Source organism: Phalangium opilio, unplaced genomic scaffold, assembly GCF_054372755.1.
Source record: "Phalangium opilio isolate 3A_F unplaced genomic scaffold, DU_Popi_V2 ptg000061l_1, whole genome shotgun sequence".
Classification (NCBI taxonomy): domain Eukaryota; kingdom Metazoa; phylum Arthropoda; class Arachnida; order Opiliones; family Phalangiidae; genus Phalangium; species Phalangium opilio.
Genome location: NW_028324178.1, coordinates 725,485 through 797,573, shown reverse-complemented (window position 1 = coordinate 797,573; position 72,089 = coordinate 725,485). Strand labels below are relative to the sequence as shown.

General features: G+C 37.7%; 2 protein-coding genes and 3 long non-coding RNA genes across 5 annotated transcripts; 4 read left to right on the top strand and 1 right to left on the bottom strand.

Moving 5' to 3' along the window:
• Positions 1–11,596: 11,596 nt before the first annotated feature.
• On the top strand, positions 11,597–13,186 carry LOC149663522 (uncharacterized). The gene is made up of 5 exons (XM_089841881.1): positions 11,597–11,623; positions 12,205–12,532; positions 12,620–12,705; positions 12,781–12,891; positions 12,962–13,186. Exons 1-5 carry the CDS (start codon positions 11,597–11,599, stop codon positions 13,184–13,186), a joined length of 777 nt encoding a protein of 258 aa, XP_089698007.1.
• A 95-nt stretch (positions 13,187–13,281) lies between these two features.
• Positions 13,282–13,740, top strand: LOC149663521 (uncharacterized). Its single transcript, XR_016368420.1, has 3 exons — positions 13,282–13,472; positions 13,552–13,675; positions 13,727–13,740. It is a non-coding gene; the product is annotated as an uncharacterized LOC149663521 (long non-coding RNA).
• A 29,373-nt stretch (positions 13,741–43,113) lies between these two features.
• LOC149663520 (uncharacterized) lies at positions 43,114–43,962 on the bottom strand. Its single transcript, XR_016368419.1, has 4 exons — positions 43,894–43,962; positions 43,659–43,834; positions 43,500–43,601; positions 43,114–43,247 (listed from the first exon to the last, which is right to left on the bottom strand). It is a non-coding gene; the product is annotated as an uncharacterized LOC149663520 (long non-coding RNA).
• Positions 43,963–56,076: 12,114 nt separating this feature from the next.
• Positions 56,077–56,682, top strand: LOC149663519 (uncharacterized). The gene is made up of 3 exons (XR_016368418.1): positions 56,077–56,267; positions 56,322–56,456; positions 56,605–56,682. It is a non-coding gene; the product is annotated as an uncharacterized LOC149663519 (long non-coding RNA).
• Positions 56,683–57,405: 723 nt separating this feature from the next.
• Positions 57,406–58,809, top strand: LOC149663518 (uncharacterized). The gene is made up of 7 exons (XM_089842101.1): positions 57,406–57,520; positions 57,617–57,733; positions 57,790–57,852; positions 57,919–58,011; positions 58,097–58,305; positions 58,358–58,517; positions 58,581–58,809. Exons 2-7 carry the CDS (start codon positions 57,727–57,729, stop codon positions 58,712–58,714), a joined length of 666 nt encoding a protein of 221 aa, XP_089698227.1. The 5' UTR covers positions 57,406–57,520; positions 57,617–57,726; the 3' UTR covers positions 58,715–58,809.
• Positions 58,810–72,089: the final 13,280 nt, after the last annotated feature.

The window sequence follows — 72,089 nt, the reverse complement described above, 5'->3', positions numbered from 1 at the left end:
TGGCAAGTTTAAGCTTTCTCTAGAGACGTTCTTTTTTACGGATTGCACGTTTCGTTGCGACGGGAATCCACAACCGCGATGGGCGTTTAGTAGCCGGATCTTAAAGCGGCATTGATTTAGATATACAATCAAAAAGGGTTGATTTGAAGAAAGTCCATGCATCCTCCGTAGTAGAGCGAGAGAGAGGGGACCAGTCAATGTTGGAAAGAAGGGTGTTTAGCAGGACGTAGTCACCCTGGCAGTAGTCGTAATCACGCTTGAAGCCTCGAGGGACCGTGAAGTTAACAGCAAGCGGATATTGTGCATGGAGCGTGATGTGGTCACTGCCACCAACCGGGGGGTGGCAGTTATTTCAGGGTTGATATTTGTTTTGGCAGGAGCAGATGACAAAGGAGTCTCGGACCCCAGCTTCCACAATGTAGAGGGCAATGGGACCCGCGTACGTCACAGCTGTAGTGGTATCGTTTGCCATAGAGGCGCTATCAGACAGAATAGCAGACGATGCTTTTGGTGGATTATATTTGGCACCAAAGGCTGCTGGGAATTTTTTTTGTAATAACGGACTAACGGTGGCTACTGGGGTTCGTCTTATATGTTGGCGACATAAATATACACAATTTAATTACATTATTCAATCAGCTGTAACCGTTGGTGTTAAGATAAAAGATAAGACTACATTTTGTGATTTAAACCTACTGAATAGTCAAAGTACGTCCAAACTAGCAGAGAAACACATCAAAAGCAAGGTAAGCCAAGGCTTAGTTAACAATTTGTGCCCACTGGAATGATTGGACTCTGGTTTTCAAAAGATGAATGCAAGGTTTTAAAAGATGCCGAAACACAATGTTATATGTGTTTTAGGGCCAAAATATTCCGTATTGCTTTTGAATTAATTGACTGCTACAAGAGGTTGGAAAACGACATCACTTTATCTTACTTTTTTGGTTTTAAAAATCGTGAGTGATTTCTTTTCCCAACCTCTTGTAGCTATCAATTTATTCCAGAAGAAATTTAGAAAAAAACATATTTTAGTTTTTTAATAGTGTACATACGTTACTCCCTGGGCTTTTCATTATCAATTTTAGTCCCAAAAATGACTAAGACGCCGTTGAAATCCATTTTTTAACTCTAATACTCGTTAAGCCTATACTAATTATAAGCAGACGATACGTATTTATAAATAGAGGCTCCAGACGCGATTTCCCAGATCTCCTTTCGAGACTTTGCAGCCACGCTATTGGTTGGAAAATAAAGCTCAAATTTCCTACGAGAGGTGGCACTGGCGTAATGGTTTTGGTTAATAATCGTGACGTTCGCGGATCCCATTGCCCTCTACATTATGGAAGCTAGCGTCCGAGACTCCTTTGTCATCTGCTCCTGGCTTTGGTAATGAAGAGATCAAGAGTTGCAGACCTTATATTACGAGTTTGGCCGAAACGAGTAGGGTAGGTCACGTGTTGTTGCAAGCCACAGTTATGTAGTAGGTCCAAGAATTCACATTGGGGCGAGGAGGAGCCATGAACTGTGGTTAGGGAATTCCAGCAAATGGACGGAAGATTGAAGTCTCCAGTAATTATTAATTCTTCATGACGGCTTGAAATGGCCCTAAGATCCGTAAAAAGCAGCTGAGTAGAAGCAAGAGAGCAGTTAGGCGGGCGGTATATACATCCAAGCACAATCCAGGACGAGGTGCAAGGGTGAGTTAGTTCAACCCACAAAGATTCATCGTAAGATGCCGGAATACTAAGTTTGTGGTAATTGAGGGAGGTACGTAGATAAATAATAATTCTACCCCCGTTGCCGTCAGTTCTATCTTGACGAAGAGTAGCATATCCAGGTAGGTTATAAACTGCATCATCAAGGTGCGCTTTAGCCCAAGTTTCGGTGATGCAGATGCAGTCAGCATCCCATACTTTTGAGAGGGCTAAAAGTTCAGTTCGTTTTCCATAAAGACTTTGGGCGTTAAATACAGTAATTTTTAGATTCGAGGCTGAGAGGGTCTGGAAGAGATTAGGGGAATTGAGGGATGCTGGAACTAGTTTTTTTGGAGGTGAAGAGAAAGCCGGTATAAATTGTTTCGGGTGGGTGATGCATGAGCTGTTCGGAGACGATAAAGGTGCTTGTAAAACAGGGACGAGAGGTGGTGTGGGCTGCGGATGCGTGGAGTGGAAGTCAGGTTTCACTATTTGGCCCTGACGGGTAAACAAAACAACTTCCCCGTGAGAACGGCGCTCACGGAGTTCAGCAACCAAGCGTCGATGAGTAGCACGTTGTTCAGCAGTACGATCAGGGGTTACGGTATAAGCAAAATCATCATGGTGTCTCCAATTATTAACGCCTCTCACAAAATACTGGCGATGGGAGACAGATTGGAACTTGAGACGCAATGGACGGTTGTAGCCCTGGCGATAGCGACCAAGACGCGTGACCAGAATGCGCTCGCATTGAGAATGAGAAAATTCTAAGTCTTGGAGAATGCTATAAGAGAACCAGCAGTCTTCTCTGTAGTTATCAGTGTACGGTACCCCAAAGAGCAGCGCATTATATTTGTGATTAGTGACATCAGGCGATATGGGCTTTGAAACATCTGAATGCCTCTCATTAGCTTGAGGTTGACTAGAAGAGCTGGAGGAGAGGGTCACATCACGGGAGCTCCGTACCATAGAGGGAGAATTATTTTGCTCCTGAGGCTGATGAAGGCTTGCTTTTAGAGAGGAAATCTCATCACTCTGGGCCTCAACTTGTTCAGTAAGAATGGTAGAGAAAGATTTAAGGGAGTCAATTTCTTCCATGATTGAACTAAGAGATGGTGTAGTTAGTAGCGAGGACATATCAGCTCTGAGACAGTTAACTTGACCCTCAAGCTTCTGAAATTCAGAACGACAAGGAACTGAGTCCTTGAGGATTTGTAGGGCCTACTGTAGGGTGGTGTGATGTTATGCCGGGTAACGAGGAGGGGAATGTTCATCCATTGTGTTTTGGTTGTAGTCGATAGAAAGGTTGCCAAGTTTTGTAGCCAGAGTAGTATAGTTCATAGATAAAGTTGCAAGTTCTTGGTTGGTGGAGACGAGTTTGGCAGAAAGTTCATCTATGAAGGCAAGTTTCTGAGTGATGAATTCATTCTGGGCTTGCAGTGGTGGTAAGTCTATAGTTTTGATTTGGTGAGAATCATGAGTAAGGTTAGTTAGGGCAGTATTCAGGGTAGTGAAGTCCGCTGATAAGATGGTTAGTTCTTGTTTAGTGGAGACGAGTGTGTCAGAGATAGAAGAAAGGGTTCGTATCACTGTAGGGCCAGTTGCAATGCAAACATTACAGAAGAACACAAGGTTGTCACATGGGTGGCTACTATGTAGGTCAAATAACGCCTCAGACACATTAACACATGCAATATGGCACCATGAGAAACAGGCCTCACACTGAAAAGACTTGTGAGTGTCATCAACAGTTAGCAAGCAGGATGAGCAGGTGGCAAGGTTTCTCTTCTCTGATTGCTTTGTGGCACGAGTACGTTTGGAGGATATAGAAACAGATGCCTTAGGGCGTCCCCTTTTGTTTTTTTTTCTTCGGGCTTGTAGTAGCACTCTGTGGTTGGAAATCAATAGTACTCGGCACTGAAAGAATGCTCTCAGGGATGGAAAATAATTTTTACACAAAAAAGCTTTAATCATTCTTAGGAAAATAATTTTTACACGAAAAAGCTTTAATCATTCTTAGGAAAATAATTTTTACACAAAAAAGCTTTAATCATTCTTAGTATAATAAAACACATTGAAACACACGTCTCACTACAATTTAAGGTCATTTGAATCAATAGGACAAAGGAAGGATCTGGCAAAAATACCTACCTCCTCCCATAAAACTTAATGTTAATTTTCGGTTCCTTCGAATTTTCTTCAGAAGTCGCACTTATACATGTAAATCGAATTCTTTGAACTGGGGGAGTAGTTATAAGCAAAAATGGGCGTGGAATACTCTGAGAGTCGGAATGAAGGCTGGTTAGCTAAGTCAGATCTAGGCTCTATTTAGCGCCATCATGTCGGCCTTATTTTAATACATATGCCAAAGTAATTTTAAACTGTTTTGCTCATACATAAAATTTACAATTAAAAAACTAAATTTAATAGATAGTTAACAATGAATAATTATTTCTTCCAAATTGTTGCTAAAATAGTAGTGTACGTAGATGACGCTACAATAGGGAAACGCCGGTAGGCTTCTAGGCATAGAAAAGCGTCTGCAATCTACAAGGAAGTGAGTTCGAAGAAATTATTTTGCAAATTTTGAAATTTGGTTCATAACTGTTGCGTTATAAAAATTATAAACATATTTACAAAACATAAAATTATAAACATATTTACAAAACATAAAATTATAAACATATTTACAAAACATAAAAACTATAAACATATTTACAAAACATAAAAATTATAAACATATTTACAAAACATAAAAATTATAAACATATTTACAAAACATAAAAACTATAAACATATTTACAAAACATAAAAATTATAAACATATTTACAAAACATAAAAATTATAAACATATTTACAAAACATAAAAATTATAAACATATTTACAAAAATCTCCCTCTTTAACCTCCCCCCCCCCTCAGGCAACTCTTTCAATTACCCCGGAAATCTTCCCGGTTGGAACCCTCGGTATTCCCCATCGGGGCTTGGAAATGATTCACGAATACGCCTTACACAACAGGCTGGCAAAACCATCCTGTTGCCAAGGCCGAGGAACCCAAAGAGGGATAGACATAGATTCGCGTAAGCTTGAAATCTCAAGTTTGCGTTATCTATGTCTAAATTCCTCTCTAGGATTAACTCGCCCCTGAGGCGCATCGTCAATATGAGTACCATTGGTTCCAAACAAAATAATTGAAATTGTGGCCTGAGGGTTTCGCATTGAATGGTGCCCTGGATTGGTACGACAGCACACATTCTCAAGCGGTGTTGGCATAGGCATACAGATTCCGCATAGGCAGAACTGTTGCCCCTGCGCGGGGGGTGAGGAAGGAGGGGGACATTCCCCCAATCTATCGCTAGTTTGTGCCTCTGTTTGCGGTGCGTCTCCGAGGCCAGGGTGGTCGTTTTCACGTAAAACTATTTCATTAAAACATTGAATATTATCAACCATTCATATTTTAGGCTTTGCAACTAAAATTGCATGAAAGAAACATGGAAGTTTGAGACTGATTTTAATAGAAGTGTGTGCGTGTTACTTAGGGTTGGTCAATGAGCGTTTACCCTTGTTCGGCAAGCTTATTCAAAGCAAGGAGGGTATCATGAAGAGGGGTACAAGGCTGAGGTTGAGAGTTCTCGCTTTATGCATTTTGCAGCACGCGCGCGTATCTTTCACTGCCCTCACATTGGTTGAAATATGGTAACGGAGAGTAAGGTAGAGTAACCTTCTCTCACTCGGAGCGCCAGCGCTTTACCTCTCTCTCTCTCTCTCTCTCCAAATCGTGCGCGCGTCCGGGAAAGGGCACACGCTTGGGCCCTCTGTTAAATTTTACCGTAATTATAATTCAGTGTAAAATTAAAAACGAAAAGCGAGAACTCTAAAAATGCCTTGTCAAAGCCGTTAGCTTCTACTTCTCTTCTTTCTATCCTCTTCGTTTAAAGTATAGGGTCCTCGCCTGTGACGTAATTTCATTCCCCTTTCTTGTCCCCTTGCTGTTTACAGGAGTATGTCCTTTCAACGCCATATTCACTAACCCGTTAACCGGCTTTTAACCCCTACTTCTTATCCCATTTTTTCACGCAAAGACCGTGTACATAGTCGTGTTCAGTCAGAATGTTATATAGTATAGAAAGTAATACTACTGAAGTCCAATTGAACACGGCTATAAATGTCAATGGAAAGAGACACGGAAAGTCTCTGTTGTTAGACAATTAGAAAATGTCTTACTTTCTCCTAAAATGGCTTCCGTTTCCGGAATCAACCTGGCTAATCTTCGGAGAAGTCTATCTTTAGTGGTGATATCTAGACCGTCGATAACATCCTACAAAAAATGTCTTTTACCTTTGAATTTAATTCCAAATATATATATATATAATTACACGTACATCAACGGCTCTAGATATATTTTCACTAATAGACGGCCCTGCCTCGGCAGGCACTACCAAAACTGAAAATGCCCCCCTCATCGCCGGGTCTTGGGCTTGTCGCACCCTTTTTTGAGCCGGTTGGCGTCTTTCCTGGGCACCGCGACTCCTACGTTTTGTAGGAGCAGGGGTGGGCTATAAAATTTATATTTTGTCCTTTACATCATATGAAAACTAAAAAAATCGGGCTGTCATTCAAATCATGCGTGCATGCAATATTTATCCTCGGATGCTTTATAAACTTATGTTAAAATGGTCTTTAAAGAAATCTGGCCAATGAACAAATGACTTAGGCTAATTTCACGCTATGCCACGCTTGATGCGGCGGTCGCAACACTAAATGTCCCGGACCGTCAAACTGGCCTCATTTTATATTAATTTTAAAAAGTCAAAACCTAACCTCCAGCTCGGGAAGTTCTTCTGAGGAAGTATCTTCCTTGGGATCCTCATCTTGAGAATTCGAATCCTCGCTTCCTCTTTCAAATTCTTCGATGAGGTCCCGAGTTGGCTCCCCTGCCCTTCCCACAATTATTTGCATAGGCGTAGAGTTCTATAGGCCCGTGGGGCCCGAGCCCCCCCAAAAATTTTTGAAGTGGCCACGGGCCCCTCCAAAAATTTGTCATCCATAATACCGAAATTATGAAGATATTGACCTCATAAAAATAATTTTTGCGTTTCACTGACTGCAAAAAAATCATTAAAACCACTACAGAGCAGTGTTTTCCGAACAGAATAGTTTTATTTTTTTCTGTAAAATGTAAACAAGACGACCCAAGAGCTGGGCCATAATAGTAGCCACATCGTTATCTACTTAATTATTCTTACTTCAATAAATTCACTTTTGTTATAATTGAAATAGTGCGACATAAACAGAGAATTTGAAATTTACTTCTGTTATAATTGTAATAGTGCGAGATAAACAGAAAACTTGAAATTTACTTATGTTATAATTGTAATAACCCGGTTCCGAGAAGCTTTTGCTTTTAAAATTCCCCACGATTTCTTTGAATGTTGAAATAGAGGAGTGGGATTGAAAGCGTGAAATTCTTGTCGACGGGTGATAGGAATTTTAAAGGGAGATTTAACCTTCCATTTTAAGGCTATATATTAATCCTCTCTCTCGCTTGAAACATAGAGCAAATGTGAACCAAACAATGCTTAACCTTACTAGTTAAATTTAATGCAATGCTTAATCATCTCATATTAACTCTTACTTCAATGACGAACGAAATATATCACCTCACCACAATCCTATCCCATCAGCTCCATTGACTCTCCGTTCAATTAGGAAAGAAAAATTTTATATTACCGTTCAATTAGGAAAGAAAAATTTTATACTACCAAAGGCAGTTCTGAGATACTCCTACAATGCCACCGCCAACAGCGCAGGTCATACTAATGTCCACATCATACGATGTGGCTAAAAAGTGTAGTTTCTAAGAGATTTTTTTTCCATTTCGTTGAAAAAGTGAATTGGCCGGTCAAGGCAGCAGCGGCTGGCAGCCCATCCTAACCAGATTGGCTGGTTTTAATGGTTTTCACGTCAAATAAATTTAGATACTACAACAATTTCGTTGACCGCTGACACAAATAATGGAAGGAATGAGGGATGGGATTGAAAAGTGCAACTGGTCTTCTGAAAATAACGCGTTTTTAGCATGCTCTTGTCTAGTATAGTCTGAAGCCGATTAGGCTTTAGACATGAAGTACGTAACATGTGCCATTGTGCCTGGAGGAGCTACACGATGTTCTCCAAGCTCCTGGGAAAAAACCCCCTTATGCGGAGGAATATAATTCGGTAGGGCGGCTCCTTCGGATCCTTGCGATCCTTCCGCTTTAAGAACCGATTTACCAGGTACATAAATTAGGGAACTACTATAAAGACTGAATATTCTTTAGTTAAAACTATACACAATACCAAAGATTATTTGGGAGTAAGGCACGAAGATTTTATCAATCTGGGTAGCTTTTGCTTAGACTATTTAAGACGCCGTGTATCTGTTTTTTTTTACGAGGATTTTTTTCTGTTCTCGCGGCTACGTCGAGCCCAGCCGCTGGAGGCTCGGGGATCGGGATACCGCCGATACCTAGCCGAGGCTTAGTTAGTTTTCGAGTCTACTATTATTCGCAGAGCTATTTTTCTGTTGAAATTATAAAAATTCTTATAATATTTAGTTGAAGACTTATTAAATGACTGGAAAATTTTCGAAACTTGAGCTTTAAAACGTTGAATATAATATAACGACTAACGAACGATACCGCAAATTTGCCTTTCAAGCTTCCCGGTTATGTCGCCGGCGAGGTCGAGTCGAGGTCCCATGCAAGAAAATAGTAATAGCCGTCGCCGATTGGTCTGGCATTAAAGAGGCTATCTACGGTTAGGGGACTTATGATTGGTTAAAAGCTTTTTTGTTCGTCTGTTTAGTTTTTAATTCGGGAATGTCATGAAATATATGGCCAAAGCTATTTAAAATTGGGACTTACGTACTTCATGTGTGAAGCATAATCCGCTTTTGGAATAGTGCGACGAATGTAAGGCCAGGGATACTAGTTGCTTTAAGAGGAATTCGAAGGGAGACGGAAATTGCAACAGAGTTATCGGCGTGTCATGCGCAGTACAATCTACCGGACTTCTAGATTTTAGTGCAAATCAAAGCCGAATCAAGGATGATGGCGGGAGGATGCGAAATCTGAGAGAAATAGGCGCGCTGTGGAACGGCTTAGGTCCGGTGGAACGCAATAAATGGGGGAAATACTCGGAATAGGAATTCAATTTGTCCTTGATAGGGAAAAACAAGACGGCGCGCATTATATATCACTGTTAAAAAACCCTCTGCCGCAGTCTCGTCTGAACGCACGTGAAAGGCTCGGGTTGATATTCCCTCTTTAAACATCTAGTATCCCTGGTAAGGCGCGGCGCTGGTAAAACTCCATAGAGTTGATAAACAATTTTCAAAATGTTTTTCGAGGCACAAGTATAAATTAGTCTTATGGGTTAAGTCGCTCTCATGGTTTTCTAAGTTGGTGATTTTCCCGAGTTTTGAAAGTGGTCTCGAAATTTTTGTAAGGATTTTTACATTCGCATTGTAATGCGCAAATAAGAATAAATTTATTTTAAAACGGCCTAGATTATCTTTAGAGGAAAAGATAGTACATGGATATACTTAATAAATATACTATATAATGTAGTATATATAAATTTAGAACTTAATTTTCGTTAGGAATTTATTTACATCAGATGTATGCATCATGCATGATGCTATCTATGTATTGGTCCAGGCCGGTTGGGCCGGGCCCCACCAAACATTTTCGAAACTCTACGCCTATGATTATTTGGGGGTCTGGGGCGCGGGAGGTGCTAGGTCTTTGCTCGTTTGTGCAAACTAGCACCTTTTTGCCCACAAACCCGCAGCTACATCTATCGGTGCACTCGACACCATTTGCCCTACATGGGCACCCTAGGCGCCCATGGGCTCGAGTACACACGGACCGACACGAACAACAACTTGAAAACGGGTCGGCTGAACCCGATTTCATTGCAATTGGGAAGTCTTCCATTTTTTTGAACGTTCTACTATCAGGAACACAAGTTTTAAAATGAAATGAAATGGTAGAGTGTTGGTTATGCCTGATTCGGCCGTGGGAAAAAGTGAAGCGAGCAATTTTAGCATGTTGGCGTTAAAATCAAAGGGGGTGATCACTTTTGGTTTCGTGCCTAATAACCAATGGATAAGGAAAAAGTAATCGGTGTAGACGCTGTACCTTTTACTACAATATAAGGATTATGCTTAACCTTTAAAGGGAGGTTGAAGTAGAAAATGAAGTTGTTTTTTATAGATTCTTCTACTAATTATAAGACCAGTCTTTATTGTGTAACATTCGGGAAATACTCCCGAGTCATTTTAAAATTAAAATGAGGTTCAGGTTTTAAGGATAATTTTAAATAAGGACGTCCGACCAATCGCGTAACGCCCTGCCTTTTTGTTAACAAAATTCTCGTGTCACGCGCCATGTCTCGCGCCACGATTGTCACGTCGCGCGCAAATTTTATCAAATCTCGTGATAAATTTCATTCGACACGGAACGTGTCACGAGAATTTTGTTAACAGAAAGGCAGGGCGTTACGCGATTGGTCGGACGTCCTTATTTAAAATTATCCTTAAAACCTGAACCTAATTTTAACTTTAAAATTTTTCTGATATATTTCCTAAATGTTTCACTATGAAGACTGGTCTTATAATTTGTACAAGAATCAATAAAAAAATCACTTGATTTTCTACTTCACCCTCCCTTTTTGAGTGGCGTGCACTTGATAGCGCTAATATCCTTACATATAATACCTTTGAACACGAAATCTGATAGTGATTAGCCCCTCGATATAATTATAGTCAGGCTTATCAGCTCCTCTTGTTGGTTGCCCCAAGTTTTTATTGTTGTGCTAAAAGCATTCACTTGGTTATTTTGTATACGAGAAGCTATGGGAAACCTTTTACTTTTAGAAGTACAGGATGGTTGCAATTTAGGGGGGGGGGTTACAGAGTCAGGACCAATAAACTTATTGACTCAAGGGACAGATAAGGAGATTGGTTAAAGAATTTTTAGGTTTCCGATGCTTTTGAAATGAAAGCAATGTCTTTTTACTGTTTTTCTACTACAAATTTGTCATAGCGTTGATGTTGGGTAAAAAACTGAAGAAGTACAGTCAAAACAAAACTGGCGACTTCAGTTACGGTTTTAATATCCATTAAAAGCACTCAAAACCGTTTAAAACCCATGATTATTAAAATTATATTAAAAATCTAATGATATTAATAACTTCGAAGACATAGCACTGAAAAGAAAATCCTACAACGAAAGCTTAGATTTATTGTAGTGTGTGTAGAGTGTAGAAAGAAATTCAGGTGTACAATTATTTTGGGAGTGTCCATCACCTCGTTATTTGTCTCTGAACGACTGCTTATCATTTATGTGGTTGACAAATGCACGCGATTACATGGTTATTGCAATCGTAAAGGGGACTGGTAAAAGAGACAGTTTTGATAGTTCAAAAATCGTGGCACGAGGACGGTTTCGAAGTTAAATATAAAGCTCGGGTTCTAAAAGTAGTTGCGAAACGTATCTTTTACTAGTTTGCACAAGTGTAGAATGATTTTTAAACTCGTCTTAGAAATGAATAATTTCGCATTTTTTATAGTCCCGTATATGAGTATATATTGTCCCTGACTTCCACTAGAACCAGTTTTTGTATGCATATACATGTATAGAAAGCCTTCTCTCACTGAGGGGTGATTCGATACGGTGGGGTTCCTTTCTAAATTACAAAGACATGAGGTACACGTTCAATAGACCCGTAAGTTGATGGATTTATTTCTTTTTTATGGCAAATTAAAACTGAAATTGGTTACTGCGAGGGTTTATTTCTGATTGTGTTGATTTTCTACGATTTACGGAAAGAGAAAAAATGTAAGCTAAACTAGAAATGGCACCTTATAGTGTCGTGGTCACTGTATTTTGCGTGTATTGAATTGGGCATGGATTTCTCAAGACTATGTGGCACTCTTCGTAACTGTATAGTGTATGCGAGCCAATGTATAGAGTAGAGAGAGGATTAGACGGTGTATCCCTCCCTCTAGGCGCGCTTTTGTAAGAGGGGATACAGTACGCGCCTGGTAGGGGGATGACACTGAGCTAAGAGATAGAAGGTTATGACGTTTGCATACGTCACACCCTTTTATCTCTTAGCTCAGTGTAATCCCCCTACTGGGCGCGCAAAGTAGTCCATACAAGAGCGCGACCAGAGGGAGGGATACACCGTCTACACCCCCTCTACCGCTAGTCCGTTACTAGTCTATAGCCTTAGATCGTTGTTGGGTGATGTACAACCTTAGCACATTGGAAAGCACACGGACTAATGCAAAATGATTTTTGCCTTGTTTGAGAATGATAAAATAAAGGGTCTAGATAAAATTCATCCCCTCTCACCTTTAGAGAAAACGATGTATAGACATGGAGACCGGGGAGTTCTCGCTAGCAAGCATATATCATTATTATTAAATTGGGCATGAAATTGTTTTTCATTTTTTGAAGCCAGCTGTTGATGTTTTCTGGAAGAGGACACAAAAAGAAACTTTCGAAGAATTGTCGGGAAAAGAACTTGTAGTAGCTGGAGATGGAAGGATGGACAGTCCAGGGCATTCCGCCATGTTTTGCACGTACACTTTGGCAGATACTGAATCAAAGAAAATCATAGCTATATCCAACAAAGACGTTCGACACGCTGAAGGGAAAAGCCCGAACATGGAGCTCCTGGCTTTCAAAGGTGCTTCCAAAGAGGTTCTGGAGCTTGGCGCCCAACACAATGTCAAAGTGCTGGAAGTCGTCACAGATGCTCATTCGGCAATTTCAGCTGAGCTAAGTTAGTTTGAAGCACGACATTAACGTTTGGCGATTTTAGAATGCATGGTATATTTATGAAAAAATTTTTATTTGCGACTATTCGTAGGGAAGGAGGATTCTTGTTTGCCAGGTGTAAAACACTCGTGGGACACGTGGCATGGTGGCAAAATAATATTAAAGAGATTGAACGAAGTAAATATGTTTCCATTTTTAAATCTCTTGTCACACCCTTTATCAAGTGAATGAAACAGAACGTGTTTCATGTAGATTGGACTGAAATCTAAAGAACATAGAGATTTATGTCACTGGGCTCCTCTACTACGTAATCATTTCTGGTGGTGCTCCAAAAATTGTCAAGGACAGGTCTTCACTATGAAGGTATTGTGCTATGATTACCTTGAATGAATCTTGAAGAACAGGTGGTCATTTGAAATCCAATTATTTATAGAGTTTGTGGTTGACTTGTCTCCACCATGTTATCAACGAGCATGAGTGGCACTTGGAGATAGGCATGTTCAATCATTGCGACCATGAACCTTTAACTGAAGAGCAGCTGGAAAAACACCCCTGGTTACAAGCCAACTCTCCCACTTTCTTAAAATTAAGAAGCGAAGTTATGAGGAAGTACCTCTTGAAAAATATGGGATACTTCACTAACTTTAGGTATGCGTGAGTACATAGAGAGATGAACTGTACCACCATTCATCACGCGCAAATCTTGTTTGTTACAGGCACACAGGCTTTCTCGAAAGTTACCACAGTCTAATTCTAATGTATGCCCCAAAAAGAATCGCTTTTGGGTATGTCTAACTTTGTTTCCATCGTTTACCTTGTTGACATAGTAATTTTTGTCTGTGATGTAGCTACTGGGGATACCAACTAAGGATTAAATTAGCCGCCATAGACCACAACAAGCACTGTGGAAGGCCTCGGGCTTATAGACAAGATGGACAGCCAAAGTAAAATTTCATTAATATACTTATTATAGCCTATGTGTTTGTGAAATAAGCATAACGGTCATAAATGTGTGGATTCCAGAGATACACGTGCCTACAGTAAACGAACGAAGGCGTGGTACATTGTGCCAATATATGAGAAGAAAAAATATTCTTATATTCCGGAATTAATGCGGATCATTTTCGAACAGAGGGAAAACTTCAAGGTAAAAATAAAATCTGTTCTTTTTCAGCTATAAATTTATTATGATTTCTAGGGGTCATTGAAACAAAAAGTACCATTGGATGCTGATCACCCGTTAAGGATTTCCAAAACCAGAGGAATGGTAGAAGCCCCTTCAAAGGAGGAATTAAGAGAGAAACAGATATCTCGATTTTAAATAATAAGTAATAACTAAATTTCTTGGGAAATGACCGCAAAGCGACCCCCCACCACCCTAATAACTCGTAAGTCATAGGAAGGGGAATTTGCGGTCATCGTGCACTGTCAGTCCTTGAAGGGAAATGAAATCACTTTTCTAATGTCAAAAATAAACTTCAGCAATCCACGAAATAAGAGGTTTCGAGAGTTGGAATGCTGAGGAATCAACGCTTATTAGGCTTGGGATCCTAGACATAAGAGACCCGACAAAGGCTTGGGATCCTAGACATAAGAGACCCAACAAAGGCTTGGGATCCTGGACATAAGAGACCCAACAAAGGCTTGGGATCCTACACATAAGACACCTGAAAAATCCATCACCACCCTCTTCTTTGGACCAACGTTAGTCGTCCCCATCACCAACGGGTAGGTAAGATGGCGCCTACATGACACAATCACTGCTATTTAGTATCAGCTCTGGCTTGATATGGATGGCCTGAAACTGACGAAACAGTTTGTTGATGGTCCTTGCAGGTCTTGAGCTAGGGACCTTGTAATGGATGCACCGAGATGGCGTCATTTGGCATTAGTGACCTTTCATCCCGCATATACCCGCTTAGTCGGTATCAGTTAGGGGCGGCATGGTTTGGGCTGACTTGGCGGTATACCGATGTCTCCTTGGTCACTTAGATGGACAACACATCACCATACGATAAAGGACTTCAACCGTTGAAATAAAAGAGAACCAAAGCACGTAACGTATTATTACTTATTAGACTCTAGACTTGGCCTTAATACATCAGTTCATATATCTTGTTTTATAACCCTCATACTTAATGACATCGGAGGAGAGGTTCCTCAGTATCACCACCATGAAGGGGCCGGATACCTTCCCGCAATTGGAAGCGCCTGAGGAGTTATCCACATCGGAGGTATCAGACTATCAGCGTGGAAGAACCTGCATACCAATGTACCGTTACCATATCTGGATGAGGAATGTACCGAACGCCCTGGAAGCGGAGTCAACATGATGCGCCAGTATCGAACGAGAAGCCTAAGTTCCTGTGCCACAAGCAACCAAGATAGAACCCGAGTCGTATTGTATCTTAAGCGATACAGGCTCGAGAAGAGATGCTGTAAAGGAGTTTTCCTCCGCGGTCTAACCCGGTTTCTCCTTTCCATAAAAACTTGTAGTGGTTAATGGTACTAGTTAGTATGCTGTGGCATAGGGGCTAGCCACCAGCCCTCTATGCAATGTAAAGGGACCCACCCTAAAACAAGCCACAGGCTTGTTTTAGAAATCCCTTCATAGACAAAGCCTAGTTATTATTATTAGTCCATCAGAACATATATATCAACCAATTTTTAAATTTAAATTAAATACAAAATTTTACTTCCTAATTTTAACCTACTACTATTTTGTTTAATAATTATATATTTGTTATGCCTAATAGGATTATCGATTGTAACATTTTATATTTCTGTATAATTATCATATGTGAATGTGTTTGGGGAACAAGTAACGAACGCCGCCACGAGGCGTCGTTTTCCCTTGTGACCTTTGATCCCGAATATACGCGCTTAGTCGGCCTAGTCACTTTTCATTTAGGTGCGGCATGGTTTGGGCTTAGTTGGCGGTATACGGGTGTCTCTCACTTAGATGGAAAACTGTTGGAATAAAAGAACTAAAGGACGTAACGTATTATTTAATTATTAATTAATGGACTCTATAGTAGTAAGATGTTTTCTCTGGCCCGCTAACTAGCTTTAATGTACGGATTGTAGGATTTGGTCTGTTACAGCCTTACTGGGCTCAGCAGATGGGATATTAGGCTTAATAGACACCTGCGTTTGATAGACGTTGATACTCATTCTTTCTCCTCTTTGCTGCAGCTACAGTGAGGGTGCACAATATGTATTTGGCATCAGTGGTGGGACGTGACTCCTCCCACAATAATAATGATTATAATTAAAGGGTTCCACATCCACAAGTCGCTTGGTAGGGATGAAATGACACTACCTAGCTTAAACCGCACTAACCGCACTAGGTGAAAGTAGCGCCATTGTCGCGGAGCAAGATTTTTCCAGTGGAAAGTATATAAAAGGAATTGCCGACCGACTTGTGCAAAGTGATAGTCTTCGGCACATATCAAAATACATTTCCACTGCATATTTCGAGTTTCTATTTTAGAATCAGATACCGCGGTGAACTTCTTGCTAGGTTTTATAATAATTTTGAAATTTGAATTTGTTTATTGCGTGCGTAACAACATACATAAATGTACTTTTCATAGTTATACACGCGTTAAATTATATTAATTTAAAATATTTACAAGCTAACAATTATATCTCTTTCCTTTTAAGACAAAAGTTATTCATTAGATAAATAGAAGAATTATATAAAGTTTTAAAATCCTATATCTTTGACTTTCAGAAGAATCGTCAATAAAATGTGAAAATAATAAAAATGTTAAGAATGTTAAAATTTAAGTTTTTAACAATCATGTCCGTGTCTAGCCTTCCAATAGGTATTTACTACTTATTTAAAATCTAATATAGATCATTAGTGGCATTATAGATAATAATAATAATAATAGGCTTTTTATTGGAACAATCATTAAGGTGGAGTCCTTATTTACAATGATGTCCAGAGTTAATTTAATAAATAAAAGTAATAGATAATAACTTAGATTAAAAGTATAGAGCCTGTTAACAGATAATTGCAGCCTCATTGGTAAAAGTAGTAGTTGTAGTCCGTGGTATTTATATTTGTGACTTCCGTCGCGGAGGAGTATTTTCGAGTATTGGATATAAATGTATGTATATTTTTGAAAGTAATTGGTTTATTTGTTCACTTTGTTTATATATTGGAAACACTAAGTTGTCCCTTTGATTACGTGTGGCAGAATTGGGCTCAAACATGTTTATTTGCTATTACAATTATGAAACTAAATTAGTCAAACGCAAAGGTGAATCTATTTCTTTTCAACGTCAATAAACGATCAATGTATTGTATTTGTGGTTTATCATTATAATAAGCACACAGTAAGACCAAGTGTAAGTCACTGAACTAAATTAAATACTTACTAAAATAGGACGAATGCATTTCAATATCGTGGCTATGTAGGATCACATCCGCAAACCAAAATTTTGGAATAAAAAGAGTATAAAACAAGCGTTCAATATAAAACTATTTTATTTTTTTTTCCCGAGGGACTGAAAATTCTCAAATAAAGAAGAATAAACACCTTCATTTGAGTTTAGACCATCTAAATAATCAAAATCAAACCACCCTTTCACAGTGTGAAGTCTTAGAATAATAAACAACCCGCGCCTTCAAACCGTCGTCTGCTCTAAATCTAAGCTGTTAAATGGCAAATATTTGGCCAGCACTGGTACCAAAAAATGGTCTGATCATAAACCAACCTTAAAAATTATAGGTGGCAGCACATTCTCTGATTTTTTTGAAGCTGTTCGGGCAAGTACAACTCTAGGGGCGAATCGTGAGCAGATTTCCGCTTTAATCTTTCATTATAAATAGTCTAAAAACTAAAAATATTTTTTTAAAAACAAACTATGACGCTTTATTAGGGAACAACTAGCAAGTAATCGGAATAAAAATAATATAAATATTCAAAATAACACAAGGTTTTGATATGAAAATTATTTTTGATGTTAACTAATAATATAAAATATAAATTGACAAAATTTTTATCAATTAAACTTAATAACAAAATCAACGAAACATTGTGTCTTTTTATGTTCAGTCTGAACTGTTGCAACTGATATTTCGTGGCAGCAAAACTGAGAATAATTAAGTTTACAATGAAAATTTTCAGAATTGGTGGTGGGAAGGCTAAGTATAAAGATTGGTGCCTCGTCCCCACTAGCAAAAACTAGTCAGGCCGACACCAATCGGTCAGAAGTGTTATCGGACTGTCTGTCGACCATACTTCATGTCCGAGCCATTGAGTAGTCAAGGTGAACTTGAATAATAATAACACGGCCTTCAAGCCGACTCAAAACTAACTAGTCGAAGAGCAGTTAGAAAACTAGATGCCGTCACTAAACCGACTAATAATATTAAGCCGGTTTAGTGACACGCATCTACCTTTTCGAACTGGGGCTCGACTAATTATGAGAGAGCGGTAGCTCTCTTAGATAAGACTTCAGACTGCCATTAATGTATAAGGGGTTTTTTGATTTGATGTAACCTTTTTCGTGTTATGTTTACAATTTTTAAAAATCCTCTGAACTAATATTTGGATCCTTAATATGTGGTTAAAATTTCAAAATGATACACCCAATACTTTTTTTTTATAAAAAATAAAGTTGCTAAGGGTGGTTTTCATTTCCATAAAATTAATCAGTGTTTTTGGTGAAAACATTCAAATTTTCCCTTACAAATAACATGGGAGTTTTTCTCCATTTTACCGCCATCGTTTTAAAATGTAATATTCGTTTGTTACGTTTGGGAACGGTTTTATATCCAAATATAAACCTTTTCTAGGAGCAAATTTAAGGTTTTTGAGAAAAAGTCACGGAGAGGTTCAATTTTCGACGTGGGTGTGTGTGTGTGTCTGTGTGTGTGTCTGTCACCGCGTTCGCAGTTGGCAAGTCGAAGCAAACGTGTTCGCAATTTCCGGACCGTGCTCGCAGTACACAGAAATTCGGAAAATTTTACTTCATTGCTTTATCCATCTTATTTGAAGCCAGTCATTAACTATTCGTTACACCTTCATCTGCTGGCTAACCGCCTATTCTTTCACTAAATACCAATCGGTATTTATTAGCTTTTAACAACAACACCATGTACTAGTCTTTTGTGTATACCACATACACACCAAGCTATCCTTATTTGTTTCTAACACCACCATCTACTGGTCATTCGTCTATACCACATAGACACCAATCTGCAACATTGGCTTCTAACACCACCATCTACTGGTCTTTCGTCTATACCACATAGACACCAATCTGTAACATTGGCTTCTACTCCATCATCGTTGGGCTTAAGATGTACGCGGCGAGCAGCTAGGGTTACGAGAAACGTCTAGCCTTCCAATGGCAGGGCTTCCACCAAAGTTTCACGCAATTGCGCATTTTCTTATCGTTTTATGTGAATCAATCGCCTTATATACCCTAAATTTACAAAATTTCTGATATACGTGTTCCCTAGAAGTATAACGTTAAATATAGCTATGTTTAAAATTATTTTAGGAATTAAGTTTCTTAAACCAACTTAACTATAATTAACGTAAAATACTGACGATTAAAATAATTAATATCAGTTATATTTATTTAATTATTTAAGATTAACTTCTTTCTATGTAATGACACAAGTGAGGGTTTACATAGAACGAGTAATGAAGATTGCATCTGAATCGAAACACTACACGAATATCAAAGTTAATATAAAGCGAGTAGGATGAAAAGATCTCTTACAAAACGATAACATTTTTTTTGCAGAATATTAAATGGAAATAGTTTAAATATTTTTCGGCATTACGATTCTTTAAGTACATGTGTAGCTATAAAGCTCTGTTTCATCTCAATATTCCAAGAACATCTTTTATATTAACATTTCAAATTTGGTGTTTACTTTTTACCTCTCCGAGTGACGTATGTCACGGAGAGGTTCTAATTTCGACGTGTCTGTGTGTGTGTCTGTCTGTCTGTCTGTCTGTCTGTTGTTATTGACTTACACCCCAGGGGACCGCGTTCGCAGTTTGAAAATCGGAGCAAACGTGTTCTCAATTTCCGGAAATTTCGGAAATTGTATTACACTTGCAGGCTATTAATCCATTGCCTGTCTAACAGCACCAGCCTCTGGTCTTTGTCCATCCCACATGGACACCAGTCTGTACACACTGGCTTCTAATCACCACCCTCTTATGGTCTTTGTCCATCCCACATGGACACCAGTCTGTACTTACTGGCTTCTAACACCACCATCTTCTGGTCTTTGTTTTTGTCCATCCCACATGGACACCAGTCTGTACACACTGGCTTCAACTCCATCATCATCCTTAAGGTTAAGACATACGCGGCGATCGGCCAGGGTTACGAGAAACGTCCGGCCTCCCAATGGTGGGGCTTCCACCAAAGGTTCACGCAATTGCGCTGTTCTTATTGTCCATCCCACATGGACACCAGTCTGTACACCTGGCTTCTACTCCATCATCATCCTTAATGTTAAGACATACGCGGCGATCGGCCAGGGTTACGAGAAACGTCCGGCCTCCCTAAGGTGGGGCTTCCACCAAAGGTTCACGCAATTGCGCTGTTCTTATCCATAGTTGCGAGTCGAAACCCTTATATACTACCTATTTGAGTAAGGGGAAGCAACCGTCGTATGCTTCATTTCAAACGCCAATATTAGTCAAGTCTCTCAAGAATGTTTAATTGTTCTTTTTTAAAACGATGTAACGTTCAATAAGGCGAATAACTAACGAAGAAAATATTAAATATTAATTATATTTATTTTAATATTTAAGATAATCTTGTCTCTCAATTCAAAATTAATACGGAAAGAGTTAAAAAGTAGTCTATGTTTTAGTCTGTGTATGTCCGTCCGCTAGTGCATCGCGTTAGCAGTTCGCTTTGTTTTGTGGAAAGAAATCCTACAAAACCTTAATTAATATATAGAAATATTTTTCGTAATTTCGATGCCTTTAGTGGTTTTGTAGCTATAAAGCTCTGTTTCATTTTGATATCCCAAGAATATTTTTTAATATTATTGTTTGAAATCGATGTTTATATATTACTTAAGCTATACTACATCTGTTTATAGCATAATCCTTTCTAAAGTGATTTCAAGAAGAACGCCACTATATTGGTCAAATGAACTATCATTTGTCAATAGGCCTAGTGAACCAAATAGTAAACGCTTGGTTTTCGTTTCTGTAATGCAGAGACATTAACGGTTCAGAGTGAGCCGAAAGTTAATTACACTTTTAAATAATCAGGCTTAGATTTTATAATCATGGTGGAAATCTGGGCCGCGTTAAGCAGAGCTCAGCGCTGTTAGCAGTGTCCTACAGAACCATAGATAATAATGTGTATATTATCTATGACAGAACGGGATTTTGGTTTTGAATTTTGACGTCACGGTGCTCAGCGCTGAGCCAGCACGGTCACCAAAGACATTAGTCGGGTTGTTGGATAACGTGTCGTAAAACGCGTAGTTCTCAGCTTGGCGAAAAAAAACATGGAGGAATTAATACAAATAGCTCTTGCTGATTCTGATGGGGCTATAGCTATTCATTTGACATGAAACCAGTTGATCACGCGAGAATGTTAAGAGATATGTTAGTTTCTATGTTTAATTATAAAAGTTGTTCTTATCTATCTCCATAAATATGTTATCATACAATTTTTGTTAAGCCTTTGTACCTTGCACGCTTTATTGCGCTAGCTTATTTTTAAAACACCGATGACCGGAGAAAAGCTATGACGACAGATCTCACCGGTAAACGTTTTCCAAAATCCGCTGTCTTTTTTGGTGAGCTCTGCTGAACGCAGCCTAGATCAGTGAAGGTCTGATCGTTATCGGATTATAGCTTCGTGTTATCATAATTTTAATGGTGCACGTTTACTTTCAGTGTGTGTAGCCACAAATAAGCTTTGGTGTTATGTAAGGTTAATCGTCATGTTGACAAACTAAGAAAATTGTTGAGGTGAAACGAGAGGATAGTGTTTACATGGCAACCCTGTTGTGAATATGGCTTTGAATATAGAGGGTATACAGTTGAGGAGTAGCAAATTGGGCCTTTACAAACAGGTAAAGGTAATATCCCTCCAAAGTTTTATCTCTTCATTTCCCGTTTTTCCCCCATCGGATGATTTTAATGTGTATGTAAAATGTCGTCTGATTTACAGTATATTTGCTATGCTTTGTATACTGCTTTAATATTTCATAAATTATAACTTCAGTATTTGTTCATAAAAAAGAAGAAACATTTCCATATCAAGGTAAATAAGTTTGTAAGTAGTTCTTCTCTTGACTCGGAGAGGTAATATTTTGGTTTTCCCAACTTGTTAATTCAGCTTTACTACATTTATATATAGTGTAAACATAACTTTTAACTTCACTACATAATATGGATTTTAATACTTCGGCTTTCTATAAGTGTTGAAGCGATTGGGTCTATGAAATAAGTTACCCTAGATTTAAACCAGAATTGACCTGGTATCGTGTCCTCTTACAAGAGGTGTTAACGGTTCAGAGTGAGCCGAAAGTTAAATACACACATAAGTGATAGATATTAGGTCCTCATTGGAATTATGAGGATACACAGGGAAATGTTAAACGATTAAACCTTTACAAATGACCTTCGCAATATCACGCCAATTTGAACTACGTATTTCCGGTTTTTCTCAATCAGCTTCATCTCTAGGCAAAAGCTCGTTCAAGTGATATTCTCGCGGGCTTGTGAACGGTCACGCGAGAAACAGAAACACGGGTCAGCTTCATATCTCATCTTTAAGCTTCATATTCTCGCGCTTGTGTAAACGAGCCTTTTAATATAATAGTTGGTTTGTTAGTCCAAACATGTTATCTAATGAACGCGTAACGCCCAAAGACTAAAACGAGTGTCTGATTTTCTCTCACCGTGACACTTGCATCTATTGAAAAACATAAACTCCTTTATTCAAACGTTTATTTAACATTTTGAAATGCAGCAAAGCTTAATTAAAATTTTCCTAATTTAAAAATTAGGAAAACTAATATCAGCTGGAAGTTACCGCCAGAGGGTGTTCTGAGAAGTTATATTTATAAATAAAGAACGAAATATCTTCTGCACACTGTGTCAAAATAAAAGCCGATTAGGTTCTTCAGTGTGATTACGTGCGCTATAACCAAAACCTCCGAGTATTCAAATCACCTTTTAATAACCTTACTGTTTCCTCATAATTTGCTTCAGCCGCGTTACCTTCTAAGTAACTTCGCAAGTAAGTAAATTTTTTTACGTTACTCCAGTTACTATTGTGAACGACAATTTCGAACTGAGACTTAAGACTGGTCCATTTATACATATCCCCGTCATATTTTGGTATTTCTAATTTAGGCGAATATTGAGCATGCTGCGCATTTGTTAAACCTTGTAGTTGTTCGATCGTGGATGTCTCTTCATGATTCCCACGTGGTTCGGCGCTCGCCGGATGATTTCCTTACTCGGAGGTATAGTTCACAGTAACTATAGAATTGTTTGTAGGCGTTGATATAATTTCACTTGGAATGTTCGTCGCCGTGCTGGTTGTTGAACTCGAAGATTTTGGAACCTTATCCTCGCGGTCTTCTTTGTTAAAAACCGTTATCTCGAAATTCAACTTAGTCTTATATAACGTAACTTCATCCGCATAGTCCGCGATAACATCTGCTTCCTTCTCGTCGTATTCTTCTCTGGATGCTGGATTTGAAGTCAGCTCGTCCATGATATAATTATCAAACTTCTCAAGCGCTGATCTCTTCTGTGTTAACATTGTGAGGAACGCTTCCAATTTAACGATATCCCTCGGATCTGCTTCCAATTCTTCGTCTGTCTTCTTCTATAACTTCGTCAGTTGAGCACGAACAGGAACCCACTTCTTCTTTGCGGCTACCACCTCGGCCGAGTCTTGGTAGTTCGCCATATTCAACTTCTCTTCTTCTTATTCCATAAAATCGGATAAAAACTTCCAACTTATGACCCTTATTCGATGTCTATCTAAGAGTCCCGGGTTTCGGCAACAATTAATTTTGTAACATTAGCTATTACTTCTCCGGTATTTTACCGAACGAATAGGAAATAATTTAAGTCCCAGTTTTGGTTTGAAAAGTTAAGGTTTATTCTCAGAAAAAGTGCGCATGCTTTCCCCTTCGATTCTTATTTCAAACAAAACTCTCTTTCATCACGAAACAGAACAGTTGGGGAACAGTCACGATAGGCCAAAGGAGGGGTCACAAAAATGGGTCAGCAGCTAATGGTTTTCTTCGAACAGGATATTTTTTTTCCAAAATATTTTCACTCGAAATGGGTACTTCTGAGTTAAAAGAGCAAATAGATGTCAAAGCTTGCGGAGAAATTTAAGTTTAAATACATTGTAAGAATCTTCGAACTAATTTTAAGATGTTAAGTTTAGTTGTAACATTTGGGTTCTATGAAAGTGTGTTCAAATACCATATTTCGTTAAATTTTAAGTGACTTAGGTTAGCATTATGACGTGATGTACGCCCTAAAGACAGAATAAATTTTTCAGTTGTAAATCGCGCGTTTTATTTTAATTTGCATATATCCGCGTGATAGTATGTATCAAAATCATTACACATTGTTTAAATAAAGTTGAGAAACCAAAATAAACCTCTCCGAGTCGAAACGCAATTAAGATTTTTTCTCAAATAATTCACTGATTAAATAAATATAACTGATATTAATTATTTTAATCGTCATTAATTCTAACAAAAGCGTGTTGTACTTCACACCTAAAGTACGTAAGTTCAACTTTCCATAGATTTTATGACATTCCCAAAGTGAAAACGAAGTACACGAACAAATAATCTTTTAACCAATCATAAGCCTCTAACCGTAGACAACCTTTTAATACTAAACCAGTCTGCGACGGCTGCAGTACTAATTTCTTGCATCGAAGCACGAATTGACCTCACCGTAAACCTAACCGCGAAGATCGGTAGGCAAATTTGCGGTGTCGCTAGGTTACTTTGGTAGTCGTTAAAAATATTCAACGGTTTAAAGCTCAAGTTTAGAAAATTTTCGAGTCTTTTAATAGGTCTTCAACTTAGTACTATAAGATTTTTTATTTCAACAGAAAAATAGCTCTGCGAATAATATTAGACTTGAAAAGAAAACTAAGCCTTAGTTGAGCCCGAGCGGCCCATGCCGAGTCGCAATGTCTCGTAAAAAAACAGACTCACGGCGTCTTATAAGATCCAAACAAAAGCTACCCAGATTGATAAGATCTTTGTGCCTTACTCCGAAATAATCTTTGGTATTGGGAATAGTTTTATCCAATTAACATTTTAGACACCCTGCTTAGTATTTATAGTAGTTCCCGAATTGATGTACCTGGTAAATCGGTTCTTAAGGCGGAAGGAGCCGTGATACCTAATTATTTACCTCCGCGTAAGGGGGAAGTCTTTCCTTGAAGATTAGAAAATATCGTATAGCTCGCCCAAGCACATGCTACGTACTTCATGTGTGAAGCCTAATCGGCTTTCTAATTTTCTAGTTGAATAGTTTTAAGAGACGTTATTTTTATTTAAACATTAATAAAAACTGGCCCTACAGACAAAGACGCAAAAACAAATAAGAGATAAGTTTATAAATTATTTGCGTACAGTAATAGATATTCAAATTTTCACTTTTGAAGACATTATTATTATACAATAAAACATTAAATATTTGAAATATTAAATATTAACATTAACTAAGATATCTTAGTTTTTTCACCAAAAACACTTATGCACCCATTTGCCAATTGCCAACGCGGTGACAGCAACACACACGGTATAACACCTAACCGTGACGTCATCGTCACTTGGAGAGGTTACAATGTTACTTAAAAAAAGCGCGGCACACAGATTTTCCCCTCTTTAGTGCTATTTAAAACCAGCCGCTTAATATAAATTTCTATCTCATAAAGAACTTTCTCCTTGGACAGCAATTTTTAACAGATGGTTAATCTGTGACATTCTGGTCTGGAATAATATTTCCCTATTGGATGAAAATGATTAAGCGGCGAACATGTGGAAGGATATTGATATCGGAGAGACAAAAGAAAATGGCATCGAGGACTCTTTCTTGACAGCTCAATGAAAATTAGCCTTAAAATTGTTTGAACCTTATTGTACTATCGAGACAACATGAGCCACGCGTAAGACAACGGAGTATTTGACTCGATTTCGTGATGAACGAATCTTTTGAAAGTTTGAAGTGATTAACAAATGCGGATCTTCCATTACCTTTTCCCAAAATGGCTCCAAAGTATTGTATGCATTTTTGTGAGACAACGGATATGATTGATTGTCGAGTTCCCACCACCATCATGTGCAGTATGTCAATTGCCACCAGTACGCTAATGACACAAACCAACCCGATCCATATCTAAAAAAGGCATGGAGTAAAAATACACGCTTAAAAACAAAAGGGGATAACGGTGATTTGCAAATATAATTTTAAATTTGTCGTCCTCTAATATCAATCACGTCACTCTTGCTTTTGTCAACGGTTTGCGCGATGAAAGCCGCCTGTAACTTAACCAGTTTTCCGGTAAAATTTAAAGGTTCTCTGAAGAAGTCGGCGGGGTGTTTAATTTTTTTAATTTTTTTTTTGGAAAACGTTTTATTGACTTCTCTGCCCTCTGGTGGAAATCAAAGCGAAAGTCTTTCTTTTTTCCGGGATAATAGTGTTATTACTTCTTTTTGTGTTATTCACCCTTTTCTGGCAGGTTATACAACTGGTCCAATCACAGCGCCAGGCTATTTCTACGGTCGTAGGTTCTATGAAATGCAGCGGGGTCTCGGACTCTCGGGAGTGGCAACTGGGGAATCGAAAGACCTTGGCGGATCACAATCAATGACAAGAAAGATTAACCGGATGTAAGGAACCGCTTTACAACCTCAAAAATAATTCTTCTTTGACGCGTTTTACATGAGCTTCTGACGTCAATGATTAGAAGAAAGGGGAGTCGGGTGATTTTTTTCAAAAAAAAATTCAAGGGTAAGTTTAACTTTTTACTGTCCCTTTAATGAAAGGCCTGCATGTCTCAGCCTCAACCATGAAGGCGAAAAGGCTTACAGGGTTTGGAGAGACTTAAAAGATAATTCTATTACCATGCCGCTCGATGGTGGGTATTTTCCTAAAATAAAACTTGTAATGTCGGTTGGCTTTAAAATATAAAAGCTTGAGAATATTCATTATTTGGTTTCAGAAATATTATTTTATTTGCAAAAGTATATTTTTGTTAAGCGAGTCAGGGTTTTTAATCATATTTCACGGGGCTCAATGCTATGTGGACTCACACGAGAAATATGAAATTAGTATTACAGCCCAAGATTTGGCTATCTTGCAATTTTTTACCTTTTACATTTCCAAATATTACTTTTTGAAGATCCTCGAGTATATTGGGACTTTTGTTTGAATATAGCTGACCCAATTTGCCTTAATTATATCGGAAAAGAAGTAAAAGTAATGAAAGAACTTTTCCTTACGCCATTCGAAATAGATTTTATATCGTCGAAGGCTCCCATTGGAGCAGAGATGAATGTCAGATTTTTTGCAGATATCATTATTTGAGATGCATACATGAAAGGAACAGTGCAGATTTTAACAAATCCCATCTCAGCCTTCTGAGCATATCCATAATGTTTCCCTTATGCAAGATTGTGGATCCATATCCATAGAATCGTTCTGAAATTAAGCAATTGAACAAGAAGGCTAAAGCAAATATTACACGTATACAGTGTGCTCGAAATCAGACCAACACCTTTTGTGGACAACCCCCAAAAATGCCAAAGGATGACGGCAAAAAATTAAAATATTGACCTAAAATACAGGATTCTCAGGAGAGCTATAGATCGTTTTCCCAGGCGACGTTGCTTTTTCCAACTCAATTTAGAGTCACGTCGAATTCACTAAACTTGGTGGCAAGCTTTTAGGCTCAAATGGAATTCCATAAAGCGCAGTATTTATCGAAATGGGCAGACCACGTGTATCCTTAGAAGAGTTCGCGACGCTTCTATAAGCACCTTACTTCCCACCAACGTTTTTACACTTATTTATAAGTCTTAAGAATCAAGAAAAGGCGCCCATTTAGATTCCCAGGCCACCCGGGTAAAATTATCCCAGACGCTGCTTGCCCCAACTAAAATCTCCTGCAGCCTCGACTGATAGTGACAAATAGTTCTCGCGGGACATACCTATAACCTTAAACACTCTAGCAAAAGTTTATCCTGGAACTGAAGAAATTTCACTTAACGTGCTACAATTGATAACCGAACCAAATAGGTATTTCGAGTACAGAACCCTGAGGTTTAGGGTTTCTTCTGGCACTAAAACCTATGGTTTAGAGGTTCTTCTGGTACAGAAACCTGAGGTTATGGGGTTCTTCTGGTACAGAAAACTTAGGTTTAGGGATTCTTCTGGTACAGAAACCTGAGGTTTAGGGATTCTTCTGGTACAGTAACCTGAGGTTTAAGTGTTCTTCTGTTACTGAAACCTGAGGTTTAGGGGTTTTTCTGGTACAAAAAACCGAGAAACGGTCGACATGGTAAAATTCTTGGTTCAAAATTTCTGTAATCATAATTTCCCAAAAGCACGCTTCTTTGGGTAGAGAAGACAAAAAGGAAGCTTACACCCTCTTCTTTCGACTGCAGTGCAACTGTAGAATTCCCTCAAAACGTAGTCAAACTCATCGAAACAGAAACATCTTTGTTACAAACTTTGTTCTATATTTTTTCGCTCATTGTGAGTATCTTACTTACATTTCTAAGCCATCCTTCCACGTCCAAAGTAGGGGTGAACCTTTAATTTTAAACACATTAAGAATGAGCTTTCCTTGTGATAACAAGAGCGTATGAAGGAGGAGTAGCCCCGAGCCATACGGTCGCGAACGCGGGAAAAGTACTTTTGACCACACCGCGATCGCGTTGAAAATACTTAAGGCAATGCTAATATCGAGCTACTCTCACGCGCGCAGTACAATAATTTACACAATTATAAGGTATGACAGATCTAAAAATATTCCTAGAATAACCCTACAAATAAGAGCGGTATTTACAGAATCCCTGGTAGGACTAGGCATTTTCGAAAGGTATATGCAAACATAAAGAAAGACAGGCTCCTCTGGCGAAAGAGATGGTTAAACAATAACCTAAGTTTGGCGGCGCCACAAAGTTGTAATCAAAAAGGTTAAAGATCCCAAGGATTAACTGATGGAACATTTTCCCACTTCGGTGAAAATTCGCTCTAGCAGTAATCGTTGGATGTCTTTTTCCCTCGCGTTTTCCTCTGGCGCTCAAGAAGAACAGTAAAGAATGCGGCTTCGGTTGAGTCAATAGCTAAGAGTGGTACTCCTCCATTTTTTCTGACGGTCTACTGTACCTGAGACGATTTGTGTGTTCAAAAATGAAATGCCAAACTCGAACTGCGGAATCGGAAGGATAATCCCAAGGTTTCTGGAAAACGCGTTCAATCTCAAAATACAACTTTTACCAAAAGTGTATTGCATAAAACCGTATGTTTTCAAATCTATATACTTTTGCTTTTACTCAAGTGCGTCAACTCTACAATTAAAGTCTTTAGCAACCAGGATCCGTTAGCACAAAAAGCTCTGATTCTTGATGTCGGCGATTTTACTCCAAAACTGAAGCGAATCCCAATTACAGCCATACAATTGAAGTTTATTATTTTCAGGTAAATTTCATAAGGGTGTTAATGTATAAGGATGGTTTTAATCAGAGCTGTGCTAATTAATTAGTTAGCGAATTAAAATTCTAATTAATTAGCATCATTTACTAATTGAAAATGGTAATTGAAATTTAATTACATTAGTGCTAATTGAAAAACAATTCTAATTAATTGGTATGCTTCGGAAAGGCATTTATATATTTGAAATTTAATTAGATTTAGGATTGACTAATTAGCCAATTGGATTTTCAATTAATATTTTATGCCAATTTGTAGTAAAAACTAAAACTCGAGGAATTTATTCATGATTCTTCTATTTGAATATGAAAAAGGCCTTAAAATATCGATGAGGAAACTTTCGTTCTACTCTAAATTTTTCAGCTACTCAAATTCAGAGAGAATACTAGTGCTAGCATTCTCTCTTCGTGAAGGAAATTCCCCCACAGTCAAGCCTAAGAAAATTTCGTAAATCGTATACCGTAACTGCCTCATTTCGAATAGTTTTCCTTCTTGAATTAATAGCAGTGCCCATAAATTTTCTACTCAGGAGTCCATTATGGGAACTGTGGCAAGAAAATGAAGAAATGAGACAAATTTTAACATGACGGAAGGCTCGAGGCTTGTCTCATTTTTCGAGAATAATTCCCAGCTTCCGCACTCGTGTTTCGAGGGCATTAAAACATTAAACTTTGCATTACCAAAGTGCATGGGCACTTTTATACTTTAATTTTTACTTATGGTTTAATTAATTGGAAATTAGCAATTCTAATTAACTAGTTTGATAAATAAATGCCTAATTTCTAATTGAATTTAATTAGTTTATATGTCTAATTGCTAATTGGGTAATTAATTATTTGCTAATTCGTTAATTATGTATTTCATAAATATTTATCTAATTTCTTATTGGCTAATTAATTAGCTCATAAATATTTATCTAATTGCTAATTCTAATACAATTAGTTGTCAGCTAATTAGCACAGCTCCGGTTTTTATCCTTTTTACCTCTCCGTGTGACGTAGTCCAGGAGAGGTTCTGTAACGGCCGTGTCTGTGTGTCTGTCTGTGTGTCTGTCTGTTGTTACACTCACGTGACCGCGTTCGCAGTTTGCGTATCGGAGCAAACGTATTCCCAATTTCCGGACCGCATTGACAGTTCACAGAAATTTGGAAAATTGTATTTCTCTCCGTTGGCTACTCTATACTTGAGTTCTCACACCACCATGTTTGGTCTTCGTCCATCCGACATGAACACCAGTCTGGTACTTTTCTGGCTTCCAACACCACCATCTTCTGTTCTTTGTCAATCCCACATTAACACCAGTCTGCACTTACACTGGCTTCTAACACCACCATCCACTGGTCTTCCGTCTATTCCACATAGACACCAATCTGTATCATTGGCTTCTACTCCATTATCATCGTTTTGTTTTAGGATATACGCGGCGATCAGCTAGGGTTACGAGAAACGTCTAGCCTCCCTAAGGTGGGATCGGCCACCAAAGGTTTTCGCAATTGCGCTTTTTCCTTACTATTATAATGGAAACGAATCGTATATATACCCCAAATTTGAAAAAAGCGGCCAAGAGGGGTACCCTTCACTTTAAACGTCAATATTAGCAAAGTTTGAGAAGATAATAGGTATAACTTTATTTTAAACGATTTAACTATTATTAATGTTAATTATTGAAGATTAAAATAATTAAAAATAATTATATTTATTTAAATATTAAAGATAAACCTCTCGTGCAAAGAGAGAGATTATCATTGCCTCCTATATCTACCAAGGCCCGTGCATGCGATATATTTCCTTCATTGCCTCATATCTATCAAGGCCCGTGCATTGTGATATATTTCATTCATTGCCTCCTATATCTATCAAGGCACGTGCATTGTGATATATTTCATTCATTGCCTCCTATATCTATCAAGGCCCGTGCATTGCGATATATTTTTTCAAAACAACAACAAAAATGGGAAGCTCCTCTCAGAAACATAATAATTTCTTTTCTCTGTATATGAAATGAAAATATGGATAATATTGCGCTCCTTTAATGGTATGAATCCTTTCCTGTCTATTAATATTTTATGTAGGAGTAATACGTTTTTAGCGAAGTCTAGAGAGGATAAACATAAGCGAGATTGTTTTGGGAAAAAAATACTGCTTCCACTAATGGGTTTACACTCCTTGTTACTGTTGTATAGAGTAATCATGATAAAAGCTTAAAAAATTACGAGAGGACAGACCTTTTTTATCCTCTTGTTTTATTCTTAATAAGAATATAAAACATTTATTTTGTATCAAAAAATATTTTTTGGTGCTAAGATTGCTTTAAAAAAATCCAAACGGTTAGGCATTGTTAAAAAAGACAAATGATATTTTTCAAATCTAATGAGATAACGCTCACCCAGTTGAAAATTGCCCTTTTTTATTCGCGGGAGTCATTCTTAATGAGAATTTCGATGCCAGTAGGTTGTCAATTAAACTACCGGTATATTATTGTTGTTGGAAATTGGATATTAAGTCAAATTAAGTGGTTGTAAAGAGCCAGCAGGTTTTTGCCACTTCTTTTTGTGAGTATTTGATTTTTGTATGTAAAATGGAGGAAGATAATGTTGAGAGTAAGGATGAAATGCGGAAGCGCAAAGCGCGGGAAAGGATGAGGGCAAAAAGGTCGACGTTTTCATTGGATACTTAAGGTTATATAATCTTCTCGACACGGAGAGGTAATATTTTGGTTTTCCCAACTTGTTAAGTTTTGCGATTACATAAATCCGAATTCTTAATTTGTGGTTAAAATTTCTGATAGTATTTTTATACAGGGTGTTTTTGAAAAGTAAATTAATAATTAAGGAGCGTGCTAATTCATTGGGCCCAACTGAGTGGAAATTATCGAAGAACATCGGATGTATAACATTTGGTTACGGAGATATGCCCCCCTCCCCTTAGAACTTAGAATATCAAATACATCATTTCCAAAACAACGTGCTTATTCACACATTTTACAGGACTTGTTTGATATTTTTTTGTAACTGATTCTGAAACTTTAACACAATAATCGTTATTTCTGCATATCTTAAAAGTTTTTGTTAAGTAATTTGGAAACTAGATAGAAAACCCTGATTAAACCAAAAATTTTGAACCATTTACAATTTCGGCTATGTGTAACTTACCTTTCCTTCCGGCCATGCTACAGTAATATTATACACGGTTTCTTTCATGTTTCGCGAAGTGAATTGAGTTCAAACGACAAATTTATATATTAGCGCTGGGTTAATCACTTTCAATTTTTTTCCCCACACCAAAAACGAGGTAGCATGAAAAACACGAAGGGCTAATATTACGCTCTCGAGCCACGCCTGCGAGAGAATAATTAGGGCAAAACAGTTAATTAAGTCCGCCCTTAAATAGAAGGTACAAAATTCGATCTATTTACGCGTAATTCATCACTAGATACAAATCGAACAAATAATTTTATAGAACAGTTCGGTATGAAGTCATCATTATCTAGTTTTAGCAATCACGGTACTAGATACTGTTACGATCAACTGTCCAAAATTCCAGTGCCAAACTGAAACTCGAATTGTTGAGGTTAAGTTACACGTAAAGCGGAGGTGAGAAATAGCAATCAGAATTTATGATGTCGTACATCACACTATTTAAAAGATCATTTTTTAGGAAGCTCGCATCTCATGAATATTTTCTAGCTTCGTGCCATTTCATCTATGGAGGGATGCATGCAATTTTTAGTAGCAAGAACAGAGAAAGGTTAGCCTTTATTTCAGTCCGACCAAATACCCATTACTTAATTCCATATGGAATAAAGTAATGGACTTTTGTTCCGACTCATAGCCCACAATAGAGCCCCACCCTTCTACACGTAACGAATATTTTAAATTATCTTATTGGCTCACTCAAAGTACGTTTTTATGACGTTGCTTACGGGGACGGAGAAAATACGTAGTTCCTTATTACCATTGTCACTATGACCCGCCTCTTAATTCATACCCCCTATTCTGTCCCGGGTAGGAGGTCATGAACTTTGACACGCACCCAAATTCATTACTTTTTACTCTATTACCGCTTTAAAATTGCATCGATCAATGGTCTAGCTTCCAATGTTCTGCAGAGGCTAGCTACTAAAATCACTATCCATGGTAAAAATGAGTAGATTCATCATTAAAATAACAGCTCGTATCCGAACTCTTTTCTGAGTTATTATTCCAGTTAACGAGAAAGTCTTGGTTAACGACCATTTCAAAACCTATTAGATTTTAAATTGCCTCTTTTCCTTCTCATTAACAAGTATCACATTATCTAAAAAGTATAATGGAAGTTCAAAAGAGGCCTAATCCGCTTTTCGTAATACCAGAAGTTTATAATATTTCTCTTCGAGAGAAATGTACCGCAAAGCGGTGTAATTTGAACATCAATCTTCCCAATATCGGAACATTTGGAGCAAGGTTACTAAACCGAATCACATACCCGCTCTATTAGCGCTTCTTTTGGATCAAGGCCGAAAAAAAATATATGTGTGAGGTTTATCAATTGCCTGAAGTTCAGATATTACAAATATTTTTAGTTATTTTTATCCATTTAATCCTTAATCAATAGTAACTTCAAACAACAGATTTTACAGTTAATCGATCTATTCAGAAATACATTTCATTTTATAAATTCCCAGTTTTACTAATTATTCCCAAATGGTTACCTGCTCTCAGGTAGGTCCGAGAATCCTTTCTTACGCTTATTCTCACGGCGGTCTCCTCAGTACTGGCTTCTCAAAGAACCCCATTTTATTACAGTCATTCATTCTCCCCATCTCTCTTTTGTATATACCAAAAATGTCCAAGCCAAAGTTTTTGGGTAGGGGTTAAACTGTACATATATCGGGTTAAGCATCTGTATTTTTATTTTGTCGGTTGAACTATATTGGCTCTGTTATCTTTTTGTATTTTTGTTTTATCTCTATATTTGGAAAGTTGGACCACTCGTGTCTACGCGGTGCCACTTAATGGTACCTGGTACCACTGATTAATTGCTCTCTCTCGGGACACATTTGGTGCCGAGAAATCTACTCTCTCTCTCTTGTCGACCTTTGAACCTTTACCGGAGTTCGGAAAACTAAACCAATTAGACCAAATCCCGAGAGAGAGAGAGAGAGAGAGAGACAACGAGTTTTGGGTGTTGTTCGAACCGTTAAGTGTTAATATTATTTTGGGGGCTAGTGTGCATGCGAATATTATTTTGGGGGTTAATGTAAATAAAATACGGGGATTTAAATTAACTGTTTGTCTTTCTTGGTCAGGGCCTTCTGCCTTGGTTAGTTGTTTTATGTTTTTAAACTTGATTTCGCTTGGACATTGAAACCCGTACTAGTTTTTTCTCCTACCTTCATACCCTAGACTTAAATTGAACCCACAGGCAGATTACGAGAAGCCCGGTATTTTATGTTTTCCGCTAGTGCAGGGAAACCAGGAAAAAGTGGTTACACAACTGGGGTAACTGGATACTTGATTTTCTGTCAAATAGTGGTATGCTCGTAGATTTTACCGAGATTACTTATTGTTGGAAGGCCTATTCTAGTGAAATTCACAGATTCGCCGACACGGTTGAAGAGCCTAATGTAAGTGTAAATAATTTTTAGTTGACAAGTATATGTTTGCCGGGCAGGACGATTCCGTTGATGCCGAAGAACTTAGTTGTTACGCTTTGAACTATGTAATAAGCGAGAGTTCAAGTAACAGTAGTTAAAGAGATGGTTTTTGCGGCTAAGCCAAAGCTCGAATGAATAAGTACAATGTATGTTACTCTACAAAATAACTCGGGTGCACATGCGCGCCCTCTGTGTACACGTGACTATTATGTAACATGTTCCTTTTTTTCAACTTAAACTAGGATTAGACAAACTGTCGATTATTAATATTACACTTGAACCTAAATTACACAAAAGAAACAAATAATGAAGGATTTTCTCTTAAAATGCTTGGTATCTATCCGGTATTTTCACTTGTCTCCCATAGCGTGTTCTTATATGTGGCGCTGTTGGTAATTGTTGCGTCTGGACTAGATTCGATGTAAGATTTGTCCCTTGTCCTATGTTCCATGTGACGTGACCACGGCTTGTCTACCTTGGCAGATCGCGAGCTTATTCGGAAAATCAGCTTCATCTCTAGGCAAAGGCTCGTTCAAGTGATATTCTCGCGGGCTTGTGAACGGTCACGCGAGAAACAGAAACACGGGTCAGCATCATATCTTATCTTTAAGCTTCATATTCTCGCGCTTGTGTAAACGAGCCTTAATATAATAGTTGGTTTGTTAGTCCAAACATGTTATCTAATGAACGCGTAACGCCCAAAGACTAAGACGAGTGTCTGATTTTCTCTCACCGTGACACTTGCATCTACTGAAAAATATAAACTCCTTAATTCGAATGTTTATTTAATATTTTGAAATGCAGCAAAGCTTAATTAAAATTTTCCTAATTTAAAAATTGGGAAAACTAATATCTGCTAGAAGTTACCGCCACCTAGAGGGTGTTCTGATAAGTGATATTTATAAATAAAGAACGAAACATCTTCTATTGCAAAACGTCTTCGTTTGGATCAAGGCCGAAAAAACAAAATATACAGTGTGGAAAAGATCAGAGTGCCCACATTTTTCGGATATTTCATAACAAAAAAAACTCGAGATCAATTAGGAAATTAATTGTAGTGCATTTCCCAGACTCATGGCAAATTTAATTAAAGAATTCTCTGGCATCCACTAAACAAATCGTTCATGTAGCTTCAAATTATCACAAAAATGAGAATTTATAAGAAATCAACACAATAATGTTAATGAAAAATTAGTTTTTGTAAGATATCATAATCCTGCAACAAACAGGAAATTAATGTCTTTCAGCGCAAATGTTCGATGTGTCTACCTTCCTGATGTAGACATTCTTCAAGTCTACTGGCCATTGATTCGCGTATGTGGCGAAGCATTCCTGGGGTGATGTTGGCAATGGCGATTCTCATTCTGGCTTTAAGGTCGTCGGGTGAATCTGGTTCAGTTGCGTATACCTTTCCCTTGAAATAGCCCCAGAGGAAGAAATCTAACGGAGTTAGGTCAGGAGACCTTGGAGGCCAGGGCGTTGGTCCACCCCTACCAATCCATCGGTTAGGGAACTCGTTATTCAGCCACTCTCTTACGGGTACGGCGAAGTGCGGTGGCACGCCATCCTGTTGGAACCACATATCCTCACTACTGCCAATGGTAAATCATTAATGGCATCAGTAAATTCTTGACGCAAAAACTCCAAGTAACGTTGCCCGGTGATGTTCTCGTCGAAAAACAATGGCCCAATGATTCTGTCGCCAATGATGCCAACCCACACATTGGTTTTCCAACGCTCTTAATGGTAATGCTCCCGAAGCCAGTGAGGATTTTGCTGCGACCAATAGTTGACTGTTCCATCTCGATGGAATGTAGCTTCGTCAGAGAACATAACCTTGCTAAGGAAACCTGGCATTTCTTCATCGAGGAACCGCATTGCCATACAAAAGTCCCGACGCCTAAGATAGTCATCCCCTGGTAACGCTTATCATATATTCCGAGGTCTGTTCTTCAATGGATGAGTCCACCCTACTGGAAGAATCGGTCCGACCGATGAGTGCTCTAGTGCTCCTGATGAGGGGGAGGATCTTGGGACTGGGAGCTTGCCTGCCGGGGGGAGGTGCTACTGGCCCTCTCGGGACTGATGAGGTGTAGCTAGGCCCCTTCTGAACCCCTCTCTTATGGATCATGGGGACGCTACGTGCGATTCAAATTAATCTGCACCATAGTAAGGCGGCCTCTGCGGTACTCTGTAGGAGGTTTGCTATAGAGGGTCTTGATTTGGCCCTCATACAAGAACCCAGGATTTGCCATGGCAAAATCCTCGGTCTTGACGCGGCGGGGTCACTCTTTTATGACCATACTGCTGCTAGACCTAGGACGTGTATTCTTGTTCGGGGGGATTTTTACTGTATCTCTCTACCGCTTTACACGTCCCAGGACACGGCGACCGTGAAGCTAGTCCTGGCCACTGGGCATGCCAAGTTGACTATCACGGCTGCCTCTGCATATTTTGCCCACGAGTCGGACTCTCTCCCGACAATTGAGGTGATCAATTTGGTCAATCAATGCGAGAGGAGAGGGGACAAACTAATCATTGGCTGCGATAGAGCTCGGAATTTGTATAACTTTAGTTGCTTTTGGTACGATCTCTTGAATATCCATCAGATCTCTCCATTCAAATAATTTAAGCCTATCTATATTTTCCAAAAACCGTACTCAAAACCAAAACCATAAATGTGTAATTTAATCCGTTCATGATTACGTAGCGTAATCTGGATTCGTAAAGGAGTTGACATAATCTTTTACCTACGTTTTAAGAACAAAAATTAACAGATAAAACAATTAAATAATAATTTTTTAATTCAATTAAATACGTTTCTTTATTTACAAATAATATTGTTACCAGATAGATTAATCTGCAATCTGCAATTAAAATAGGTGTGTATAATTTAATAAAAAACCAACAACCTTATCTATTCCGATTTTGCAATACTATATTTTATTCAGAGTTAAGTTAATGCTTTGTAGTTATCCATTTTTAACCGTTTCTTAATCCGTTATCTGCAAGCTGATGCATTAACACGGATTTTCAACTGTCAGTTTAAAATGACCTGGCGGGTCACTCGGGTGGTCGTGGACGGTGGTACTAATGTTTCGGAATATTAGTGCATGTAGACCTTGGTTAATGGCTACAGCCTGCGGCCGTATTCTGCAGAAAAGTTAAGCTCCTCCTTCTGCCCTTGGCTCTCTGATTGGACCGTCAACCATTGCCCTTGGCATTTTATTTGGCTACTTCTACCGATGACGTTACATGCCTTGGCTCAGTGATTGGAGGTTCAACCGGCAAAAATAAGCCTTTGAATTCAGTTCAGTGTGAGTTTCAAGTTGAACCAAATTTCGGTGTAAGGTCAGTGTACAGTGTAAATTTCTCGCCAAAGGTCAGTGCTGCAACCTTTCACCGGAAACGTTTAAGCTATTAACGCCACTATATGAACTGAATAGTAATTTCGTGCTGTCTGCTCTTTTTTAATTTTAAATGACGTCAACGTATTTGAGACAGCCACTCGTTAAGGTAACATCGTTTAATGTTGAGTAAGTTATATATTTTCACGTAAATAATGTGCTTGACATATTTTTATAAAAAAATAAATACCAATTGTAATTGCCGAATTAAGTATTAAACGTCAAATCTTTCCCTGTTTCCATGTTGTTACTTTGATAACATCGAACCACAACTACCTAAGCGTAATGAAGGCATAACGTGAAGGGCACACAGATTTTTGCGTCAGTAGTTTTATTGGTAATGGTAATCATTCCTGTGTAATTTATCTTCAACTTTTGAAGTTGTAACTACATGTATATATATATTTTCTAACATTGGTAAGATTTATTTGTAGTTATTGTATTGATTTATACATAGTAATGAAACATGTTTAAAAAACTGAAAAAGGCGCCGCATTCCCTCTATGAGTTGAAGGTTGTACCATTGCTGGTCATCAGTGACTTAGGTAACACGCCCGAAGTGAGTACAAAGATGTGATAACATATCACAAAGCAGGTAAATGATGTCCACCGCCAACAGAGAACCCTTTCCAGAGGTGACAATGAAAGGCATTCCTCAACAATATTCCACTTGTTATAGAAGAACGTGAAGCTCTGCGTATTGCAAATTTGGTAAGTTCTCGTAATGTATTAACCATGTTATTAACATTATTTTTTGTTGCAGGTGGGTGCAAGCTTCTTGAATAGCCTTCCTCCAGTTTTTGCTGAAGATTCCCCAAAGAGCCTTCTGCTTTCCATGAACATGGTGCTCATCCACTTGCCACTGAAGAACACAAAAATGGTCATAAGAATGGTTTCTATTCGACGTAGGGTATAATAGTCCACCTTCTGAAAATTTCATTTGGACATTTGTTTGAGATAGAGGGTTGCTGCAAAGTCAGTAAACCATTAAGAGTTACTGCGGTGTCCTTTTAATTTTATTCTTCACTTCAACATTTCATTGTTCTTTTTTCCATCATTCCTTGCTATTTTTTCTGCATGCATGGCCTTCCTTTATTGTTTCATTTATAAATGGGCTAAACTTTCTTATAGCTTAGTCGCTGCCTAGTAAGAAAAGCAAGAAACGCTCATAGCTTCCGCTAATGCTGTTTGGATGCTCTACTCACGTTTGCGTCTGTTTGGCAAATAATGACTGAAAATGAAAGGGCTAGGAATGAATACGAAAAGCTAAGGTTTGAAAATAAAAGGTTTAGACTGGAAACCGAGAGTATTCAAGCCAACATCATGACCGAAGTGAAAAATTGCAGCCTGAAAATAATGACAAGTTTTGTTTTTTGAAGACATGCTCAAGCGAAGCATGTTTTACTTTACTGTAGATAATTTTCTAAATGCCATGATAGGTTGTTTGAATAACGTCTCCCTGTATTTCGATTATTTTCAATGCTCAATTTGGCATGCACTTTCTTCATGACGGCATGAACTCTCTCTGATTATTGTATTCTCCTTTGTGATTTTATAGTACTCATTGTAGATATTCTATTAATTCATTTTCACCACAGTTTCTTTAATATTCAATTTGACACGTACTTTTTTTCATTCTCTCATTATAAATAGTTATTTTTTCGCGTTCAATCCATTTAATTTATTATATGCGCTATTTGCGTGTATTTTATGATTTATTTCTCGCATTCGTGATAGTTTACTGTTAACTTATATTATTACTTAGTAGACGCTTCATTTAATAAGCCAATTAATTTTATTGCATGGGTTATATGCATACATTGAATGATTTATTAGATAGACTTCATAACATTTTTTAAATTATTTGGATTTTTGTTATCATTGACTGTTATTAAAAGGGGTTGTGAGCCTGTGTAGATAGTGCTTGTCATCCTCATAGAGCTAAGTGGAGCCGGGGAGGGGTTTAAAAAAGAAGAAACAGTCTGTTACCGCCTTTAATGCTTTAAAACCGTTAATGGCATGTTTTTAATCTGTTCACATTAGAATTATGTTGATGATTTCTAGCCTTTACTCAAGATGACATTATTTATAACCAGCATGCCAGCACCCAATCAATCCCGATACGCTCTCAAACCCAAAAATTCAGCAATTTATTTTCCACGAGTATTAAACTTTACATATTTCTGACTGTCAAGAGTTCATTGCTCTTTTCTGTTGCATTATTGCATTTACATCCTCCGAAGTCTTCATGACCACATACCTATTTTAAATAAAACTTAACTATTCTAGTGTCAGAGCCAACAGTGGCTTAGACTGATGAAGACCCTCGGATCGAAAGCTTTCCGCTTGTTATAGTTATTAGAAAAATTTTACTTCTAATAAAGTATTAAATCATTACCATGAGTTTTTCTTCGCAAAATTAGTCTTTCTCTATTCTATTGCCATTCATTAGACCTACTTCAGATTTACCATATTCATATTTAGAGAAACAAAGAGGTGATTTTACCAAGTGCTGCATACTGAAATGCTTACTTTTCAAGTAACTATTCATTGGGAAGGTGTAAATATGGTTACTGGTTATGTTTTATAAGTTATGTCGATTTGCAGTTGTAAAGCGCTAAACGGGTGATCCGCGACTTCCAGTGTTAGTTGCGAGGTGCAAATGGCTTGGCACTCAGTGTCTGGATAAGCTTGTTCGTCAGCAGTTGGAAGATATACCTCGTCTGAGAGAGGAAAGGATAAATATTGATTAAAGGGTAAGGGTGTATCTCGCACATCAACACACCATCATTCCATGAGAATATAATAAGTGCGAAATTGATAGTGCCACAAGAGCATGAACGAATCATGGAGTTGCTCTTGCGATTTTAGTCATGCTAAGTGCTCAAATCAGGCTTTAACCATTCAGTTACCACGGGGGATCAGCCCTGTCACTTTTTTACTGCAGTGACTTCTAATTTCTATACTGTGATCGACAGTTGCCACACAATCTGAACAAGTAATAAATCATAAAAGAAATAAATTAAATGGTGTGTTTTTATTTAAATCGTATTTTTAAGGGGCAAAATTAAAGAGTTTAGTTGAATACTTCATAAACTAATTAATCCTTTATAAATTACACTCACCACTTTACTCGACACGTTGATCAACGCCGGAAGGTTGATAAAAAGGGTTGAAATGTCGTCTGCTGTAAGTGCGTTCAGCACATAGCGTTACCGAAGCAACCATTAAAACCGGTGTTTAACCGGTAACTCATTTGTCAGTTTATGAAAAAACATTTTGAATTTGGTGTATAATTTGATAGTTTACATCTGAGTCTCAGCGGAATTTTCACCAATCACCGAGCCAAGGCATGTAACGTCATCGGTAGACGTAGCCAATTAAAAGGCCAAGGGCATTGGTTGACGGTCCAATCAGCGAACTAAGGGCAGAAGGAGGAGCTTAACTTTTCTGCAGAATACGCCCGCTGGTTCTCCCCTATATAGTTCCTCAAACCCAAGTACTCTTGCAACCTCAATCACCTCAACCCCAAGGAGTTCCTCGACAACAGGTACCTCCTCCTGCCGCGGTCTATCCCCCGGTAGTAACAAACCCAGAGTACATCCCGTATAGGGGAACACACTATACTAACATGGACATCCCTCATGGAAACTCTAACACTCCATTTCTTGACGGATCACAAGCTCCTACCCCCGCCCATATTGTTCCACAAAACATCCCAGCTCAAAATTGTCGAGCTCCTTTCCCGAGGCCAAATCCCCAAACTAGGCAATCCCATCGTGACTCAAGAAATCAATCCAGAAGACTTCCTCCACAAAACGATTACCCTCATCAAACTCGAGTCTTTGAAAGAAGAAATCCAGTCTATGAACCACGAGAACAACAACCTCGGCAACGAACCTTTCCACCAGTGCCGAGACGCCACTCAAACCCGGAGAATCAAGTTCCTCAGATTTTCCATCGTCTAATCCATCACCAAGGATTGAAAGACAGAGAGGTCCGAATCCGGGAAACGGAAATCCGGGGGGTAATTACAGAGGACGTCTCCCTCCCGCAACTCGATAGTCCCAAACGAAGACAAGGGAATTGTGGCACGGTTGGCCCTTCGATTTGCCACAATTCAACGAAGAAGAGGCCTTCCAAAAAGGAGTCCTCACTTAATAAAAATAAAATTTGAACATACAAGCTTACCTACAAGAATTGATAACGGGGCAGAAGTTTCTATGATTAGCCTACACAGAGAGAAAAATGGTCTGTCAATTGTACAGAAGTTTTCTGGAAGCAGGTGATGCCAACAAAGTCTTGTTAAATTTACCGAAAATGTAGGCCTTTGATAAAAACAATAGAATTTCCGCAAAAATTACAAGGTTTGAATTTTGTGTAATTTACCGAGAAAAAGTGGTGTATTCTACAATCTTATAGTAGTTGTAACAACTTATTTTCTGTTAAAGTTACAGAACAGGTTTGATAGATACTACAACATTCGTCTTTTGTTACTGACTTTAAGTGGTAAAAATTACAGATTAGTAGTTGTTAATATTCCAGTTAACTGTATAATATAAGTTTTATGGCTGCAAAATTTACATATGAAAATCTGTAAATATTACAGAAACGGTACTGTAAATTTTGCAAAATAGTTGTAATTTGTACAATATTCAATTGTTTGACCCCTTTATGCTTGTGGAAAAAATTCAGAAAATAAGGTGTAATTTTTACAACATTCTGGTTTTTGATCCCTTTATTCTGCTGCAAAAATTTGAGAAAAATATGTAATAATTGTAATATTTTATTTATTTGGTACCGCAAAATCTACAGAATGAAAATTGCAAAATTTGCAAGTTAATTGCTTTTACATATTTGTATTTCAAAAAAACCTTTCCAAATCAAAATATTTTTTTTCTTATCGTAAAAAAGACCAATTTTTCAAGGGTCACAAATATTAGAGCCATCCTAAAAAAAACATTTCTTTTTTAAGATTATTCAAATAGGTCTACGTAATAGGTATTTATATTTCTTAACTATATAATAGTTCTTTTCTAGACACCCACCCTCCTATTCTGACATTGAAAGTTTTTACGAAATTTGTGAGAGATATATATCCTACTTTATTAAATTTACCTAACCTGACAAAGAAATATATATCAAGACCAGTTAGTGTGGACAAACTGCTAAGTTCTTCAATAAGATTTTAATTTTGCATACCTTCATTGCATCCAATCAAATTCGGAAACTTTGTTAATGAAATTCAGAACCTTCGAATTTACAAGATCTTTACCGTTTTTGGGATTGATTTTAACGATACACCTTTCATAAAAATTGTACTTTAATTTATTACAAAAAAATAACGGACAGAAAAATTACCTTTGAAAAAATTCCAGAGTTGCTGAGCATTTGTCGGGGTACTCAATATTAAAAAGGAAAAACATTCCAAAAAAAAATGGACAGTGCGTTTACGATTTCTGCTCCTTCAAAATGATGATTCACAATTTTTCCGTCCACAGACAGTAAAAAGTGATGAGCATTTGACATGCAGTCTCCTTCAAAAAGAGTATTTACTACCTGGCTAACAAAATATTTTTTACAAAAAAAGCCTTACCGATAATAACCAAACATGGGTGCAAGCTAAGTTTTTTTTCGATCTCACTTTGAGGAGTTCCGGGCTAAATCCAAAAGTAAATATTATTTAGGTATTAATTTAGATTTCACATTAATGTTGGCATGCGGAATCGTAAGTTATAAAAGAAATGTGGTTACCTCAACCAATGAAGGCTTCACGGAACTCTCCTTACTCTCACTTTTTTCGCTTGACTTCATATCCTCCAAAATTGTCTTTGTTGATTCTTTTTTACTTCTAGCGAAAAAATTGCAAAACATATTGCTTTTCAGGGTAAAAATTTGTGAAACTGATCAGGATAGTTTTTTGATGTTAATATTTCTAGATGTATCGTGGCACCACTTAATTTAAAAAGAAGAGGCCACTTTTCTTTAAAATCTGAAGTTTCCATTCCTTCGCTCAAATGCTTCCTTTGCAGATGGAAACATTGTTTTTTCTTTTCTTTTATTAAATAGTCGTCCGGTTTTGCTTCCAATGACAAGGACACAAGTTCCTCTTGCAAAAGTTTTTGCTCTTCCAAATCTTTGTCGTTGATTTCCACAGCGGTTATAAGAAGTCTAGCCTTTTTTGTTGGCTTGGAGGAATTCGCTGCTCTCTTAATCCGGGGGATAGCATTTTCCGTTTGTCGTGATAGATTATCAAGTCTACCATTTAGCTTATCATCTAAGCCACTAAAGCCGCAGCCTATTTGTTCACCATCAATTTCATCTCTGACAGCGTTTGGAAATGTTTTAACAAATTTTTCAGCAATAAGGCGCATATCACTTCTCCTTGGACGACTGGAGACTTTCAAAGCGTCGTCGAGTATTGCTCTAACTACTACTCCTAGAGTTTTATGGTCCAGCTTTGTGTTCTTTCTCAGTCTGTCTTGAGTCTTTTTGTTAAATATGTTAAGTGCTCTGATCCACCTTAACAAATGATACAAAATTGTAAATTAGTTGAGATGCCCAAGAGATAGCGCAAAAGATTTTTTCAACAAAGGTACTATAAGTAGTGTAAGAAGTTAATTACATTAAAGAGCGTCGTTCTATAGTAAGTCGCGGTACTTTTGAAATTGTATTTTAAAATTGAGAAATATGGACACTATTATATGCTTGTATAGGGTAGTTTTACCTGAGTAATTTCCATAGTTGGATCCAAAGCTCCTGTGCTCGTCCCTGTCGCATCAAAAGAGGAACTGCTGGACAAAGTTGATGATGGACTAGGTGTGGAAGTTCTTCGCTCTGAAGCATGTTCATCTGTCATTTCTAAATTCCATCAAGCGCTATTAATGAAGTGTATATAGGATTGTAGTTACGTTTCAAAGTTCTAACCTTTAAGAGATGCTGCGTCCAGTTGCGATTTAGCATAAATAATAAGTTTTCGTGCTTGAATAGGTTTCAAGAAATCGCACTTCAGCATTGTTTCATCCACAAGACTCATATCATTTGAACTTTCAACTCCAAGTTCGTAAAAAAACTAAACTATTTTATTTACGTGGTCTTGTGGTGCCGATGGAAAAGCACCCAAAACTAATTTTTTTAGAGCTAGTTCCGAGTTTAGTCTCGGTGATATTTCCAGATCAGGTGTATCTGATCTGTAACGAAGCAAAAAACTTAACAAAACATACAGATTTTTCCAAAAATACTGTTAGTTCTATTTGCCATTTTCAGTCGAAAATGTTCTAGAACACAGCCAAAAGGGGCACCGTTTTCAAGTTGTGACTAGAACGTATTTCAAATGACCCTTAAATTTTTGTAAAACATTTTAACCAAATTTCAATTAAATTGAATAGCCTGGTTTAAAATAAACTCTACCATCAAATAAAAGTTAAAATTAGCGCAATCTCACTTTACGAAGAAATTTATTTTAATCGCGAGCAGCCCAAAATCGAGATGGCCCATTTTACCCCACAGTAGTTTAGTTCTACCACCCTCCTTGGAAATCCATCCAGTGATTGACAGATATTTTTAGAGAGAAGGAATAAATTTATATAAATTTAACCATAGTAAAAATTCATTGCGTTGGGTTTTTACCATTAACATTTAATCAGTGTTCGCCTACAGCTTCGCTTCACAATTGTTCCCGATTATATATCGATTTAGGTGGCTCACAAATATTCATGCTATATATATTTTACTTTGATTTTAAGCTTTCGAGGAACATTTGGGCTTTATTGGTACAAGACTAAGTGCTTGGATCTTTTAACTTTCTATATTATTAGCAAAAAGCATGCTTTAGAGTAAGGAACTGCTTCCCAGAAAGTGTGTACGATTGTAATGGATAAAAATCGCGTAAACATGAAATGCTAATTATCTTTGATTTGATGTAGTTCAACACTTTGTACGCATGAATATTGCTATTGTACTCTGACGAGTACAGATTAATCATACAATACAAATTGCTTTGTTTTTCTAAAACCATAGTTTCAATGCGATAGTGTCATCTTCAATCCCTGACGACTTCATGATAAGACTTAGATTTTCAACAAAGAATTTACTCTCCATTGCATTTAGAATATCCATTTCTTCTGAAGGAAACTGAATGGTTGAGCTTGGAAAGAATTTCTTTGCTTGAAGTTTGAGATAAAATAATCCAACATTTTTGGCGTATGAATCACTAATGTTTGTACTATTATAACTTTCGCTCACTTCTTCAGGCATATTTTCTCTAACGAATGTTCCTACTCTAACGTCAGTAACATTTTCACCTTTCAATTCAAGCTTTTCTAAATTCAAAGTGTCAGAACCAGTTTCAGAATCAGCTAGATTCCTAATGTTAGCACTATCGTTATTTGGGCCAAGGTAATTTTTATGATAGCGACTCAAATGACATGTGAAAGAAGTTAGTTTATCGTAGTTTTTCCCTTCACATTCTTGAAAAGGGCAAGAAACAGCATAACCTTCCCTCGGATGAATTTTCAAATGGGAAACTAGGCCTTTAAGATCACAAAAGAACGACTGACATAATTTAACAGTGCTGTGTTTTACACCGGGGATGTTGGGATTTGTTCCTGTTGCGTAATTAATGGTGTTATGATGTCCATAATAATAATCTTTATGCCAACGCTGCGCGTGACTTTTAAATGTGTTGAAACTTTTAAACACTTTCATACACCTAACTATTGGGCAAGGAAATGCAACATTTGGTATGTGTTTATGAAGCCAGTAATGATTTACGTATTTTCTGTAATTATTTGTTGAAAAGCCAGTACATGAAAGACATTTAAATGCCATTTCCCCCCAAAGTGGTGCTGAAATAAAAGTAAATTTAGAATACTTAATTTCAGATCGGATTATAAATTCTATATTCTGGGTTGTGAATTGATCATTTTGAAGACCCTTTATATATAAAGGTATACTACGCGAATATAGTAGAGAATTTTTTCATGACAAATTTATCAAAACCATAATAGGTTCACAATCTACAGCCAAGAAGCAAAATACTCTAAGGCAGGTACGAGTAACTCCTCTTTTCACCGTACAATTAGTTGACCAGATGAAATAATTTCCTTAATCACTTAGACTAGTTATATAATCTGAACCTGATTTAAATCGCCATTTAATACATTTAATGCTGATTTTCATTGACAGAGGTTATGCAACCGGAACCCGTATAATTTATTTGTTCATTAACCTCGTTATTACATTTGCTAGATTTAATTTACCGCGTTAAATATTTATCATCATCTGTAGAATTCCATTAATTCATCGCGTGAAGAAAACAACTATAACGGCTCTAGTAATATCTAGTTTTTAAGGACAATAGCTGAATGGGAACGACACGTATATGGAGGGTGAGAAACTTTGCCAACAACCACTCTGATACTTTTAATTTCTGCGCGAAATTTTATTTGCGGCAAAATTTAAAATAGGGCCCAAGTCGGACTACACACGATTTGGAGAGAGAAAGAGAGAAGAATATTAGAGAGATAGAACTGCACTCCTCTTATATAAGTGAGAGAGGGAAGAGAGAGAAGGGGGTCATATCCCTTGGAGAGGTGAGAGAAAGGTTAGTAAGGTTTAAATTTCGCGGGTTTTTTGAGCGAATCAAACAACACAAATATTTCTGCTCACTTCGTGCGAGTGATACATCAGCCGCCGTATTCTGCAGGCTTTGCCTTCCGCGCCCACTTGGATTCTCCTCGCTCATTGGTCCGGAGCGAAATTGGATTCTCTCTTCTGAGTGGCGGAAACGCTTTCGTCACTATTTTGGATTCTGTGACGTGATAGACCGATAAAACAGGCAGATGCTGGGTGGGAATTTTAAACAATTCTACATGGAAAGAGATGTCGTTCAACCTTAAAACCCGGTTAACCAGTTTGGGATTTCGGTTACATTTCATTGCTGAACGCACCGAAAGCAGACGACAGCATTTATTCTCTTTCCTACAATGGCTGCGATCGGTGGTGTATTGATGGCTGATGCTGCTTTAGACGAAGAGGAACGTGTAATTTATCGAAGAATTAGAGGAGATGGATTTGTTTTGCCGGATGCTGAATTTTTGCGCCAGTATCGAATGACAAAGGTTAAAGTAGAGGCACTTGTCAAAATTTTAACGCCGAATCTACTGAAAGAGCGCCCCCAAGGCTTATACATGCTTAATGTTCAAGACGAAGTCTTAGTTACCTTGCTCTTCTATGGCTCTGGCTCTTTCCAACACAGCTTTGCAAGCAATTACGAACATGGAATGAGCCAACTATCCGTGAGTAGATCTATTGGTCGAGTGACTGATGCTATTAATGAAACGATGAGGCATTATATACGCTTTCCCACTGGAAATGCCGAAGTGGAAGCTATCAAGGTTGGTATTTATTTTGAGACGATAGATTGTGTAATAGAATTCTAAAATTTAATACGACTGTTGCAGGCGTCATTCAGAGCCAGGTGCGTTTTTCCTGATGTTCTTGGAGCAATTGACTGCACCCACATCCTAATTAAAAAACCAGCTGAGGAACCCAATGGCTATCTTGATAGGCATGGAAATTATTCCATTAATTTGCAATTGGTAAATGATATTCTATCCAACAATAGACAAACTGACAACTAACAGTCCTTTATCATGCTATAGATATGTGACAACGAAACCCGTATCACGGATGTTGTGGCTCAATGGGGTGGTAGCACTCATGATGCTTTCATTTGGCGATTCTGTGGCATGCTGGAGAGTTTTAATAATAATAATAATCTAAGCTTGGTCTAGGAGAATCATTTAATACCTGAAGGATATCTTCTTGGAGACAGTGGCTATCCTCTTCAGCCATTTTTAATGACTCCCCTTCTTCAAGCTAGAACGCCGAATGAGCAACGGTACAACCAACGTCACATGTCAGGTTACTTATGTTTATTAATCTACATATTGTTACATCAATAATATAGGGCTTCAATATTGCACCAATTCGTTGTTAAGTCTTTTTGTTTAAAGTAGGAGCTATATTTCTTTTAACATTACGGAAGGGTGTCATGTCATATCTACAAGGGCCTACCGGCCCTGTAGAAAAGAGCACACACATTGATGTAAACATTTTGGTCACCTAGGTCGCAATGTTATAGAAAGGGTGAATGGCATTTTGAAAATGCGATTTCGATGTTTGGATTCATCTGGAGGTGTGTTGTACTACAAGCCTGAGAAAGTCAATGACATCATCAGTGCTTGCTGCCTCCTTCACAACTTCTTGTTGGGTGAAGCAATGCCTGCAGAAAATGGTAAATGACGTTTAATTATCGCGTTTATTTTAGTTGCCATCTGCTCAACTGAATGACAGTGTTTGTTTTAGTCTTCAATTTTCCAATACATTCACTAGCAACGTCCTTCATACACCTAGGTTTCAAACACTTAAGTCTTTTTATTTCCTATCACTCAATTATATGTGCCCTATTGTCTGATAATAATGCCAAGGCTTCGCAATGGTCATCCTGCGGGAAGATCCCTTCAATAGACACATTTTTAATTATTGTATGGCACATGCGATTTAAAGAAAACTATTCCATTGCAGTTGTACCAAATCCAAACGTTGCAAGAAACCCTGTTGATGATGACGACGATGATGATGATGATGCTGATGATGATAACGAGCGGCTACAAGCAGGCAGGAGAACAAGACAAGCCTTGATTGATCTGGAATGTAAGGGCTTTGATTTATGTTTCATTAGTATCGTGTTAAACCAACAGCGTGTCAATTCTGCCAGACATGTTACGTACCATAGCGAGACATTGCCTTTGAAGTGTAACAACCCATCTAAATCAGTAATTTAGGGGTTATCGAAAGTCTCAGGATGTCCACATTCGGGTATATGATTTTTGTGACAGGATAGGATTACGAAACGTCTGTACGATAAGCATTGCACTAGATATATTGAATAATTTGGAATATATAAAAGATACCTGGAACTATTCGTTGCCTGGATTTACTAAAACACTTGGGACATTCATATGTTGTACTCCAAACTATACGTTGTCTGTTGATTGAAGATGGCCTTAAAAACCCTACTGCAGAAGACCATTAATGGTTCCAGGTACACTTTTAGTGGAATGAAACTTTACAACCTCTTTTGTTGTGAGCTTAACACTCGAAAACGTATGTCCTAATCCTATCCAAAAGCACGTTACATTTAACGAAACCTCTTTGACTCCCGTGGTGAATTTCCCTGCTCAGACGTGTCCCAAAGGACGATAAATAACAGCGTAGAACCTATAGCCTAGATTATAAAGATACTGATTAATGTGAAACATACAAGGTAATGATATATTGGGGTTCTCTTGATGATCATCGACAGAATGACATATTGTAACCGATTACCATGCACATGTGACACATGTACATAATATTGGGATGTAAAAAAGTGTAACTTTCTGATTTTTGTGTAGGATTGACGAACCAGACAAGTCTGTGCTGAAAAGAGGCTGAGCCATAGAAAAACAAGGTCATTAGACCTTAGTCTTCAACAATCAGCACGTATAACAGTCGTTCGAGTTAGGACCTTATCACAGCACACAACTAGCGCTCTTTCCCCAGTAGCATTAACCGTCCGTTTTGTAGTTGGTTCATTGTCGGTACAGTCGGTTTCAAGTCGGAATCGGTTAACAGTCGGCAATAGACTCTTTGCCGCCTAGAGTAGGACATTCGACAAATGCCCGACTAAAGGAGAGACATACTTCAATAAAATTTCTCAATCACGTGGGGTTAAGATAGTCGGTTCGGTGTCCGAAAAACGTAAGTGACCCAACATTCTCCGACATAGCGAAAAATGACCAAAAAACGGGTTTCTCCTAGCCTGCTAACCACAGTTAAAATATAAATATAAGATAAAAAAATCAATTACACAGAATAATCTAATCACCAAAAAATACTAAATAGATTTTTACTAATGTTTTAAATTTTTATTTAATTTATAATTATATATAATATTGTACAATGCAGAGACTCGCCCATAGATGTCCCTGGGACACCGCCTTGGGAATGGTCCATTTCGGGGGGTTAGGAGGGAATTTAAGGCAACACGTTGACCGTTTAGATTGAACTGAACATCTTCGAAGTTCGAATCTTCTTTCGGTTCGCGATTTCACGAGGGAGACAAGAGTTTTTTTTTGAATTAATTTTAATCGAGTTGTTCGCTGAGATTCTGAAGCAAGCTGTGCCTTTTACTTAAAATAAATTGGATTTGAAATTCGAACGTTTTAAATTTTGCCAACGGCAACAGATTAAGGTAAGTGCTTAAATTTTTATTACTCTAATTCTTATATGGAAATATAGCTCTCCTTTTGGTTAAGTTCTTAGAATATGATCAGAAATATAAATATATTAAATTTAATATGTTCATGATTACTATAGACAAGGCATTACAATAATTAAACAGACCGCATTGTAGGGAGAGGGAAAACCCATTCTTGCCGCGTCATAGGCTTATATCTCTTACCTCGATTCCACCCCCCTAACGGGGAATTTCAGTGTCGCGCCTACAAACGCTCCCCCAGGTAGAGGTATAAAATGACGTCGGTTTCAGGGAGAAAAATAACATATGACGACATTTTATACCTCTACTTGTTGGAGCGTTTGTATGCGCGATACTGAAATTCCCCTGATAAGAGGATGGAACCGAGGTAAGAGATATAAGGCTATGACGTTGCAAGAATGGGCTTTTACTCTCCCAATAGTAAGCACTCCTTCTAGCAAAGGAGTTTTTTTTTGTCACCCCCATGAGCTGATCCTTTTTACCGTCTTCAGTGGAATGCATTGTTGGTGCCCGAGGGGCTTATAACTCTCGGATTCCGTGAGCACTGACTTGGGTTTTAAAGATAGCGTTCTGTCTCTTAGCTCAGTGTAATTCCCCTTAATACCCCTTACTGGGCGCGTATCCCCTCTTTAAAAAGCGCGCCAGAGAAAGGAATACACTGTTTACTCACGTCTTTACCGCCACTACACTATACATAGTTTTCAGACTAGGAGTATTGATACCATTTACAACACGAGGTCGGGCTATTTGATACTGCATATTTTCTGCCAAATAGCCCGACCTCCTGGCGTAAATGGTATCAATCCTCCTAGTCAGGAAACTATGTATAGGGTCTTGGCACGAAGGTTATTCCTCCTTTTCAGCCCCCATTTTGGCCCCCTTTTCTGGTATACCAGCAAGGCGGCCAAAAACATAGTCCCTATTACACAGAGTGAGAAGCCCCTCAGTGGCAACTCTTCTTTCTAAAACCAGTTTCCCTACCCCGAGTTGTTACTGTATCCTTTTCTTTACTCAGATTTCTAACATGGTTCATATTTTAGGTTTACCCCACTTCTTAAATTGACAAATTTGCATGTGCAAATAATGTTATTTATACGCTTAAAATTAAATCTTGATTAAAGAGCTTGAAGGTGTTACTGTAATTTTTCTTTCCGTGAATTAAATCATGAGTTATGATAAATACTAACTCCATAGTAGAGAGGGTGAGGTATTTTTTAAGAGGGAATACTGTACTCTATGCTCACTGTCAGGGGATGCACTTTGCTTAGAGATGTTAGGGTATTACGACACAATACGTAGCACCAAGAAAAGATAGAAGTTACACTCAAGTATGATAACCGAAGGAATCAGGGGCCCTATGTTTTATTTTATCATTTTATGCAAAATTTGTTTAGGTTTTATTTTTATTTTTAATAATTAAATTCTTTTTTACAGTAGTGATTATACAAAATTTGAACATATAACTTTCGACATCTTACTTCAATGGCATCTTTACCATTAGCACCACCTAAAGTAAGTTCGATTTTTATTCTCTTCCATGGTTGTCTTAGAACCTCGAAACTGGGGATTATTAAAACCTTCACTGCCATAAAAATCTAAGCTTTCTCTGTTGTAGTCCCATTGTTTGCATAATTTGATTTAGACAGTGTCGATTTTAGTATGGAGTCCAAATTAATATTGTCTCATTCTAAAATTCTAAAACAAATATGCTTCGCACTCTAACAAATCATCTGCAAAAAACACCCCTAAATTCAACAAAATATAGACTTTCTTCCCTCGTCCAGCTTCGCTATTCCAAAGGTCATTAATAATGTTAGATAATCAGGGGCTGCTTTATTTTTTGGTTTTTGGGCACCGCGACATACAAAATGCCCACCGAACCTAATTGTCGCCAGCAAGCATCTAGAAAGTTTTTATAAAATTGCTAAAGTTAACCGTAATCATCTTTGTCAGTGCATTTGTGACGCTGTAAATAGATTAAAGATGGTATTAGAGGGACCCTAACATTCAAAGCATTAGCCTTTTGCTTAATCAGGAATTTATAGCCAAGTCAAGAGCTCCCCTTCTCAACGCAATGACTAAAGTATAGATAAGACCCACTCCGTCTTTTTGATAAGATCCGGACAGGTCAGAGACTATGATGAGCAATAGATATTTAGGCCTATATCTCTTTTATTTTTCAATGATTTTCTGGCCTAATTTAAGGTGATATTAAGAAATTTAAAAAAAATCGGGAATGCGCAGCAGGACTAAAGTACTTATATAGTGTAAACAGGTTGACCCTTTTGGTTCTCATGGCTTAAACTTCGAGGCATTATCCGCGAGACAAAGAAATAGAAAAAATAGAAAATTTTATGAAGAACTATTGAACGAAGGCGGGGAAACCACTGCCATAGAAAACCATGAAGAAAATAGTTTACTTTGTCAAGAAAATGAATTATTTAAAGAAGATGATAACAGTGAAATCGAAAATGATCCATCTATGGAGCAATGCTCTGCAGCTTTTGAATCTCCTCATAGCATTTCATCAGAATCAGTGCTGGGTACGCCAGCTAGTGAACTAAACTTTAGTGATGCAATTTCTCTGAGTAGCGAGGAAGAACAGTGTTACAGCACCAAAGATAATTTTGAAAATGAGCTTGCTATTTGGGCTCTGAGGAATAGAATTACTCATGTCGCGTTGAATGACCTTTTAAGATTGTTGCGTAGAAATGGTTTTAAAGTCGCAAAAGATAGTAGGAGCATTCTTAAAACTAAAAAGACAGTTTCTAGTGTGAAAGCTTTTGGTACGGGGAATTTATTTATTTTGGATTAAAAAAAGGCCTTACTATTTTCCTTTTATCAAATCATCCTTACGACCACGTAATATCCTTTGCGATAAATATTGATGGTGTGCCAATATCGAAAAGTGGAACGTCAGAATTTTGGCCAATTTTAGTTTCTGTGTTCAATTTCAAGAACGGGATTGTTGGAAAGCCATTTATTGTGGGTTTGTTTTCAGGTGAATCGAAACCCAACCCTATTAAAGACTATTTAGAAGAATTCATACAAGAACTCATAGATTTAGAAAAAAATGGCTTTTCCATGGGTGGGAAAATTTATACTGTGAACTTAGAAGGCCCTTTCATTTTGGATACTCCTGCTAAAGCATTTATTAAAAGAACCAAAGGACACACAGGATACAGCTCATGTGATAAATGTACAGTAGAAGGTGAACGTGTAGATAATCGTACCGTTTTTATTGGGGTTAATTCCGAAATGCGAACTGATGAATCGTTCATAAATAAATTAGATGAAGACCATCATTCTGTAGGGGAAAACTCTCCCCTATTAGCTCTTGGTATAGGAATGGTAACCCAGTTTCCTTTCGACTACTTGCATCTTGTTTGTTTAGGAGTAATGCGTAGGATTATTTATTTTTGGATGAATAAAGGACCATTTGCAGTTCGCTTAGGGCACAAAAATGATTCACTAATATCGGAAAAACTGAAAAATATTCGTAAATTTATTCCCTGTGAATTTGCCCGAAAACCAAAAGCCCTCAAGCACATAGATAAGTGGAAAGGAACAGAGTTAAGGCAGTTCTTGTTGTACACAGGTCCTATTATCTTAATGGGAGTTTTGAGCACAAATGTTATGAAACATTTTAGACTTTTTCATTGTGCTGTGTATATATTTTCCAACCAAAGCATTTGTAAATCGCATAATGACTATGCAAGACAACTTATCGACATGTTTGTTGAAGAATCCCCTAAACTGTACGGCCAAAAATTTGTGGTTATGAACGTCCACAGCTTATCACATCTGTACATAGATGTGCTTAAATATGGTCCCCTTGACAACTTCAGTGCTTTTTGCTTTGAAAATGAATTGCCATTTCTCAAAAAGGAACTTAGAACCCCCAATAGACCTTTACAACAGATTTGTAAAAGAATGAGTGAGAAAGAAAACTTTGACCTAAACGCAACAGGGAAAAAAACCGATATAGAAATATCTCGTCCATACAAATTTAACTATGACGAAACAGGTGGTGCAAATTTGCCAAGAAATGGAAAATCTTTTAAAAAGCTAAAAACTAGGAATTATGTGATTACAACTGGACTGGGGGATAGTACATTTTTACTTAAGAATGGCGACTACGTTAAAATTCAAAATATATTTCAACATGACGATAAGACAGTGTCAATATTTACAAGGTCATATGTCAATGCTAAAGACTTGTTTGATTACCCATTAAAATCATCAGTACTGGGCATCGTTACCCTGTCTTCGCTTGCAAAAAAAATTCATGTCCACAACATTTCAATGATCAACAAAAAATGTGTGGCACTGCCATACAAGAGTGGCGTAGCTATAATTCCTATGTTACACTGTTAATTTTAGGTATACTACTTTTAAAGCAACATTTTTATATGCTAATTAATTTTTTATTTATATTTAACAGAGGTACGCCGTTGGTCATTTTACGAACGATGATACGGTGGAAATAGTTCTAACCAAGTGGTTGAAAGATTTAAATAAGGAAGAAACCCAATGTTTCTATCCCGATAAAGGGGATGCCTATTACTTTAAAGCTTTGAAAACATCCCTCGCACATGATGACTCCTGGCCTCTCTATGAGATTAAAATATTATTAAAAACCAGTAATTATTGTAAATTACTCATCTATTTTCATTTACTATAATAAACTTTTACAGATGACTACAAAAAAGCTACAAGCAAAGTAAATCGGAGCAGGGACGAATCCGATCTATGTAAGAGTACGGACAACGATGAATTAAAGAAACGAAAAGCAAAAAGGCGTAAAATATCTGACATTGAAGAAGATGTTGGTAAGTTAAACTAATAATGTTAAACAATAACTTGAAACAGGAGAAATGTCAATGCATAGTTAAGTAGATCTACGGACTGTCTAACTTTGAACACACTGACATGATTCAATTCAACATTATATTGACACTAACGTTTTTAAATTTTGAGATTCCGTGTTTGATAAGTTGGCTTCATGGCAAAGACCAGTGAAAAAAAAGAAGCAACCAGATATAATTCTACCAGATCCCCCAGAATTTCCTAAAATAGTTTTTAATCGTATGTATGCGATTGCATCCACTCAGAGAATAGGATAATTTCGCTAAGTGTGCGACATATATTTGCTAAAAACTTTCTGTATTATATTTTCAACATTTAAGATGAAAATGGATTTGAAGTGGCGGACGAAGATATTGGAATATTAGAAAAACAGCACACTAGTTTTTTGGAAAATAACATAGATGGTAAATAATTTTGATATTTTTGGCCTGGAAAAAAAATTAGAAACAATCCCAAAAGAAGCAGCTTCCAGTGCATTTTTATAAGATGGGCCACATTTTTATATATTATTTTTCGAAAAATGTAGTTACGCCAGAAGAAAAGTCAGCTGAGTCAGAAGGAAATTCTTTGCAATCTGATGATTCTCTATTCGAAAGTCCAAGCCAGAAAAACCAAAAAACCTGTACGTGTGCAATTTTTGTATTTTTAATTTTTTTTAATTTATATTCGATCTTTAGGTACAAAAGTCGCTTTGAAACCGTTAGCAAGTCCTAGAATAAGGAATACACATATAGTATCAGAAGAAAGTGGCAAGATAAACTGCCAATAATAGCAGTCCAAACAATTACTAACTATGATTTTTCAGATGATAGCATAGAAAAAGAAACAGGTAATCAAAAGTCAAGTGGAAGCAGAGAAAACCTAGATGTTTCAAACTCAACTAAGAACAACCCGAGAACGGATACGCTAAAATCGAGTTCTTTCAATGTCAAAGCCAATTTTGCAGCAAACGTTTTGGCTGATGTAGTACATAAAACAAGTAGCGAAGAACAGTCTTCGGGCATAGAATATATTAAGAAAAAAGGGGGTAAGGGTCACGATTTAAACTCTAGTTAATTATATTAATAATGTTGATTGCATTTAAGAATAAAAAGAAACTCTCATAATAAATTATTTCCATTAGATAAAAAAGGGGGCATCTCAAAACCCAAGAATAGAAAGAGAAGTTACAATTTCTCTTCAGAATCTGAAAGTAGTAACCCAGAGACTTATCGGAGAAGATATGATAAAACTATGATTGGTATTTATTTCTTAATCCGTATCTTAAACTTAATAATGTTTGTTCTCCAATTCCAGATAACTCAAAGAAAAATACAAGTACTTCAACTCACATGCAACAAAAGAAACAATTGGGAAATAGTAAGCTACCTTTTCCGCGCCAAAGTCTCATTTAAGATATTTAAACTTATATTTCTTCTGCCTTAGTAGCATCACATCGAAATGAAGAAAATTCTAAGACGTATCGTCAAACATATCCAATCTCATCCCCCTCATTCCAGACGGATCCATCAACTTTAAGTATGTTAATTCCACATTTTAAAAAATATGTTATTTTATAACAAATATATTGAAAAAATTCTGAAATTTCATTCTTTTCTTTCAGAGTTTCAGAAGACGGTTCTGTACCAACAATGTGATTTGAAACAACAGGTTGAATATTTGACAGTTTTGGTACGCCAAATGGCAGAGGTTTTGTTGAATAAACCCACAATGAATGAAGAGATTCCGTTGTTAGAATTACCCCTAAAATCCACAACGGATTTGGATGAATTGGAAGAGCGAATGATTGATGGATCATTTAGAAAGAAAATGGTATATATATATAAATCTATTTCTGAACTCATTACTCAAAACATTTATTTAGGTTGCAAAATTGTCGTCATGGGGTGGAAGCTCAGTGAAAAATTCAACAAAACGAATTTTATTGGAAGTTATTTCTCACCCGTTAGCACTTAATATCAATTGGATTGGAGCTAATGGGAAAAAAGGTTTCAAAAAGTTAATTCTTTGTGAAGCCATACAAGGTAAAAATATCATTGAGAAAAAAATTGAGAAACATTGTTTATAAAGTTAAACTAAAATTGTAGATGCAGTGAGAAACAACCCTAAGTGCGCACGCACAACCGACTTGAAATGGAGAAATGTATTCAAGATTGGTTTCGTCATTCTAAGGACCGAAATGGTGGCCGAAAAGAACGAGAAAAAAGAAAATAGAAAATGAAAAACATCATTGCCCTAAAAATTAATTTTTACCAACGATTAACTGTGTATTTTTTATTAAAATTACTTTAGTTTTGTATGATGTTATAAGTCAAACGAATGTCAAACATTTATTTCTAATATAAATTAGCATATTTTAGTTACTTTTTAACTATCAGAGAGAAAATAGGTAAAATCCTTATTTATTTATGCTTGGTTCATTTGCACGCGTCCTAAGATTTGACAAAAGGTTTATGCCGACAGATTTTTCCGTAGTTTATTTCCAGACGGTTTTGAATCGGTTACGTAAAGTGCATTTTCAATCCCGACTTTATATTGCCTACACGGTTCCGAGTCGGTAAAGTGACACGCCACTCGGATGCCGACAAGTTATTGCCTACTCGATATTTGGTAGGTTTACAGTGGCACAACCATATAGGCCGAAAATTAAAACTACCTCGTTTTTGATGGACGGTTTTCATTCGATTTGCTGACACCCAACCTTATAAACCGACTGTCCATCGCCTTCGTTTTAGCTGTATGGTTCTCAGTCGGTTAACTGACGCATTAACTTATAGGCCGACTATCCACCGACATGGTTTTCGCTGGACGGTTCTCAGTCGGTTAACTGACGCACTAACCTATAGGCCGACTATTCACCGACATCGTTTTAGCTGGACGGTTCTCAGTCGGTTAACTGACGCACTAACCTATAGGCCGACTATTCACCGACATCGTTTTAGCTGGACGGTTCTCAGTCGGTTAACGGTCGCGCGTTCCTTGATCCGACTGTGCATTTACTATTCAGTGGCTTGGACATGATGTATTATGGTTCGACAGTCATCTGACTATATTGGGCCGACTGCTCAGATTTGATATCGGGCCGACTGGTTTTTGCTACTGGGGTTGTCTTGCATCATGGAATATCACCTCCGCTTATGACAAGACTGCTGAAATGAGACTGGACCATAGAAAAACTAGGTCATTAGACCTTCGTCATCAACAATCAGCACGTATAACAGTCGGTCGAGTCAGGAGCTTAGCACAGCCCACAACTTGCGCTCATCTAGAATGCGTCTTATCTAATTCGACACTACATTTCACTCATGCGTATTGGGTACCGCGGCTGCAAGGTCAACCAGACACCACACCTATACAACTACGTCATTCGAAGACCACTGACGATGGGAACCAACTACTAGATGAACCATTGCATCCTTCAACCCATGACAAGATTTGAGTCGATCTCCATGAAAAAAGAATCTGCCCAGGCACAGTTTCCATGGTTTACAGTCTTGTCTGTCTGGTCCTGTAACATGCACAAATCTGTTTTATTCTCAATTTCGACCTACATAAGAAGTAATATCGCACGTACGTGAAACTCCCCTTGCTGTCTTTAAGTGCCCGTTGCGTTGCAGTTCACCCGCAACGTGTTACACCTTCATTCCACAATGGGTACATTTAACCGATGTAGTCTCACAGAACTATACGGGTCGACAAAGATACTTAGGAAAGGATTGACGAGTTTGTACCGATTAGACTGCAGTGGAGGCAGCTCATCTTTAAAGTAAACGCTTAGATAAGACATTATTAATAACTTGCTCCATGTATTGGAAAATAAGAGCCATCAATAAATTAACAGTTAGTGATGTGCAAACGGTGGTGAGCTTGTACAGAGTGCATGCAATATATTATCTGTCGCCGGGTTCTTACTGGTCAAGGTACTGCAGATAGTGTATGCGATAAAGTAAATAACAATCAGCATTAAATGCAATGACAATATAGGACGCACGCCAACAAATATAAAGCAAGCTTTGCCAACAACCCAAAAATTTAAAGCAAATAAACAGTATATTACCGTGCACATTAAGTGTGAACAATGACCTTAAATAGCGCAAAGGACAGAAGCTCAATAAATTAAATATTAATAAACGTTAAATGCCACGCATGTTATGCACGACTTAAAATAAAATAAGAATACTTAATAAATTCATACCAAATAGAGCAAGTAATAAATGAAGGTTTAATTAAATAATGCATTAGTCGCAAATAGGGCAAACGCTATGAAAAGCCAGGACAATAATTATGCAACCAATAATGATATTCAATAATGTATATTCTGAAGAAGCCAATCAGTAGCATCTTAGCTGAATATATCGTACCAAGAAAACTCAAGCTATTTACAGTAAGGCAAGAAACTTAATTCACATGCCTAATTCAGTATGCAATAAATAAAGCAAATTAATTCAAAAAACACATTAAACAATTTAAAGGGCAAAGTTCACGGGGAATTAAGAATGCAATAAACATAGCAAATTCACTCAATAAACAATTTAAAGGCCAAAGTGCACGGGGAATTTAGCATGCAAAAATGAAGCAAATTAATTCAATAAACAATTTAAAGGCCAAAATGCACGGGGAATTTAGAATGCAATAAATAAAGCAAATAAACACATTAAACAATTTAAAGGCCAAAGTGCACGGGGAATTTAGAATGCAATAAATAAAGAAATTGATCAATTTAAAGGCCAGAGTGCATGGGGTTTTTTGCATGCAATAAATAAAGAAATGAAACAATTTATTTAAAGGCCAAAAAGCACGGGAACTTACCATGCAGTAAAAAAATAAATTAAATAAAGGCAATAAATAATGTACATGAAGCAAAGAAAGGCAGTGGAAAAACTATATACCGGAAAATAATAAGGTACGCATGTGTCTTTAACAGGCAAATTATAAAAAATTGAACTTAGGAAATTACTACGACTCATTATTAGGGTTGGATGGATTTGGATGTCGGCTTAGCAATGTTCTAATATTTTCGGCTTCTACGAGCCTAGCCTCAGCATTTATCCTATCAGCTTCACGCCTAAAGGCTAAATTTTCATTTATACCTTCAAGTACATGAAGAATTTGGCGCTGGGTGTCATTGGACGCTTCCATCACAACCCTCTGACGTTTGGCCTCTTCGGTCAAATGTTCCGCTGCCAACCTCTGACCTTTGGCCGCCTCGGCGCACCCTTTGGCTGCAGCTGCCATCTCCTCCTTGTGCGTGAGAGGCCTTTTTCTGGCTCGCGATTCAGCTATAAGATATGTACAGTCAGTTTATAAACAAACCAAAAATGAAGTCATATGGTAATAGCGATCTGTCTTGTCACGTGTAAGCAATACTAAATAACTGGGGTTTGTCTTTGTCGCACCTATTTTATTAATAGGTCGGAGTGCATAATAGCCAATACAACCAGTGTTTCAACAAAAGAAGCCATTGGTATTGGATATGTTTCACAAAAGAGTAGGAACATTTCCAATGTCTGTAACTGCTTTCATTGTGTTTGGGGATAATAACACCAATGTACAGAACAGGCTACAATCATACTTACAAGTTTCTGGTGCTTCAGTGTTGGAGCAGCTTGCCTCTGCCTCTGGTGCAGCAATACCCGATTTTGGAGGGCCACTACCGGAGCAGCTATCCTCTGGATCAGTAACGCTAGCATCTAAGAACATACATGCCTACTATTAATAACCATTCATCTTCATTAAAGGAATACCAAAGATGGACGAAAAGGATGGTAAATTTGTGGGGTCGTCCAGAAAAGGTTGCAAAATGGCATCCAAATCCTCATTACTAATTGAATAGTAATCCCGCCATTTTAATATGGTTAACAACATTACAAACAAATCGTAAGTTTAGTTCCACAAACCTTTGAGCCAATGGGTCCGGAGTTGATGGTGCAATGCAAGAAGACCTGTGTAAACAATGTTTTAACTGTTTCGCTCTTGATAATATAAACAATGTTCTGAGAAAAAGCACGTACGGGTCATATTGAGGAGCTGACGATGGACCTGCATCAGACTGTGCAATCCAGTTACGACCAAAATCATAGGCTCGAGAGATCCCTTGCATTGAAACTTTCGGAATCAATGCGGAAATCCTCGCCTCAATTGGTGTAAGCGGTTCTGATGCATTGTTACCACCACCAGTTTTACGTCTCTCCTGAGCAATGGTTGCCGCCTTCTTACGTACAACTCCTTTCAGGTTGGCCCACTTCTTCTTCACCTCCGCGTCCGTGTGCTGCTGTTGTTGCACAGCGTTGACGCGCTCAGTGATGCGACTCCACATCTTTTTTCGCTGCTCAGGGGTACAGCCATACTCGTTTAAGACCAGTTATGGAACGGCCTCCAGCTGGGTCACCAACGTTTCAATTTCGTCTTGCGAAAATGGTACCTTCTTCTTTGAAGAACTTGACATTTCTTGAAATCTCAGTGTAAATCATGAAGAAAGGGTTAGAATACAACCTACTGAAGTACACATTTCTTGCAGAAAAGCTCAGTGGTAAAAGTAGTAAGGGTATATATTACTACAGCTTTGTTTTAGAGGACTTTGCCACACATTTTGTGTGTGTGGCAATAGCACGGTGACTATTGCCACACATTGTGTGGCAATAGTCACAACAGCTAATGTTTTACCTAAAAAGTAAGCGATAAAAAATTAGTAAGAAAATTAAAGTATAAAAGCGAATGAAACCCATGATAGATCACAGTTCAATCTTGGAATCCTAACGCGAAAAATGAGCGATCGAATTGAAGTTAGGCGTCAGATAGTAGAGTTGCATCAACAAGGATTTTCAAATAGATAAATTGCAAGGCAGTTGAACGTTTCTCGCGCTGCAGTAGCTACGTGGGTAGATAGATTCCGCAACAATGAGTTTAATGGTGGGGCGGACTTGGAACGAGCCGGAAGACCTAAGGTTTTGTCTGCCAGAGATTCGCGTCGTCTAGTTAGAACCAGTAGAGCGCAACCATTTCTGACAGCCAGAGGCCTGCGAACGGAACTAGAACTCCAAGCGTCCTTACCAACTGTGAGAAGGGAGTTGATCAGGCATGACCTTCACGGACGCATTGCCTGCAAGAAAGAGAAGTTAAGCGCAGAAAACCGACGAGGGAGACTAGAATTTGCACGAGACCATTTAAACTGGACACCCGAGCAGTGGGCGCGAGTGACATTCACGGACGAAAAAAAGCTTCGCTGTCGGGCACAATGGTCAGGTAATGAGTGTTTTTAACGAGTTATTAGAATAATAGTTTAAGCATTCGTCAATATTTTATATTTAAGATCTGGGTTAGAAGACCAATCGGTTCTCGCTTCGACGAACCATACGTAACCGAGGTTCAAAGAAGCGGTCGGTTTTCCGTAAACTGTTGGGCCTGGCTATCGGCAGCTAACTCCGGATGTCTTGTTCACATCCAAGGGAGAAATACCGCGCAACGATACGTCGAGTTATTGGAGAACGATGGCCTTCCAAGCATCCTGGAAAGGTTTCCGAACGGGGACTTCGACTTTATGCACGAAAGAGCCCCGATTCACACGGCAAGAATCGCGACCCAAGCATTGGAAAGGCTTAGGGAAATCCATGGATTTAGAGTAAGTTATGTTGTTTACTTTTTTAAAAGTATTTAAATCAAATGGACATTGCGACTTTGTAGTTAACGGTTTATTTTATTTGAAGGTCATGAATTGGCCTGCTAAGGGATGCGACATGAATCCAATTGAGAATCTTTGGGCGGAAATGGTTCGTGTTACTGATCACAGAAACGTGAGAAATGTCCAAGAGTTGTTGGAGGCTGTGCAAAATGCTTGGCGAGATCTAAAGCTGAAGGAGGAATTATTTCAATCCTACAATGAGTCAATGCCCAGTCGAGTAAGAGAAGTGTTCGATAATGGCGGTTACTGGTCGCATTATTAAGTGTAAATTGTAGTATTAGTTCATTATTAACACTGATTCCTTTAAAATGTGCCGAATGATTATCTTTGAAGTAGAAAATAAAATAAAATTGAATAAACATTATCATTGTTTTCCAACTGTGTTATTTTTTCGGTCTATATATAAATAAAGCATGCCCACAGAACCGAAATTAATTAACTAAAACAGATTCCACCAAACTGATTTTACACATTTACAATATAAATATATAGCGGCCACATTAAATTCTACCAAAACCGAATTGAGTTCGATTCGGCCAACGTTATTATCACCGTTTCTTCTAATCATTGAACCACGAAAACACCCTACTGATAAACATAGAAAGGCGGGTCAAAAAGGAGCAGCGACTGACTTGTAAGAAGGGATCCGTTTTGAAAGCGGAATACTACACCAGCGGAAACTCAATCCTACAACTCTGCAACCGCATGCGAACCTTCTTTTGAAATTAATATATATCCCTAATTCAAGTAGCTTTGACAACAGACTAGTTGTTGCCTAACAATTGAAAATTTAGTAGGTAAATTGTAAAGATTAACGAGGAAAAATCGGGCTTTGAAAAGGGAAATCTACCCCATCTAGAGGCGATTCAACACTATACTCTTTCAAACAGATTCGTACTGTTTCTGAAAGGTCAAACTATAAAAACATGAAATAGGCCTATTATCTTTCAAGGTAGAGAGCGGCTCAGCCGCCCTGCACGATTCCGACAGCTGCCCACTGGTAAAAACGTGAAACACAGTTTCTTAAGTATAAGAGTCGTTTTCCAGGAACAGAGTTGTATAAGCCGTGAGAGGTTGAAATTAACACTAAACCTTTAAGAAATTGGTCTATCTGCTATTCCTTCCTTATATTGTCTAAGGCAAAATAAATTAAAATCGGAACTCAATGCGAAGAGAAAAACACGTAAAGCCGGTAAAAACCTAAAACCGTTGCTTCTCTCTTATTTCTAAATTCTCTTACGCGTTACAAACACAGTGAGTGAGTGCTTTCGACTTTTCTTGTTGATATGGCAAGTATACTTGAACGAGCGGGTATAAAAATTTTGCCCTATCTTTGCGCAACAACATTCTAGGCGCTCCAAAAACAAATGGCGGTTGTCCAAATGCAACAGACACTGTCTGCTTAAATACTATCACGTTTCACACGTGTCCTACCTTGTAGTTTTTCCCTGGCAAAAAAAGCTGGCAATGAAGTTTCAACGTTGCCGTGTGCATATTTTGTCATGCTGAGAATCAATATCAGCCACAAGTCCACATTCCCTGCCCAACCCCGACATTAAACGTCCTTCGTCAATTACACCATTCTATAAACATTCGCCCTGTCCAGTTCTATCACTGTTATTGAACAGTAGTCACCCAAACAAAATCATTCAGATTCTGCCCGGCTGTCTAGAAACCCCGACCAGCAACTAGCCATTGTGAAACAATGTCGATCATGAATCGGTAATCACTCAATTCTCCTTCAGTCATCCAAAGCGTGGATGATTCTCAAATTTGCGAATCACCTACCAACATGACTCTTTGAGACTTTAATGTCGAAAACGTGAATAAGCGCCACCGAAACGAAATTCAAGTTTCCAGACGTTTCCCATTAGTCTACCCTTCCACCTTCACATGTCTAAACAAATATCCGCCATTTAGACAACTAGTGAACATTTCCATTACAATTGTATAAGTTTACGTTCTAGGGTGAAGCTAAATTTTAATACGGTGTGGCCCAACTTGTTTTCCCAGCTATAGCTTACAGCATAGTCGGGTTGACTCTAATTTAATTATAATCAATGAAAAAGTGTTTTTTTGCGTCACTATTTCCTTAATAACTTTTGAAGTTCAAATCCGATTTTAATTTTGAAACCAGATTCGGTTTCTGGGTAACGTTATGCATAAAATGAGACCAACCACAACAAATTCGAAGAAATATTTCGTGACGTCATTTTGCGATAATTTACACATTAATGTGTTGCTCGTGCTCCTTTCAAGATTTTCTATTAATTTCGATGGCATCGGGTTTTCAAGGGTTCAGCCTTTCCAAAAACGTCTTACTCATCGCTCTAGCTATTATAGAAAAAAAATGACGACCGAATGAAAACGGCCGGAAACTTTTGATCGCGACTGTACAGACTGGTGTCCATGTGGGATGGACAAAAGACCAGAAGATGCTGGTGTTTAGAAGCCAGTAAGTACAGACTGCTGTTCATGTGGGATGGACCAATGACCAGAGGATGGTGGTGTCAGACAAACAATGGAGTAATAGCCATTGTACAATTTTCCAAATTTTCCGTCCGGAAATTGAGAACACATTTGATCCGATTTGCCACTACTAACGCGGTCCCCTGGGGTGTAACAGCAGACAGACACCTCTCCGTGACATACGTCACTCGGAGAAGTAAAAAACACACCCAAAAATGAAATTCGATAAATTCGGCGAGCTTCCTGATGAAGTCATTGGTGGTCTCACCGCGAATAGTGAGCTGGGATTGTTTACGTCCAATGAAATCGGATAACTACTTAAATTTTACCGAGAATGTTCACTAAGCGAAGAGGCGTTGCTATGAAAACCTAGTGACATGTGACCACGACTGTTAATTCCTTACCTCGATATCTAGAGAACAATGCCTTGCATTGCATTCTACAATAGAAGACAGGATAGGATTAATCCACACCTGCTCATCAATGACCGCATTAGTACTGTTACTAGCAAAGATGAGAATGGGTTAATCGAACACGATGTTGTCAGTACTGTTCCAAATGAATGAAACAACGTGTATGAACATAATCATAAAGGTCATTGCAGCGCTAACAGATTGGTTTGTTCCTTAACATTTCAGTCTCAACCACATTCCACGAAAAGACTTAATAACCGCTGTCGGCCGCTGCGGTTAGTCTCTTCGCTAACAATACACCAGATTGTATGATAACTATTGTGTATGATACGTACATTCGAATTGGACTATCGCAGGATCATACTGTTCTTCACAAATCCATCTGTGTTCACAAAGTCAGCACATATTCAAATCTATCTAACGTATAGTTATTTTTGTAAAGGTATGGACAAAATGGGTAAGTTTGGAAAATTTCCCATATTATTTCTATGGAGATTTTCCACAAAATCTGTTATTAATTTTATGGAAATGAAATCCACCCTTAGCAACTTTATTTTTATAAAATAAACTAATTAATGGATCTCTTTGAAATTTTAACCACATATTGAGAGCCCGAATAGTAGTTCTGTGGAACATTTAATACAACACAAAAAATACATCCAAACAAAATATCGTCCTTATACATTAAGAGCAGTATGAAGTCTTATCTAAGAGAGCTACCGCTCTCTCAGAATATTTGATCCACAAATTCTGGGAACATAACGTAGACTAAACAAAAAAAGCCTAAATTGTTTTTTGTTTAGCCCCTCATTGTTGTGTTCACTGTATTTCTTAACTGCCCAAGCTGTAAACATTTCTACAGGCGTTTGGTCTAAAAGAGCTGGAATTGGGCCAGATTTCTGGGATGTTTTTCTCCGTGTCCCTTTGCGGTTACAAAACGAAACTTTCCCAGAATTATTATTGATTTAGAGCTTAGATAAGTTCCAACTTTCAAGTCATTACAGGTAGGGGAAGACAGTCTACTCCGAGGTTTAATCGGCCTGTTTTGCCTTCTTTAGCACTTCGGAGCGAAACATAAAATGACTTCAACTCGTAAATTCTTGATATTTATTGCCTCTTTTTTCAACAAAACGATGGAGATCCAACCCACGTAGAGTACTAATGTAGAAACACCGCAGCAGCGAACAAAATATTTTTAACATAAGCTCGCCCAAAATCCTATGGGTCGTTGCCATTATTCTTTTTGGGTCTACCTAAAAGTCAAAACGCTTGGGTTTTAGCTCAAAATGTCGAGAAAATCTGAATTTTCTTTAACGTTGCCTCGCGATTCGTCTATGGATGTTTTCCCATCTAATATAATTTCGTCTTATATTAAAAAATTACCTACAACTCTTAATTCAAAAGGAGAGTGGGAAGTCGCCTTGGTTGAATTATTGTAAACTCATTGTTTCTATTATGTTCTAAATGAAGGCGAGGACGAAAGTCGCGCACGAATAAGGGGAAATTGATTTAGCCAAGCCCCGGAGGAAAGGGTTGATGCGCGTGGAAATAAAACCGACGTCCAAGGGAGAAGAAAACAGGGCCACGAGAGATGCGAAGCATATGAAGAGAGAAGGCCGAGCGGTTGAAGAACTTTATTTCATCGCCATTGTTCCTGCGGAAAATTATCAGTCGGTTAACCATTTACTTCTAGTTATTAACGATACAGAAGTATCTCAATCGGCTTCTTTACATTTACATTACGACGAGATTAGCGGACGCGTTAAATTAAGATAGGGAAATGTTTCGTCACACGAAGAGTCGGGCTCATTAAGTTTGAGTCGACACATTTCGCAAATTTTAGCGTTCGGGCAAAAAAAGCATGAGCATGGTACTTGAAAATATCCCGCCGGTCTAAATTTCCACGTTGGTTACGAATAGTACGTATTCAGCAATTGTAGAAAACCAAATTATTGGAAATTCTACCGATCCATTATTAAGAATTATTCCTGTCAGTTACGACAATAAGCAAGGGTCAATCGTCGCCAAAACGTTCTACTGGCCTCATTACGGTCCGTTATTGAAAAATATTTCGATACATTGACCATAAAAGCTTAGATATAACGAATCCTGTTGGCCAATTAGGACCATTTCAGTTTGCAACTCTATCGTGTAAATTAAATTTAAGATAGTCGATCAAACCATAGACGTAATTCCTTCACTAAAACGAAAGAGGCATATATTTCAATAAACTCTAGTTAGTAAAACACAACTTTTGGGTATTTGAATCCACTTAAAATTCCCCTTAACATAAATTGTAGAACGTGGGAAGCAAGTGGTTTTTCTCTGTATTTTTCAGTGTTGAGCGATGCAATTTTTTCATCAATGTTGCTAAGCTGAGTATATCCAATTAAATCTCCAGTTTCAACACTATATACGAGGTTTTCTTCTATTTTAATTTCGTCCAATACCAAACTAAAATATTCTTTATAATCTGGATCTTTAGACTTGTCAATATCTTCTTTCATTTTTCTAAAAACATCCCCATGAAATCCAGGCCTTGAAGCAAAATTAGAGGCATGTTTACATAATGTTTTTCTTGAAGGCAATTGAAGGATTCCGAATCGTTTTAAAACATCGTATAGAGATTCCCTATGCTAAACGTGCAACAAAACAGCTAATTATATTTTACTCCATTTTCCTGATTGCTCAAAGGCTCATCAATGTCTAACGTATTCATAGCATTTAGGCTTTCATTGGTTTCCTCGGCCAAAACCTCAGATTGACCTAATTCTGAGCAAGATAGTGGTTTGGAGGATTTAAGCTGCATCGAGCTTACATAATTTTGAGGGTTTTCTGGCTGAACGTTTGAAGGCTTATTTCCAACATCCTCTAGTATTTTTTCCCCACTAGCTTCTTGTGCTTGTGGTCTCAAGATTGAAACCAGATCCTATTACGTTGAAAATATATATTTTATTAAATGGATTGCCTATGAAATACCTCAATTACTTTTTGAGAATGAATGGGGTCTGGAAATTCAATGGTTGGACCATTTCCATTGACAAAATGCTTAGAACACAAATATGTATGACCATTAACTCTTTCGATTGGGAAGTCATCTCTGCCCAGCCAATTAATCCATTTCTTGCAAGTATTTAAATTTCTACGACGCTTTGGGAAAGGAATAAACCAAACGCCTTTTTTATAATCTTTGTGAGAAGAGCGTGTGTCACTTCTGCAAGATCGGTACACGCAAACCTTGTGCCGTGTCATTTTAAATCAATAATCTTAAAGTAATATTAATAAAATATTAATTAATTTTAGCCTTGGCATTGCCTATTAAATTAAATTAGTGTAGACTCACCTCATACATTCTGGAACTTAAGGATTATGGCTTTAATCTTCAAATAATATTTATAAAAACTTTTAGCTTTGGTCTTGTCTATTAATTAAATTAAATTATGATTTTTAGAAACTCACCTCTTTCTTGAACCGAAATACGGAATGTTTTTAACGACCTTTGACAATTCATACAAGGACTATACAACATGCTTTAGAAATCTATATCTCTTTCGTCTATGCTTTCGCGAAAATAAGATAGGTGGCGCCATACCGATATTTCTTTTCCGTTTCACGCACCAAAACAGTAGGTGGAGAAGAGTGGGAATGGGTTAAAATTTCGGAACAACTAGAGAACATTCCCTTCTGTGTGTGCGTTTTATCCCTAGACATTTTAAATAATATTGATGGAGGTGTTTAGAGGCCAGAAAGTACAGACTAGTTACCATGTGGGAAGGACAAAAGACCAGATGATGGGCGTGTTTAGAAGCCAGTAAATACACACTAGTGCCCATTTGGGATTGACAAAATCCCAGAGGATCGTGGTGTTAGACAGACTATGGAGTAATATTGGAACAGAATTTTCCCAATTTCCGGGAACTGTAAATGCGGTCCGGAATTTGAGAATACATTTGCTCCGATTTGGAAACTGCGATCGCGGTCCCCTGGGGTGTAACAACAGACAGACAGACTCCTCGAAATTAAAGCCTCTCTGAGACATACGTCACACGGAGAGGTAAAAAGTTAATAGTTGGATTTATTGACAGTTCAAATAAAGAGCTATTATTTCAGAAAACGAACGTTAATGCAAAGGGGTCTCTAATTCCAGACTAGACACGCTAGAATAATGATGCTTGAAGGGCTTTAATCTAAACTAAAACATTGACTTAGTTTCCATAATTTCTTTTCTGAACTTTTCAAAAACATTTCCAACAAAATCCCGCAAATAACCTACGACTTTCTTCTGTAATACTCGTTGTTGCTCGCGTCTTCTTCAATATGTCGAGTTCAATGATGGATACTGAAACTTTAATGAAAGTCTTATTGCTAATCGTAAGTACTTGATAAGTTTTCAGTGTATGAATTATATTTAATTTTAGATAATTAGATATATTTGCGCCTATCGACCGTGCATCCTGTGCTAAATTTTACAATTTTGCACAAATTTCATTTTCCCATTCATATTGTTTTTGTAGAAACAATACGTTATTGTTACTGAAACATTTAATTTCAAGTGGCACCATTCCGGAGATAAACTTTACTATGAATTTCTTATTTATCCGACAGGCCGGTAAATTTTGCATGCGTAAATAATTTTATCAAAAAACGTTAAATTATTTTATTTATTTTCAGAGTAAATATAACGTACGTTCATGTGGCCAATGCTAACCAAGGGGTAAGTATGGCTTTTTCTGCATCAATCGCTTATAGAAATGTATGACTCTTAATATTTCGTTTCAGTCTGGTGATGTATACACGATTTCCTCGCCTTTTCGTTTTTCAACTCTGGTCAACATGGGACGCTATCATCGAGCTTACACCCACCCAGTTTATAACTTTGAACACAACATGCTATCTTATTTCCCCGAAGCCGAGTACCACGTATCGTTGACCGCCTTCCTTCAAGTCTTTGTTCCTCAGTTATGTCTCTAAACCATATTTTAATTGCATACCTTTGACGTTGCTTCTGTACCCCCACTAACGGCACCGAATCAACG

Excerpts from the sequence above, each read along its gene's own strand:
- LOC149663518 (XM_089842101.1), top strand. Across the intron at positions 58,306-58,357 it reads GATCATTTAGAAAGAAAATG|GTTGCAAAATTGTCGTCATG; the intron begins GTATATATATAT and ends ACATTTATTTAG. Across the intron at positions 58,518-58,580 it reads TCTTTGTGAAGCCATACAAG|ATGCAGTGAGAAACAACCCT; the intron begins GTAAAAATATCA and ends CTAAAATTGTAG.
- LOC149663522 (XM_089841881.1), top strand. The coding sequence starts at position 11,597 with ATGGCACCTTATAGTGTCGTGGTCACT. Across the intron at positions 12,533-12,619 it reads GGCAATTTCAGCTGAGCTAA|GGAAGGAGGATTCTTGTTTG; the intron begins GTTAGTTTGAAG and ends GACTATTCGTAG. Across the intron at positions 12,706-12,780 it reads TATTAAAGAGATTGAACGAA|ATTGGACTGAAATCTAAAGA; the intron begins GTAAATATGTTT and ends TGTTTCATGTAG.